Raw genomic sequence first — 72,089 nt, forward strand, 5'->3', positions numbered from 1 at the left:
TTTGAAAAGTCTGTAACAAAACCATCAAATCTGATCAAGGTTATTAAAATGCTGCCAAAGAAGAATGGATTGGAATAAAAAAAAAAAATACATATCCTAACCTTAATTACTGGGGAAAAATGATGAATGATGCTCATAGTGAGTAAAAAGTAAATGGAGACACTTGGCCTTTGGTACAATGTATACAATGTATGAAAAGATCTTTACTGCAGATACTACTATGGCTCTGCAGATTTTTTCTTTTCTTTTAACCTATGTCGCCTCACCTTGAGGTTGGTAAATCTGTCTGTCACATTTTGGTGGTCAAGTCTCTCACGCATCTCTTTCTCAACTGACATCACAGCCAGGTGCTGGAGTCTGCTTTGACCCATGGTCCTTCTCAGCCAGGTATGGAGCTGACTCAAGACACTAAAAGACCTTTCACAGCTACAGCTGCTAACTGGGTTTGTTAGGGCAACCTGAATAACAGTTTTCAGTTTGGGGAAGATCTGATTATACAGAAGATTGTACAATGTTAACATATCTTGAATGGCACCAGCCTCACTCTTGAGCTTTATAAGGTCTTTGGCAACCGTGACTTCCTCTGACTGAAGCTCAATATGGTAATGCAGTGCCAGGGCTGACAACCCAGTTTGTTTTGCAGATTCTGTATAGTAGCTTTAATATAGGGAGAACACAACTTCCAGATTGTATGAGTTGTTTGTATTAGTTGTTTGTCTTTCTTTTTCTTTGCCAGTTTAACAGTTCCTGTTTTGCCTGTTAGTACTCCCTTTCTGTTTTCTTACCTGGTACTTCCTGATCTTGTACTTTGTCCTCATGTTCCCCTCTTTCCTCTCTCCCTCTTTGGACTGACAATCTGTACACACACACACACACACACACACACACACACACACACACACACACACACACACACACACACACACACACACACAACAGGAGTTATAAGGTTAATGGGCATCCAGTCAGTTAGCTAGTAAGTACCTTGGGTTCAATATCGGCACATGCACATATGGCAAAATAACCAGTTTCTCTCATTACATTTCAAATAGGACAGTGGTAACAACAGCAGGCTACGGACAATGTTAAGTTTTAGATTTTAAATAGGCTGTATACATTTCAATGAGATCAACAGGGGAATCAAATATTGCTAATTTTACTACAGAGCAAACATCGTCGGAAAACACGTTTTCAACTAGGGCTGCCACAAACAATTATTTTGATAGTCGACTAGCCACCGATTATTTTTGCAATTAGTCGACTAATCAGATCATCATCCATTGGATGTACAGCGTACAGCTTATTGCACCAGCAGCATCTGCTCTCATATAACTATCATTAGCTTACAGCTCTCAGTGTTTAAGGTCTGTGCTAACTAAAAATAAAGACAAGATGATAGTTTATTAAATTTGAATGAAATTTGCAGATTGTTTTGGTGAAGTTTAATAAACTCATTGTTATCTAAAATATAACAGGACACCGGAGTATATTCTCGAGCATCTCACACTTCTGATAATCAGTTGTCTGCTTGACGTTTATTCAGCTGTGTAAAAACTATAACTTTAATCTCAGCCTAACCGATTTACTCAGGAACAAATAAAATACTAAAAAAAGGTGGTCTCAGCCACCATTGCTCTGGCAGCAACAGCGCTAGAGCGAGTAGGAGAGAGCCGAGCTGGAACAAACCATTTTGGGAGGGGGGACTTTTGTTGTTAAAATGTTCCATCTCAATTAAGTACTGTATGCTTTTTATACTTTTAGTAGTGTGTCCCACAAACAGCAAATATTTTCAAAAAAAGTAAGACATCTTTGGGGGTGCTTTGATTCATTTTGGGGGTGCTGAAGCACCTCCAAAACTGGGCTAAAATCGCCCCTGGCTGAAGCACCTCCAAAACTGGGCTAAAATCGCCCCTGATTTAATGTCTCACACACAGCCCTTCGAAAGGGGAGGTGGGCTGGCTGCTTCCAAATAGAGGACATTTCGTTCATAATTTTGTAAATCCAAGCCCATTATGTATTCATGATTTGAATCCTGGGTTGTGTGAAATCTCAGAAATAAACCCTAGACAAAGTGAATCTGTGAACTAAGGTGTAGGTGTGTTAGGTTATGTTGTGGTGATCCTCGAGTTGGGGGATTTGTGTTCATACTGGAGTGCAAAATTAAAACCAAGATGGACAAGAAAAGTTCAAAGCCATCAGGTCCTCAGTTTAGAAAAAAGAGAAAAGAGGAAGAGAAATGAGCAAAAGATGCAGGTAAGCAGATGTGTGATTGGATAATGGCAGGTCATCCTGAAACAATCAGAATCAGAATCAAAACACTTTTTTAATCCCTAAGGAAATTATGTGAATTACAGTTGCTCCAAGAAGAAATGGTAAAAATAGCAACAGTAACAGACTAAACTCCAAACAATACATTATGTTACAGATTTTAATATTAATTAGTCATTGTCAATTGTTGATTTGTCCTGTTCTCATTGTATGAGGAATTATGATGGCTGTTTGGTAGCTGTTTGCATACAATGCATCAATGCATACTCTCTCTCTCTTCATATGTGTGTGTCTGTTTGTTTCTCTTCTTCTTCTGTTCCGACAACAGTTTTATGTTAATGTATAATCCTAAATATGTTTTATGTGTGTGTGTGTGGGGGGGGTGGGCGCCAGAGGGAGTGTTCGCCCGGGGCGCCAAATGGGCTAGGACTGCCACTGGATGGACGTAACAATGTTTTGTTTTTCTTCTTCTTAGTTTCTTCTTCTTTTTTCTTCTTTTGCATGGATGTTTTCATTGTTAAAAAAAGAAGAAGACATTTAGATGGATATCTCTAACAAATTATTGAAGCTGATGCACATGATACTGTACAGTGATTCCTAAATGTCAATAAAAATTAAATTAAAATAAAATATAATAATAAAATAAAATAATGTCTTGTGTTGACACTCGCTCTTTCAAATAGATGCAAGTAAAACACGGCAAAAAATAATTAAAATCAAAGATTCAGTGGCACTAAGTCCTTACGCTCTTAAATCTATTGTCACCTGTTTAGCAGGAGTGGGGCGGGTGGAGGTTTGCCTGGTGCCACAGCAGTCATGTCAGTGGGGGGATCCGGGGGTTTCTCTGTGAATTTCACATTCAAGTGGCGACTTGCTAGGTGCTTGCTCAGATTTGAAGTTTAATTATTCGCTGTAGAAACAAGTTTTCTTCCCACACAGAGTGTACAGCGGACACTAATGTTTTTGTCACTTTTTACGGAATAAAACTCAAAGTAATGTCAGTATGTCAACGCTTTAAATGCTGCATGGTCGTACTCTCTCCTGCACTCCTTATTATCCATTGTTGATCTAATAATCTAATCAGTAATCTAATTACTTTTTTGCTATAGTAATCCCGTACATTACTCTTTAGTTGAAAAAAGTAATTGGATTACATTAACGCATTACTGCCCATCTCTGGTAGTAACTGTCAGTCTTTCATATCACTGTGGGGGAGCTTTTTTCCACTTTTCTTCGCAAAATTGTGTTAATGCAAGCGCAGACGGTTTTCATTATCTCAAGCAGGGTTAAGTCAGGATTTTGACATGACCACGTAACCCTCCATGGTGTGTTAGTTTTATGCCAGAGGTTACAGAAATCAAACCTTTCAGAGAATTGAATTTCTCGGCCCACAGAACATTTTCTCTCTTGGGGATCATTAGATATATTTTTTTTTAGAAAATGTGAGATGAGCCTTTGGAATTCTCCCATGGATGCCATTTTTGCCCAATCTCATTCTTATTGCTGAACTCCGACCTTCACTGAGACTCTGAGTTCTTTAGATGGTTTTCTGGGTTCTTTTGTGACTTCTTGGGTGAGTTGAAGTCGAAGCGTTGACTCCTGAGAAGGTTCACTGCTGTTCCAGGATTTCTCTATTTGCAGATAATGACTCTCACAATGGATCACTGGAGTCCCAAAGCCTGAGAAATTGCTTTTTAACTCTTTCCAGGCTGATAGATGTCAATGACTTTGTTTCTCACCTGTTTCTTTAGATCATGGGACACACTATGTGTTTGTTTTAGTCTTTGTCACTTTGTCAGACAGGTTTTATTTAAATAACTTCTTGAGTCTGGCAGTAGCTAGTTTAACTCAGCTTCCCAAGAAGACATGGTTATGAAATCATCATTTAAAATCTGCAATTTTTTTTATTTACTTGTGTTATTCTTGTCTAATATTAAAATGTGTTCGATAGTCTAAAATATGTTTTGCAAATATTCAAAACTACTCAACTTTTAATAGAGTGTTTGAGTGTTTCCTGTCCAAAAAAAAGATGCAGTACTTCAAAATCATTTAGTAACTGTATCATAGACACTTTTTGTAGTCAATAGCTAAAAAACTCATGGACATCACCTGTCCTGTCCTGCTCAGCCAGGCCTGAAAAGCATGCTTTGTTGGGTTGACTTGACCATTAAAGTCATGACTGGGGGATAGGACAGGGAGAAAGAATGAAAGAAAAAGAGGGAGAGAAAGAGAAATAGAGAGGAGAGAAGACATGGTGAGAAAGGGGGAAGAAAAAAAAATACAGAAACAAAACACCTGGATCACCTGTATGGAGATAAGAAAAAACAGAAGAGAAAACAAACAAAAAAGAGCAACATAATAAATACAACACCATCACAATAAACTAGCTAACAGTAGATAATAACTGCTTTGAGGTAGCAGCCAACAAAGGTGTAGTTTGTGTCTGTGAACCACCACCACCACCACATGAACGTCTGAGGGCATCAGCCACTGGCAGGGAGTATGGTGAGGGGAGACACGCCTCCATACCTCGGAGAGCCTGAGATGTTCCCAGAGAGGTGGAATCTAAGACCCAACCTGCCATATAGACACAGACGAACAGGCGCACGGAGACACAAACGTGCATTCCCACCCCCATATACACAAACAAATACTTGGCACTCACCCAACGTGGAGACAGACACAAATAGACACTGTACACACATTCACACTCCACAAACTCTATATCCCAGGTCCGGGTACCCCCACCCCCAGAGGGGCAAACCGTACTCGGACCCAGGAGATGTAACCCTTCTCTCTGGGGTGGAGGAAAGCATACCGCCTCCTTATCTGCAGTAGCAGGGACGCCCCGCATCCCAGACCCCAAACCTCCCTCCGTCCGCTCATATGTAGTGTTGCTGCATGCTGTTCTAAAGTGCATTTAAAACACAGGAGGGCATGGTGCTTCCTGCCAGAGAGCAGCATGGCTCCTCCCGAAAACCCTCAGTGTCTATTTGCATTTTAAATTGAGGGTAGGGCACCAGTGCCAGAGGTGGGTTTGAATACACAGACCATCCTCTGGATGCTGTATAACGTGCCCACCCCCAAGCCCCTATATGTATGTGTTATGAGAGTATGAGTAATGTGGATGTCTAGGTTGCGGAATAAAATCAAATAAACATCCTGCCACTTCTATTAGCAGTCACATGATTAAGAAACATTAGTGACCTGTTGGCAGCCATACATGCCCATGCCATAATTCAATTCAATTCAACTTTATTTATATAGCACCAAATCACAACAAAAGTCGCCTCAAGGCGCATAACACTGTTCCTGCTTCTCCAAACCTTTCTCTTCCAATTATTCTGTTAACTGTGGTTGTTTTCATTGTGTTTGCCTGTGTTTGAATTTCTTTATCATCATATGCCTTGCCATCCATCCACTTACCTGTCAATATCTTATATAATTTTAGTAATATGTAATTATTAGGGCCCATCATTACATTTTTTAAGCAGTGGTGCGCGATACTGTAAATTATGGTATTGATCCCATACCAAGTAAATACAGGGCCAGTATTGCTGATTTCGACACCCATACTTTAAATCTATAATGGCAGCTTATGTAGGGGAGAGCAGTGTGTCATGATTCATTACATGAGTCATTATCAGTTTGCAAATTTTGAACATTTTTTTAATGAGCATGAAGTATTGATACTATTGTGCTAGTATTGATCCAGTACATATAGCAGTGGTGGTACTGATACTATTGATATTTGGATCAATAAGCCCACCTAAATTATTAAATCATTTCAAAATATTCAGAACCTTTGATTGTGTTGTCTCAATAATAATAATACACAATAATAATACAGTTGATCACACTGACTTTGCCTCTAAACAACAAAATGAGTAGGAAAGAGGTTAAAGTGGGATTCAGCAGGAGGGGGAAACCTAAAATTAGTTGTAGTGGCTCAGCATGGAGAATAGAATCACAACTCGCAGTAATTTCTTATGAGAGCTCCAGTAGATTTTCTTACACACCTAAATTCAACAAGATGTCAGCAGATGTTTAATGTTGGCCTGGCTGATTTCCATCCTCTGCACTGACAGCACACTGTTTATGCTGCCTTTATATTATGGTAAATGGTAAATGGCCTGCATTTGTGTAGCGCTTTACTCAGTCCCTAAGGACCCCAAAGCGCTTTACACTACATTCAGTCATTCACCCATTCACACACACATTCACACACTGGCAATGGCAAGCTACGTTGTAGCCACAGCTGCCCTGGGGCGCACTGACAGGACAGTACAGTTTGTATGAAGGTGGAATTCAGTCAATGAATCTAAGCATCATCAGCTTAAATTCAAATTCAACTCAGCTACTTGATGTGACCTGACTCTGACCATGAGCACCACAACCACTGTTCACCAGTCACACACTGTAACTTTAAATCCATCACAGTACAACCAGCTAACCTGTTTACTAAAAAGCAGCGCATTTTAATGCAACCTTTTAAAAACACAGTTAATCTGCTATGGTTTGTTTTGCAGCAGGTTTCACAATATGAAAAAAAAAATCTGATTCTAACATCTGATTAAAAAACACAGGACTTACAAGTGAGCTTTAAATTTTCAGTTTATTAAATACCACAGAGAACAGGATTGCCTTTCATGCCTCACTGTTTATGGTGAAATTGGTTTGATGTTTGAAATAATAATAATAAGTTCCCTCAAATGCGTTAAGTCAAAAGTAAAGTCTGTTTTGAAATGTAAGGAGTAGATAGTACAGATATTTGTTTAAAAATGTAGGGAGTAAATGTAAAAAGTTGTCAGAAAACAAAACTACTCAAGTTAGGTACAGATGCCTGAAAATTCTACTTAAGTACAGTAACTAAGTATTTGTACTTCGTTACTTTCCACCTGTAAAAATTCTCCATAAATGTGCACTAAAGCCTAATCTTGGTCGTGTTTTATTTTAGTTAATGATTATTTTTTTGGGGAAAAAACATCTAGGTTTAGTTTTGTTTTATTTGGCTAAAGTAATCTTTCTGTGCTTTAACGCATTTTAAAGTGATATCTGCTGTAAGGTGAAGCTTTTAAGTAACTAACTGGGGTAAAAGTCACAGTCACGGCCAACCAATGACACGTGAGTAATGTCACTGCTTTGATTGGGTGAGAGGACGCTTATGCAGAAGTAGGGCAAAGGTAGTACACGGTTAACGCGTAGAGTCCTCTGGTGCAACAACAATGCTGCTGAACAAGGTAAATTTCTCTATCTTAACAATGATCTACCTGTCTCTGTTGTGGGTTAACTCCTTAAAGATGTTCTGTGAGCACCTCCCGATTGACAGTTTATCGGTCTTCATCCGATTTTCTGCACGTTTAGCGACTACGTCACACGGTAGCGTTAGCTAGCTCAGTACTGTAGCGGCTATAGCGTTATGAGACGTTATCAGAGGAATGTTCATTTAGTCTACATGTAAAAAGGTTTCTCCTAAATCTACACGTAATTTTATATTGTCAAAATATGCATTCGTGCATTAGTTACACCAAAAGGTTTACCTTTTTAAATTGGACTGGGCAACATTGGAGTTTTCAAAGAAATTTAAGGGACAGACTCTACCCCCTTATAAATCTCAATGTTACATCTCAGCAAACAAACAAGCGATCAAAAAGCACTGTTACAAAAGTGAACAGGAATATATGAAGACACAACTGTCAAACACGGCAGTAAAAGACAAATAACTCTACCATTAATGCTCATATTCCTGGGTTGCAGCCAAACATTACCACGGCTCACAGGCTTAAGAATTTGAGTAAATAATTCACGAACAGGAACCTCACAGTGCTAAGAAAGTGCACTCACACTAGGCTTTTTGTGTCATTTTGATGGGTGGTGATTAATGATTCTTAAGTTTTTAATTTAACAGGTGTGAGGTGTCACAAACTGTCTGATGCATACCTATATTTTTTACATACAGGTCCTCAGAGCTGGTGTGCGGTGTGGGATCCGTCTGCAGAGCTCTTCTACAGCTACAGCCAGTGCCACAGCATCTTCCAGCAGCCCTGCAACATCCCTTGGCTTCTCATTTGGTAAGTAGGCTACAGGCCTTGGTAATATAATATATAGTGAATGTTTTTTTTATTTATTTATTTTTATTCCCTAAAAACAGAGCCTCTTTGATGCAGACCAAGAGGCTTTTGAAATCCCCTAAAGTAAAATGTAATCATTTTGTTTTTGAAGTAGGGTCTCATGTAGCTGATGCATGAAATTCTTGTTTAGCGAATAACTGCTCCAGTGATGTAGTTTATAGGGATCTATTAAAATAAAGATAAAATGCTTTGTTGCTTCTTTGGCCCACAGACTTGACCGATCAGCAGAAGGAGTTCCAGCAGTTGGCGAGGAAGTTTGCACGAGAAGAGATCATACCTGTTGCTCCTGCTTATGACAAGAGTGGTGAAGTGAGTAAAGCGAGGATTGGGCTGCTGTAGCGATGGTCTAATTTTTTATTTTTTATTTATTTTTTCTTTATATATGTAGATGTGCTTGTACTGTTGATGTCTCTAGAGATTTTCAATTATGGTTATCACTTAGTAGGTCTATAGTCAGGGGTGCACATAAGTGGTCCGCAGGTGCGCATTCGCTGTCAAAATAAAAGACGCACACCAGATAAGAAGTTGCAACGCACGTTTGCGTACATAAGATTTTCTAGAGGAGGACAGACATTTGTTTAGAAGTCGTAAAGATGCCGAAGAAGCTCCTTTAAGCAGTTACTTTGGTGTTCCTCCACCTACAAAGAAATGTCAGAAGGAGTCCGAACCGCAAAAGAATCGCATATTCTCGGAAAAGTGGTTGCAGGAGGTGAGCTGGCTTCAAACAAATGATGAATGCACAGAGATTTTGGTGCAGAATATGCCGTGAAAATCCCACTCTAGCGGACAAAAACGGTGCCTTTTATATGTACGCAAACACGCGTTACAACTTCTTATCTGGTGCGCGTCTTTTATTTTGACAGCGAATGCACACGTGCGGAACACTTATGTGCACCCCTGACTATAGTGCAGTGGTGTAGAACGCACACACAGAGAGAGAGAGAGTGTGTGTGTGTGTGTGTGTACTTCAGACTACATATTTGCTTGTGTACACAGACTTGTCTTTAACCTTTCTATTTTTTTTCCTTTGGCATGATTGTTAAAGGCTTAGTAGAATCAGAAACAGAATGTCTTTATTGTCATTGTTACAGGTACAGCGAAATTAAAAATGGTAACACTGACATGTTGTCTCCCTTTACAGTATCCTCTCCCCATCATCAAGAAGGCGTGGGAGCTTGGTCTGGTTAACGGTCACATTCCACAGGAATATGGTATGTTGCCTTCTTGAAATTTAGTGGCTCATTCTAAACTTTGCTTTGCATGGATGAGATTCATTCACAGGTAAAATATTAGTGCAGTCTCCATCATACCATACATGTTGCCTTTACATAAAGAGATACAGATTACAGATAGCTGTAATGTTGTTGCCTAGTGTGACCATGTTTGCTGTTCCTGGGGGAAAATGGCAGTGGACATGTGTTGATTTCAAGAAACTCGACACACTGAACACTGCATTTGAAAACCTTATTTGTTCCTCTTTGTTTTCAGGTGGAATGGGTTTGTCGAGCTTTGACAGCTGCCTCATCACAGAGGAACTGGCTTATGGATGCACAGGGATGCAAACTGCCATGGAGGCAAACTCTCTCGGAGTAAGTTATTCACAGCCTCTTTATTTATTTACATTTATTTTTTTCAGGCCCACCAAGACACAAACCTAGAACCAGATTTAGAGCCTTTAAACTGGCTTTGTAACTTGTTTAAATATGTTTTAGAACCTGTCGTTGCAACTGATCCACCAAAAATGGACTGCTGCAAAGCATATTGTTTATTTAGCAAATTATTACAAATACAAATTTGCTTCAAGGGGCCATATATTATCAGAATCTGTCTGACTCTCATTCCACATTCGGAGGAGAAAATGTCTCCTAAGTAAGGGAAAAGGGGAAGTCGTAGCCAAAGAGGCATAATTTTTCAGTACATATGGACAGGAAGCGGAGCAGGTGCCTCTGTCAGTGCGCCCCAGGGCAGCTGTGGCTACAATGTAGCTTGCCATCACCAGTGTGTGTGAATGGGTGGATGACTGAATGTAGTGTAAAGCGCTTTGGGGTCCTTAGGGGCTAAGTAAAGCGCTATACAAATACAGGCCATTTATCAAGAAGACAATTTAAAATGAAAGCCAATAAACAACATGAGTTTGGCAGCAGGACAGAACTCATATCAGGGATGATTAAAAGGTTATTTTGAACCCAGGGGGGAAACTTGGGGTTTATGTAATCAGCCATCACGGGCTCTCTGGAGCCGGCTTTTGACTGTTCATCAGCCAGCTGTTTAGATTCACACGTACAAAAGTATTTCATGTTAAGAAAATAAGGCTAATGATATGCTCCCAAAGTTTATTTCATGCATATTGAGCACAGAGGAGAAGAGTAGCTCTGTTAGAATGAACTGTATCTGTTTTCCCCACACAGCAAATGCCCGTCATTATTGCTGGCAGTGATGCACAGAAGAAGAAATACTTGGGACGGCTGACTGAGGAGCCTCTCATGTGTGTAAGTATTTAATTGGAAACGATGACATGATTTGATATTTGGAAGAATGCAGCATCTAGTGATGTGGCTTGTTCTGCAGTAGTTCCATCATCTACTGCAGAACATGCGTACAGATAAGAGTCCCCTCATATATTTTAAGGAATATTTCTTTCCTCTGTAATATTTGATGGGGAACTATTAGATCTTTAACTGTCATGGTTACTACTCTTGATTTTAGTTAAGTGTCAATGTGCCAAACTGTCATCTAGAATTAAAGTACTTATAAACATTCAGTTCACGTGTTTTCTTCAGGCGTCATATTTTGAGGTGCTAATTCTCATTCTTGCTGTTTCACACTTGGGTGCGAGCCTCTGCAGTGTCAGCTGGAGGCTGTTGATTTATCCCTCTAAATCCCTAACCTCACTTATGGCTATGAGCTCTGGGTAGTGACCAAAAGAATAAGATGTGGATGCAAGTGGTGGTTTTCTCTGAGGACTGGCCACTCCCTTGGTGATGGGGTGAGAAGTTCAGTCATTTGGGAGGGAGTCAGAGCAGAGGTGCTGTTGCTATATGGCACAATGAGCAAGCTGGATATGGTTTGAGGATCTGATTGAGATTCCTTCTTGGTGCCTCCTGGGTAAGGCGTCCTGGGCATATCCTACCAGGAGGAGGCAGAGATTATGTCTCTTGGCTAGCCTGGGCACACCTCAGTGTGTAATGAGCTGGAGGAGGTGGCTGGGGAGAGGGAGGTCTGGGCTCTTCTGCTTGGGCTGCTGCCTCTGAGACCTGGCCCTGGATAAGCAGCAGATGATCAGGCTCAAACTTCTCCATGAATGAATTTCCATAATTGGGACTGAAAGGGCTACCCAGTGAGACTTCCTGTTTCTGTAAGGGAGAGTTCTTACTAAACTGTCTCTGCTAATTTAATGAGGAATTCTGTGGACGGAATTCCGTAGACCTCAGTGGAAATCTGTAATATTCAGTGGACTCACGACCTCATCTAGCAGCACTACTGGATGACCTTTATCAACATTAGCAAATGACAAATCATCATTGATAGATCTTTTAGAGCCTTTCATGCAACGAGAATTTTAAAAAGAACATTTTGTTTCTCTGGGAAAAACAAAAAGAACCTAACTTCTTCTTCAACTAAACAACAAAGTTGGTACAGAGGCATTAGATCATTAGATTCTGGTGCAAATAAAGAATTTCCTAGATTTGAATTTCTTAATTGTAATCCACTAATTGTTTGTTCCTCATTTTGGTAAATGGTTTGTACAGAGGGAGTGGTGTCCAGAGTCTTTACATTCATTGAAATAATTTGGTGTTATTGCAGTTAAGTGTTGCTTGTAAATATATTGACACTTTTTTTTTAAGATGGTTTAAAAAGAAGATAATTCCTGATTACTTAACTGTCTGTTTGGATAAGTTGATTTATGCTGGATGTCCTGAAGTCCTCTTTGCGCGTCCATCTGTACCTCCTGCCACTCTGTTGTGGACCTTTTTGTAGATGACTTTTTTGGTGCAAACAGTTCTGCTCGGTGATGCTAAAAAGTGGATCACTACTTCAGTGGAGAGCCCGTCTGATGACTGGTTGCCAACCCTTTCGTGCTCTCTGTGCATCCTTTCCATCCACTGGGATCGCCAGTTTGATGTTCCATGCGTATAATCCAGCACCTCCTGTGGACGCTTCTTGAGCTTTATCACAGAAAGTTCTTCTTTATAGGCACTTTTGTAATCTTTAAGTCGCTATGACCCACCTAAAACTTTGAAGGACACTGGCAGGCAGTCACATCACAAATGTCTTTGATATATGGTAGCAGAAACGAACACATTTCAGCCTGTGGCTTCAGTTTCTACGACCTGTGGCTGTGACTCTTTTTAAAGCACCACCTTAACATGTGGTAGGCGCAGGTGATGTCAATAATCAACCCAACAAACACAATGACAGAGCATTTAACTTTCAAGTTTGTTTATTAACACCTGTTACGGATTCAAATATTGGGGATGGATACAAGAGGAAAACCAAAAATAACCACACTGGTCCGGCCGGGTTGAGTCAAACGATGATTTAATGAACACACGCGTGGGAGATGGACACCATACAGCAGACGGCATCAGATCTCAAAATGGTGGAGCCTTGATCAAACTCTTATAGCCTCTAGTGGCCCCCACCTAATCATAAAAGCCTAAACATTCACATTCTTTCTCACACAGCGCCTAAGCTACAACCTTGGCTCCCTGTTTATCTGCTCCTGCTGAGATGGGGCAGTATGCTCTGTTCTCTTCTAACCAGACAAATAAGGCGATGACTTTCTGCAAACAGTATTTCTTATAACTCAGCAGTATAATGCATCATAAAACAATATCATTCATTCACAATAAATCAGCAGTCTAATGTAATGCAGATCAGTTTACCAAATGTAATAGTTATCACCTTCTTCTAATTCAGGAGAATAATGCAAACTAAAACTACATAATAATTCACAATCTTTAATTAGGGGTCTAACATGGCATAAAATAATATTATAATCCGACACACCCTTTATAGAACAAATGGTAACAAATTAAGGAAAGTTTGTTTGTGTAAGAGACTTTGAACAACAAGGCAGTTCAGAGTGCTTCTTGTTATACCGTCATGCCTTATTTATCTTGTAAAAAGGACCATAAACTCTGTTTTACTACTGTGTGCTGACAGCAGCAAACATGCTGCTGTTTTCAGTTTAACTCCTGTGTGGGTTTCTGCAGGCGTACTGTGTCACTGAGCCCGGGGCAGGATCTGACGTGGCTGGCATCAAGACACGAGCTGTGAAAATGGGCGATGAGTATGTTGTTAACGGGCAGAAGATGTGGATCACCAACGGAGGGAAAGCTAACTGGTGTGTGCTCGCAGTTGCTGCTGATGTATTGCATTCGTTAAAGTTGTAGTGATCAGTTTTAGAGGGCATTCATCCTCAAGGCCACTCTGAATGCTGAAATTTGCACTACTGTTCTCTCTTTTCTCTCTGACTACTCCAGCAACTTCTGTCTGCTAATTTAGTCTCCAATACTTTTAGGTACTTCCTGCTTGCTCGCACTAACTCAGATCCCAAGTGTTCAGCCAGCAAGGCTTTTACTGGCTTCATTGTGGATGCAGACACTCCGGGAGTTCAAATAGGAAGGAAGGTGAGCTGAAAAAGTCTTTTAAAACATTAATCACATTCTTCAGTGAGCAAATCATATTTTAAATGTTTAAATGTTAAAAGTTTGATGCTCTGTTCTATAAACATTAGACGCGTAATGTCAGATAATTACTTTACTGAGTAGTGCAAATGATAGCGTTGTTTGTTTAAAAATTATATGTAATAAAAGGAGGAAAAATGTTCAGTTTGTAAATGTATCCCATTTTATTTTTGTTTTTGTGCCTGTAGGAAATGAACATGGGCCAGAGGTGTTCTGACACGAGGGGCATTACCTTTGAGGATGTAAGAATACCGAAGGAGAATGTCCTGATCGGAGAGGGATCTGGATTCAAAATTGCCATGGGTGCCTTTGACATGACCAGGCCACCAGTAAGTTTTCCAGCTGTGACAAAACGTAACATCTGTAACGACTGTGCATAGCTTCATCTTTACAAGAAGTAAAGACGTGATTCATCTTTTGGCATCAAATTATATCTGCAAATAAAAGGATTAGAAATTGGAGTGCAAAAATCTGAAGTTATTGGTCTTTAACCTCTTAGGACCTGGCGTCCACATATGTGGACATCACATTTTTGGTTATTTAGACCCAAATACTCAATTTTGCTCTACAAGGGCCCAATATCCACTTAGAAGGACATTATACTGCTACTGTTCTATTGAAATTTTAAACAAATATCTTCATTTGTGGCTCTGATTTTTCTTAGAAACAAAAATTGGGGGAAAAAAAAAATCTGGTAATTCTTTGTTTTTACATTCACTGGGCCCCAATATGCCCAAATATCAAAGAAAAATTAAAAATGCATGCTGTGGAAGAGTTCGGGTCTTAGGAGGTTAAAGGTGTTAAGCAGTGGATTTTTTTTTTCCCCCCTCTCATTTGAATCTAATTTAACTTGCTACAGTTTAATATATATAAATCTTAAACTGATAAGATAGAGGTGTGTGTGTGTGTGTGTGTGTGTGTGTGTATACATATGTGTATACGTATACATATATGGTAAATGGCCTGTATTTGTATAGCGCTTTTACTAGTCCCTAAGAACCCCAAAGCGCTTTACACAATCAGTCATCCACCCATTCAGCACACATTCACACACTGGTGATGGCAAGCTATGTTGTAACCACAGCCACCCTGGGGCGCACTGACAGAGGCGAGGCTGCCGGACACTGGCGCCACCGGGCCCTCTGACCACCACCAGTAGGCAACAGGTGAAGTGTCTTGCCCAAGGACACAACGACCGAGACTGTCCAAGCTGGGGCTCGAACCGGCAACCTTCCGATTACAAGGCGAACTCCCAACTCTTGAGCCATGATCGCCCCCACACATATATACATATATGTATATGTATATGTGTATACATATACATATATGTATACACATACATATACATATATGTATACACACACATATACATATATGTATACACACACATATATGTATATGTGTGTGTATACATATACATATATGTATACACACACATATACATATATGTATACATATATGTATATGTGTGTGTATACATATATGTATATGTATATGTCTACACACACACATATACATATATGTGTATGCATGCAAATAAAATTTGTGCTACTGTAGAATTAACACTGACAGCTAAGCCAGCTAAGAAGAATATCTTTATTTATTATTTTCACTGTCTAATATTGATCAAAGTTGTCTCTGAGCTTGTAGTTTGAGTGTGACTCAGCAGTACTAAGATGCACTAGTGTGGGTGCTTAAATTTAGTTTTTCACTCACTCGCATGGTAAAGGCTCGTCACACGAGACTAATTCAAACGTGTGCTAACAAATATGAACCATGATTTAAATGGCGATAATTGGGTGCCAGTTTGGCTCAGTGGTTGACCATGTGACTGCATGCCGCATGGCCAGAAAAGCAGCGGTCCAGGTTCGAGTCTGACCTCCTGTCCTTTGCGGCCTGTTTTCCCCTCTCTCCCCGCTTTCCTGTCAGTCCACTGTCTCTATCCTATATAGACAAAATGCTAAAGAAAACCTGGGTTTGTTTCATAAACAGTTTATGAGCTGCCTCTGTCACAACAGGAACTTTGAAATGTAGTAAAACATCAGCAGGAAACTAAACAAGGACTACAGTGGATGCAACATCACCAGATTTAAGGACAAAAGTTTAAACTTGTAGCTAAAGATTTGTCTGAGCACGGTTGTTCACGTATTTGCTCCAATGCAGGTGGCAGCAGGAGCTACCGGCCTGGCACAGAGGGCGCTCGACGAAGCCACCAGTTACGCTCTGGAGAGGAAGACCTTCGGCAAAGTTATTGCTGAGGTGTGTTCAAGCATTTTGTTTGTCCTTTAAAATCTGGGTATCCTTAGTTGGACTGCTTTTGTTTTAAACTCGGATGAAGAAAAGATCAACGTGCTTCTGTTTGTTTCGCAGCACCAAGCTGTGTCTTTCCTCCTGGCTGAGATGGCGATGAAGGTAGAGCTGGCTAGGATGGCGTACCAGCGTGCTGCCTGGGAGGTGGACCAGGGCCGCAGAAACACCTACTACGCTTCCATCGCCAAGGCCTTCGCAGGGGACATCGCCAATCAGGTGGCCACTGATGCTGTTCAGGTATTTGGAGGCAACGGCTTCAATAGCGAGTACCCTGTAGAGAAGCTCATGAGGGATGCAAAGATCTACCAGGTGGGTGACAATAATGTGCAACTATGCACTACTACACAATCTCAGCTTCATCTTCTTTAATTAATCTGATTTCTTTTGTAGATCTACGAGGGCACAGCTCAGATCCAAAGGCTCATTATTGCCCGAGAACACCTGGGAAGAGCCAAGAAATGAAGTCTGTTCATCATCATTTCATTCAACATCAAACTTACTTTTCATGTTTGGTATACATAATGTATTTGTTTCTTTCTATTTGGCCACTTGAACTCAGGATAACGATCAAAATTTTGCATTAATGTCACTTCATCCTACTGCGGTTTTCAAGAGTGATTCAGATCAACAAGACCCATCAGCCTCCTTTCGCCTCAGAATTCATGATGCCATAAGTTACACCAATTAATCAAGTCACAGAATATGACACAGCTATTTGCTGATCACAGAACAGTTTCTGTTAATGATGGTGGGGGCATACTGTGTAGCATTAATACAGTGTGATCTGCCAATTGCCTGTTGTGCTGTGAAGTTTCTGCTGATGAACCAGAACTGTTGGGACTAAAGTTAGAAAAAAGGGACTAGGATTGGACTAACCTTCAGCCTTACTCTGTTGCTGCAGTACTTTAACAGTGTGATTGGTGTTTGATTACATTCACTCTTCTTTGCATCAGAAGTTTGATAAATGGTCATTAATTTCTTCATGCCTTACTCTAAGCCTTTTCTCTCAGTCTGACTCTCATACTGATCAGTTTGTTTTGTTTTTTTTAAAAACAAAAGGTTTTAAATGTAGAATTGAATTTCTTACTAGAATGTGTAAACATACTGATGAGTGTAAAATTGCATGCTGTCTGAAAACAGTTTGATTTTACATTTAGCTGCTGTCTCTTCTACATTTAAAATGAATATCCAGTGTAAAGCGGCAGCTTTACGGCTTACCTGTGCAGACAAGGCACATGTGGATGAGCTGACGATAGACCGTTGTCACATCATAGAGAATTGAGTCCATAAATTGTCACTGAATAAATTATTTCATTCAGTCTAAACATTTATTTTTCTTTCTTCTCCTTTCTCCCATTTGCTAAATCAACAAGCAGTTTGTCTTTTCTAAATTGAATTTCTTCTGAGTCCTCCACGTGCTGAGAGAAAGCTCATTACCTAATGACAGAGCATTGACAACCATGTCTTTTTTTAAAATTTTATTTTAATTTCTTTTTATTGCAAGCTTCACTTGTTAGGAATCTGTCAAATATTCACTATATTTAAGGACTTTTAAAACAACTTTAACTTTAAAAAGTCTGCTTCATTTTCAGTTCTGTAGTTGAAGTAATATGTGTAGATAACAGCAATATAGTCTTCAAGACACAACAGCAGCACTAATGTCCTTTATGTAAAGGCTAGGCGTAAGACACATTGCTCATGTTTGGGTTGGTTAGAATCCAGTCTTCTAGGGGGACAGAGTGGGGAGTGAGTAGAGGAAGGAGTTCAATATTTTTGACAGCCTGATGGATGAAACTGTGTCTCAGTCTAATGGGGGAGGTCACCACAATACTGACTGCTAGGCAGGTGTTACAGTTGTCGAGGAGGGAGGGCAATAAAGCAACCAGTGATCTTTTCTGCTGCATTTACTATGTGATTTAGGTGGTGGAGTTTCCAAACCACATAGTGATGTAGCTGGTCATAGTTTTTTCAGTGGTGCCTTGCTCGAAGTTGCACATGATGGTTATGGAAAAATAATTGCAGTGCGAAATTTTCCCCCAACACTGCAAAAATAAATGACTTGAGTAAGATACCTGAACATTTGTGCTTAAATATATTCGAGTAAGAAATATCACTTCAAATATGAGGATTTAGGCTGCAGTTCTCCTTCCAAACCAATAGGTGGCAATAACGCGCTCCAAACCAACAGCCCCATTTGTTGTAGAAGAGGAAGAAGGAAAACGCCGGATCATGTCAGAATGGTAACCAGCGACCTGTTTCTAGTGTGATAACGAGTGTAGTTTAGGATAACATTACAATAAAACATTGTGTAAATGTGCTCTTTCTTCTAGTCTATCCAAACTTAGTCCCACACAAGCGAGCTAATCAGCGAAAGCAGCTAGCAGAGTGGCTAAGATGTTAGCATGTAGCAGCCTGTCAACAAGCCGTGAATCATGTTAACAGTCAGCCATTTATCTGCTAAACAGGGGTTAACTCAGCGCTAGATTATGAAGAGGAAGAAGTCAAGTTAGATTTTTTCAGGTTATTGAGTTTTAAGGCTGTCTGACGTGTTGATGTGTGTTGAATTTCAGGGGACCCAGGTGAAAGATGTGATCATAAAGCCCGACGCTCCCAGCACGCTGCTGCTGGAGAAACATGCAGACTACATCGCTGCCTACGGCTCCAAAAAGGACGACTATGTGAGTACAGGCCTCATCAGAGCCTTGATATCTGTGTTTCTATTCTGGGCTTGGCCACTTGCAAGTAAAGGGTGGTCGTTGTCATCCCGCCACTCCAGTGATGGCAATGATCCTACCCAAAGGAGATGAGGAGTTACTGAATGGGATGAGAAAGTGTGGGACTCAAATTCTAAGGGGTCGCTGAATGGGTGGTCTTCAAAACCTTCAGATAACAATCCAGTTGAGCTTCTGTGGTAGACTTTGGAGTTCAGAGGGGCAATCACTAAAAAGCATCAAATGTTTTTGAACTAACGCTGCTGACCTTTGGTGTTTTGTCAGGAGTACACGCTGTCTGAGTACTTGAGGATGAGCGGCATCTATTGGGGGCTGACTGTGATGGACCTGATGGGCCAGCTACCCAGAATGAACCAGCAGGAGATCGTAGACTTCATCAAAGCTTGTCAGCACGAGTGTGGAGGCATGAGCGCCAGCATCGGACACGACCCCCACCTGCTCTACACCCTCAGTGCCGTCCAGGTAGCAGATTACTCTCGTATTCTCTACAGCTTTAATTCTAGATGATACACTGAACTTTTAAATATTTATATGTGCTTTAATATTTCTGAATTGGGCCCTCTTTAGCAAATTTTTTTTTAGCAGTTCTAGTGTTTATTCCTCTAGATGTTTATTTATTTTTCTTCATAGTGCTGCTTATATTTAGCTCAAATAAACATCTCAAATTGTGTCCCATAGTGTCTGGTCTGTAAAGGAACTTGAATGGTCTGCACACGGTGTATTTTATGTTCTCTTGTTTATTAGTATTTCTCTCTTCCTCAGATCTTGTGCTTGTATGACAGCGTAGATGCGATTGATGTGGACAAAGTTGTGGGATATGTCAAAGGGCTGCAGCAGGAAGATGGCTCTTTTGCGGGGGACAAGTGGGGTGAGTGAGTTTTACTCTCACATCCCACAATACACGTGCTTCTAAGTTAGGGAAGAAATAAATAAAGCTAAGAACAATTTTTCTAAATTTTATTTGTCTTTGCAGGAGAAATAGACACACGGTTTTCCTTCTGCGCTGTTGCTACACTCGCATTACTGGTATGTATGTTAGTCTTTCCATGTAAATTGTTATTTACATGATTTATTATTTAACTTAAAACCTTTTATAGTTGAACCTGTTTTAGAAAGTCCATTACTCGGCAGTGTTATGTGGGAGCATCGGACTTTATTTGTGTCGATAAAATGAGACTAAATAAATAATAAAGTTACACAATATCACAAAGTCCATCAGTTGACTCAACAGCTCTTTCATTCTTAAGCCTTAACAAGCATGTTTTAATAAACCGTGTTAATTTAAGCTCATTATACTTCATTTTAAGATGTTTTTTGTTTCCCAGGGCAAGATGGACACGATCAATGTTGACAAAGCCGTAGAGTTTGTTTTGTCATGTATGAACTTTGATGGAGGCTTTGGATGCAGACCTGGTTCTGAGTCTCATGCTGGTCAGGTGAGTTCACTGATATACTGATATTTACTCCCACAGAAAAGTTTGGAGACTCTCGGAAGTTTTTTGTTTATATTTGATAGAAAAATTAAATTGATTGAATTGATGTCAGACAGTTAGTTAGTAAATCAATCTTTTTGAACAAAAGCAGCAAAACTCTTTCAAGTTTCAATCTAAAATAAAATAAAGGAATTATATGTTAAGTTAACACTTCCTGCCTGATTTGCTCCTGCACACCAGTCTTGTTGAATGACGCTGACTTATAAATGAGGCCAAGACAGTTGCAGTGTAAGGATGATGTGTTCAACCTGGATGGTGGTGAATTTGGCACTTTAGGATCAGTTGGTATTAAAATCAATTTCCGGTGTTTTCCTTCCTGTCTGTCAGATTTACTGCTGCACTGGCTTCCTGTCGCTCACTGGCCAGTTACACCAGTTGAATGCTGACCTCCTGGGGTGGTGGCTTTGTGAGAGACAGCTGCCGTCTGGAGGCCTGAATGGTCGACCTGAGAAGGTTTGTGCCAAACACTGTGAAGTATTGAGTTACTTAATGAAAGTATCTGGTTTTATAGTTTGAAGTTCAGACTCCTTTGCAGTTGAAGAGTTTGAGCTGTAGAAGCAATATTGTAGATGGAACAGGCTGATGATTTATTGGATTAGATTACCTGTTAATAAATACAGTTTTTAAGCTCAAATAAAATATTAATGTGTCTGAAAGGAGGAGATCAGCTTCCTCCAAAGGGTGGCTGGGTTCTCCCTCCTCTTTGGGCCTCAAAGTAGAGCCGCCACTCCTCCACATCGAAAGGAGGCAGTTGAGGTTGTCAGGCATCTGACTAAGACTGACTGGGCTGACTGACTTGACGCCTCCTAGTTGAGGTGTTTCAGACATATCCTACCAAGAAAAGTGGAGCTAAAGGAGGTGGAGTGGGTAGAGGGAGCTCTCAGTGGCTCTGCTAAGACTGCTGCCTCCATATTCTGAACCGGCATGTGGCAGAAAATATGAGCGACACCTCTGCTTTACTTTCGGTATCATTCAGCTTCCAGATGTGTGCTACTCGTGGTGGGTTTTGGCCTCGCTGAAAATCATCGGCAGGATCCGCTGGATTGACAAAGACAAGCTACGAAAGTTTATTTTGGCCTGTCAAGACGAGGAGACGGGAGGTTTTGCCGATAGACCAGGAGATATGGTGAGAAGAATTTTAAGAATATTTGAAAAAAAGTCTTTGCATGTGAGGTAAAGCAGGTGGTTTCAAAGACACTGAGTGCAAGACATTTTGGTCCACTTCTGTGGCCCACTTTTGTAGTATTTTCTCTATAATCAGTCTTATTGATTCTTGTTAATCCTCCTTTGCAGGTGGATCCTTTCCACACCCTGTTCGGGGTTGCAGGCCTCTCCCTGCTTGGAGACGAACAGATCAAAGCGGTGAATCCGGTGCTGTGCATGCCCGAGGACGTCCTTCAGCGTATCGGCCTGCAGCCTGACCTCCTCAGCTAACCCTCTGATGCATCACACAGACACTTTTTCCACCCGCACAAACAGAGGCTCGTGGCACGGCTGGATTTCGGGTGCACAGAGTCTCACAGTTTGGACATGACTTCCTCTGAACCTCTCTGTTTTAATCCTCCTGCTACTCATCGAGTCGGTGTTCTCGTGTCACTGCAACGAAAGGAGGGGCTTAAAAAGATGCTTTGAAGTGTCATCATCTTTGCAGAAGGCTGGAAATCATGCAAAAACATTCAACCACATGCAACAACAACTTCTCAACTTACTCACTATGTCAGTTTGAGGGGGAAAATGTGAAAGTTTGCTCACAGTTAAAATGTTTCATCTTCCTGATGTTATCACCTTCCAGCTTGTCCTCTAGCCAAGAAGCTATTAGTGTTATGAGTTTCTTTGGCCAGAAGTTCCTTCTATTCTGTCCTATCGTGCTTTATTATCATGTTTGTTACTGGAATGACTGGGAATATTCATAGCTTATCAGCTTTGACCTTGAGTGTAAAGAATGGAAGCGATGAGTTAGATGAATTCGGCTGAGGGAGAAAAGGTAAAAGTTAGATTTGCCGTTTTAGTATGTTGTCACACATAAAGCTAGAGCTTTTTCAATTTCCTGCCTTTAGCTTATTATGTATTTGATAAGAGCATGTGAAGAGCAACACTGCCCAGCAGGCTTTAGAAGTGGAGATGCGTCATAGGACAGCTTTCTCCATGCATTAAAATAAACCCTACACAGACTCTTATTTTGGCGGGCTTTATGGAAAGAGAAAATGTTCTCTTTGTGACTGGAACCACCCAGAGCTTAAACACTATCATTGGTATGTTTAATATCTTATCCAGGATCCTAGTTACACTATTTATTTAAATGTATGTTGCTCAGTGCAGCTGTGTTAGATTTGTCTCCACAGTGCGTGCAACATGAAATATTTCCAGTCTTACCGTCAAATGAAATGGCTTTTCAGACAGCTTCACGTTCACTTTGTGCACTCTTCTCGTCTTACAGAATTAAATTTCTATCTGTTCTTTGTTAACTGTTAAGTGTCAATAAAGAGAGACATTATCAGTGAGTTGGTAAAGCATTCGTTCTTATTAGTTTTCCCCTTTTAAGGGCTTTTAATACTTAGTAAATGTCATTGCTATACAAAATGAAAAGTCACAGAGAGACCCCTGTGTTATTATACGTTTTAAAGTTCAGTTTTCAATGAATTCTGCTCACTAAAATTTTAATTATTATGGATGGAATAAAAAACAAATTGACTTCATCAGCAAACAAAGATAATGCAGATAAATAATGCCAGTCATCGGAGTTTTATCTTCCCGTAATTGTACATTCTAGATATGATTAAAACTTGCAACAGACAAAAATGATGTCAAAAACGAGATTTCATTGTCGGGATGAAAAGGCCGCTCAAACTCATTAAAGCATCTTCAGATCAAGCATTAAAAGGACCATATGATGATATGGCTTTATTTCTGTTTGATTGTTTAAAATATACGTTTTGTGTCATTAATATGAATTTGATTCCAGGAGGAAACAAATCCCTTGGGGTCAGGAAGAGCTTCTGATGTAAAAATCAGCCAAATCAAACACGCGGCGCCGCCTCTGTCGCTGTTGGACCCCGTGTGATTAAGTGAGCAGCTGGAGCTTATTTAAAGTACAAGTTGAAACTTGACTCTAATGAAAATGAAAAGAAGGCAACTATATCGAGACTTTTCCCCAAATCCGAATAGTAAACGTGTAAATTAAAGTCTACTTTTACATTAATTATAAGTGATACAAGTTTACAGTCTCCATAGTGTTTTGGTGAATAAATTTGAATAATGCCCCACAAAGACTTAAACTAAACTTGGGCTTTGAATTTTCAAATCCCATAGCAATTCATCTCTAACATGCACATCGAGTCTATTTACGTATTTGGGCTTCAATTTAGAAGAATCTATTGTTACCCTGCTGTAGAAGACAAAGTGAGAAAGGTGCCACGGTGGCAATTTACTTCAAACTAAGTTACACAGAACTTGAACAGCCACAGAGTAAACAAATCCATTTTGCAGACCAAGGTAACAGTTTGGTTTATTTTACTTATTCAGCTAACAAAAGAGGAAGGCCATCTGCTGCCTCTCATGCTCAGGTAAACTTGAATCGACTACCAATGAAATACTAACAGGTTTTAGATGAAGCTGATTACTCCATGGTGGAAGAAAAGGTGTAATGATCAGCGGTAAGGAGGATTCAGACCCACTGCTGTAAAAATATGAATATAATATAAGAAAAATCAAAAGAGGCAAATAATGCAGAGAAAATACCTCCTTTGTTTTTCTCCTATATTACAGCTAGATTATCACTAATGGACAGGCTGTTTCATTTGGCTTGCATGGGGCTAATTATGGTGATACTGAGTGATGATTATTTTTCATTGTGGAATAATGTGCTGATTTCTTGATTAAAAGTTTTGGTTTAATGTTTACTCATAACACCAAGTAAGCCCCTCACACTGTGATGTTACTTAAAAATTGAAAACTACTTAAAAAATGAAAAGAGGAACATGCATTTTTCACACTGGGTGAGCTGGAGCACTGAAATGTGGGACATTTTTAAATGAAAGACAGTTAAACAACAATTAATATTTTAGTTTTAAATATTTATTTTTTATTTTTTATTTTTGCTGTTGGTTTGCTTTTGAAGCTGTAACCTGTGTCTGCTGTTACTTTAGCATCTTTGCATGTGTGATATGCAAACATTTCATCTTGTGAGCACGGTAACTTAAGCTGTGTGAATCATTTTTGTAGTTATTTCACTCTGAAAAGTGCAACATGACCAAAGGAAAACCTTTCAAAACTCTTCTGCTGCCGTGGCTCAGCTGCTTCAAGGTTCACGGTGCTGTATTCAGAGATTGTCTTCTACATACCGTGTAACGAGTGGTTATTTGAGTTACTTTCCTATCAGTCAAAGCAGTCTGACCTCTGACATGAATGTGATGTGATTGTGTGGGAAAATCAGAATAGTCCAACGGTTTCTGAAACACTCAGACATTTAAAATCACTCAAATCACCTTTCGTTTGCACTTTGATGGTCAGCTTGAACTTCAGCAGGTCATCTTGACCAAACGCACTGATCTGCTGCCATGTGATTGGCTGCTTAGAGAGTCTGGAAGCCCAGAGGTTTTAATTATTAATGGATTAAAACTGATCTGGAAAGCATTCATAAAGAGTCTGTTGATTCCCTGTCATAACTCCTCTGAACTGCATAAACAGTCACTATTTGAAAAATATTTTTTAACATGTTTGTACTTACCAGAATCTTAAATATTGTATAGACGTCGTTTTCATATGTATGAGCTCGTTCTGCAGAACTAAATTAGCTTTGCCACTAGATGGCAGCCTTACCTTTTAAAAAGAAAAAATATATATATATATATGTTGCTTTAAGTCTCTCTTAAGTCCGTCATAATTATATAAAACCAACAGACTGGATAGAAATTGTATTAGGCATTAAATTAATGCAGTTCAGTACACAAGCCATAACATGCAGTATACTCTACATTTAGTTTTTGGTTATGCTATTGAAATTTACATGTTTTTGAAGTCAGGTTATAGACGGTGTCATGCTGGAGTTTTATTCTTTCCTTTTGCAATCCATAAACCTAATCCACAGTCTGTCATGAGATATTTTAGCTTTAATATCTAATGTTAAGGATTTAAACAGCTTGTAGTTAAAGACTTTCATGGATTGCATTGATTAGGATAAAACTCTTTTACTTCCAGCATTAAGATTGATGCTGCAGTAATGAAGCTGGCAGCCCACAGACTCTGCCGATGCTGTGTGAGAGATTGTGTTTCACAGCGGTGGCAGACTGCAGTAATGGACCGGGGTAAAGAGATGGATGCAGTCCGTCTCTGTAATTCTCTCCTACCTGTTTTCCTCCATGTAATGAAGATAAGATTCCCCCCTGCAATGTAACGGCGATAAGAAAATGACACTTTAACTGAAACAATTTTCTAACAAAGGCTTTAATAAAATGTCAGTCTAATGATAAAATGATTGCAGTAACTATGGAGAACGTTATTATCTCCCGGCAGTAATTAGAGCATCAGGATCGTGAAGATGGTGAAGCACATTTTACATTAATATTCTGATGAACTTCATCACGCTGGGAAGTAACTTTAGATAAGACGCGTTTAAAGGTTTGATTCTTATTAGTGACAGGGTTATTTTACAGCTGTTTGTAGTCATTTTACATTTATTTTCAGTTTTGTTTTCATCTGTTGTTGCTTTGTGTCTTTCAGTGGTCATTTTGTGTCTGTGTCTAAGTCTTATTTCATAGAGCTGTTCATTCCTGTTGAGAAGCGCCATTAGAACATTGTGAAGATGTTAAGATATTTAACATGATTGCATGGTCATTTTTAAGCTCTGTGAGTCCAGAGGGACAATTTTCTCACTGTTTTTTGGCTGTCAGTGGTCCTTGTGAATCTGCTTGTGGTCTTATTGGGTCTATTTTTAATACTTTTCAATCTTTTTATGAACTTTTGAGCCTGTTCTGTTTTTTTTTTTTAGTGTGTTTTGGCCTTCTTGGGTATACCTGTGATCATTGTGCATCAGTTTGTTTTGTGTCTTTTTTGTAGATGATATCTTAAAATATTTTTTATGATTTTGGCCCTTGCCTCCCAGCAGTTTCCTTGGCCGCCCTTGTGCCATCTTGTTTAATAAAACCTGGAATCACGAGGTCCCCCACATCTTCAGCCGACCTGTTCAATATTCCATCCATAATACTAACAAGCCATCCTTCACTGACTCTGGTGTGAGGTATGCAGGGGCCAATCAGACCCAAGGTGCCCCTGGCCCTGCCTTCACCTCTGCCACCATTCCTGTCGCATGCATTTTTCATCGTGTTATATTCTTAGTGCAATGTGGTGCTGCAGAAAATGTACTGGGAGCCTTGTATTTATTTGTGTATTCATTTAGTCCATGGGGGAGCAGTAATCTGTGGGCCCCTGGTGTCTGGGCAGAGACAAACATGCTGGTTGTTAGGCTGCTGAGAAACCCCACTGGCTCTCATTAGTGAGAAAGAGACAGGGAAGACAGAAGGTGGGAGAGAAGCAAAAAAAAAAGGAAAAAAGTGTGAATGAGAGACAGAGGCGAAGAGTGAGGAAACCAAAGAGAGAAAAGGAGCAGAGAGACAGATGGATGGATCACAGCTTTCACCTCTCTGTCGTATTTGTTTGCAAGGAAAGCCGCAACCCATTTTTCCTCCCTCTCCTCTTCTCAGTCCTGTCACCCTCTCGTTATCTCTCAGCACAAAATACAGAGGATTAGTCCAGGACAGGCAGATGCAGCCAAACGCTGCTAAACCACAGGCACAGCAGACAATCACTTAATAAATGTTTAATTAAGCCACAGCAATATTATGTGCGTAGAGATTACTCATGAGTTTGGAGCAGTTTTGTTTTTAACTTTTCACCCAGTTTGGTTTTATGCTGCTTCTGTTATTGCCTCTCAGCAGCTCCGCGAGAGGTCTGTTTTGCAGCTTTGGCATGAATTGGACAGTCTTGTTTGTTTCCAACAAATTTATAATTTACCTCATGTTGCTGGTGAGTTTGTTACCCGTCAACTGACAGAGCAGCTGCAGCTGGTTTTGTGGCTTTGCTTAAAGCTTCACCGTGTTGTCATTCAAAAATATAGATTTTTCAGTGCTTTGGCTGAAGTGAAAGGATATCAGGTGTCTAAAATCTCTCAGGCAGCTCTATGCAGTGAGCTTATTTTCAGTCTGAAGGTGAAGAAAAACAAAACTGCCTCAAAAATCTCTGAGGTTTGCTGATTTTGCTTGAAGCTTCTGTCTAAAGAAGACAAAATAACTCACAAGCGTAACTGACTTTTTCCTGGATTACTTATTAATAAGGAGATTTAAACCGCTGTCACGTCTGTATGATAAACCATGAGATGGATAATTTAGCAGGAAAAGGTCCAACGCTAACAAACAACAAAATTCAACAAAGTTTTTGCTCACAATGTGAATTTTGAGGCATCCAGTGAAGACTAGGATCAAGAAGTCTTTGTGCTCAGCCAAGAAAAACTGGCCCATAACTCTTGGTGAAAACAAGAAGTCTAATACTCAGCTTGATGGATGGTGGTAGGCGGTCAGGATTGCTCTTTAGACAAGTCCAGTTTTTATTCAACAATTAAGTTCCTCGTGGGGTACCAAAGCAGTACAGTGGTCAGCTCTGTTGCCTCACATCAAGAGGGTTCTTGGTTCAAACCTGCTGGCTGGCTGGAGCCTTTCTGTGTGGAGTTTTTGTGCTCTCCTGGTGCTTGTGTGGGTGTTCTGTCTGGGCACTCTACCTTCCTCATACACTAAAGTTAACTGGCAATTCTAAATCGGTATGAACACAAGCGTGAGATAGGCTCCAGCTCTCTCATCACCCTGAAATGGAAAAGCAATTAAGAAAATGTGTGAATGTATAGATGATTAAAAACTGCACAGTTTCAAAGCAAAAGGAGTAACAGCTATGATGGCCCTAAAGACAATGTCTAAAAATAGTATGAAAAAATAATTGCACCCAAAAACCAAACAAAACTAAACACTGTCAGAAGAACAACTAAAAACAATATAAAAATTAATACAGAAAAACTAATGATACCACATAGGACACAAACTCCAAATCTCCTGGGTCAAACTCTAAAGATAACATGCCTAAACAGAAAAATATATATATTTTAAAAAATACAAATGAAAGTAAATATTAAAAACTAACCTACGCAGAATCTAAACCCCAGTCTCTAGGATAAAAGTCCAGTGTTTGAGTCATGCTCCACCTGGAATGGAAAAAATAAAAAAATATGACATTCACATGACTTGTATGCAGGTCAGTAGAAAGAAACAGGAATAAGTGAAAGCATCTCATAATTTTAGAGCCGTTTCCACTGTAGAAAGCTGTAGCTGGTGTACATTTGCTGTGAGACTGACTTGCAAAATATCAAGAGAGAAAATCATGACTTCGTTCTCATTTTAATTACTTTCCACTTTATCTGTTTTTGTTTTTTGCTGCGACCTGAAGTTCCGATCAGGCATCAACACCATCCTTCATGATTTTTTAATGACTTATCTTCTTCTACGGTGAACTGTCAGCCACTTAAACTGGATAAGATTTCTTTTTTTTTTTCTTATATTTTATTCATACATCAAACATATTTTTAAGAGAGTTTGAACTCAGCCTGAACAGCCAGACTCTTAAGAAAACAGAACATCCCTACAGATAGTGTTATTGAGTAACATGAACAAAAGTTTACTCCTGACCTCAGAAACAGCAGCAGGCAAAACAATCTGAACTCCAGGTCTGTTTGGAAGCTGTTCTGGAGCATCTGCAGTTTAATGACAGCAGGGCACCTCTGAGATGTACGCTGGGCTGAACTTTCAACTTTTAAGAGAATATTTCATTTTGTCTCATGAGGATTGATTTTCTAAGCAACTAACAACTTGAAGTTACTAAGGAAAAAACCCACAGTAGTGAAACGAGACATCAGTAGATAGAGAAGTGTAGAAGGCATGATTATTGAAATGCTAGAAATCTCACTGCTGATGGTAAATATGAAGTCTTGCTCAATGCCAGTCTTCCCAGGAGTGGTTGTACCAGCAAACTCGCCGCAAAGTCAGACTGTGCTCAGACAAGATGAAGCACGAAACCCTAGAGTTATATGTCTTGATGCATTCTCAAGCATCAAAACTTGACTGAAATTGTGTCATGCAATTAGAAAGTGAACCCAAGCACAGCAGCAAATCTACAACAGACTGAAAATGTAAAGAATCATTGTGCTGCAACAGTCCAGTCAAAGCCCAGACCTCAACCAGATTAAAATGCTGTGGCAGAAACTTAAGAGAGCTGTGCAAAAATGAATGCCTGCCTCTTGATAAACTGAAGCAACGCTGTAAATAAGAATGGGCCAAAATTCCCACTGAGAGACTGAGAAAGTCACACAGAAAAGGATTACTTGCTGCTAAAGGTGGCTTTACAAGCTACTTGTCTTCTAATAGTCTTCTTTGTCAGGAATTCAGAACTTGTGAGATACATCTGATTTTGAATTGTAATTCACTTGTTATCAGTATATTTAGCACCACCCTGCTCTTTAAAAGGAAGAACTTATAAAACACACCTTTGAGGTATGCACTAATCAGGCATAACATTATGACCACTGAGGGGTGAAGTGAATAACACTCATTATCTCTTCATCATTGCACCTGTGGGTGGTATTTATTAGGGAGCAACTGAACATTTTATCTTCAAAGTTTATGTTGGGAGCAGGAACTGGGGAAGGGTGATGATTTGAGGAAATTTGATAAGGTTCCAGTTCTGATGGCTAGATGACTGGGTCAGAGCATCTCCAAAACATCAATGGCTAAGGCTCAGTGATGCACGTGGTGAGGAAAAGTTGTGTGGTCTGGTCTGACAGATGAGCTAATGTGGCTTTGCAGACCAGTCAGAGTGTGGATGCTGACCAATGTCCACTGCCGATAGCACCAATAATGGACATGTGAGCATTAAGCCATGGAAGAAGTCGGTCTGGTCTGATGAATCATGTTTTATTTTACATCCTGGGTGGGCAACTCCAGGCCTAGAGTGCCAGTGTCCTGCAGGTTTTAGATATCACCCTGGGTCAACACATCTGAATTAGATGATTAGTTCATTACCAGGAGAACTTCAAGACATGTTGAGGAGGTCATGCCATCAAAACCTGCAGGACACCAGCACTCGAGGCCTAGACTTGCCTACGCCTGTTTTACATCATGTGGATGGTCGGATGCTTATGCGTACCTTACCTGGAGAAGTCGGTGGTGGCAGTGTGATGCTTTGGGCAATTTTCTGCTTTGAAACTTTGGGTCCTGCCATCCATGTGAATGTTACTTTGTACCACCTTCCTAAGCATTGTTACAGACCATGTACATGCTTACATTGAAATGATATTCCCTGATGGATGTGGCTGAGGATCTGTTGCTAACATCTTGGTTGCACGTCCTCAGGGGTCCATGAAATCCATGCTTCGACAGGTCAGGGTTCTTTTTGCAGCAAAAGGGGAACAAATGCAATCTTAGGCAGGTGGTCATAGTGTTAAGCCTGATGAAATCAAGTAATAGCCAGAACAGAGCATTAAATATTTCTTATAAATTAGAATCCAAATCTTCCCTATTTTTAATTTACAATAAATCTGGAATAAAAACCTAAATGAGTTATGCACTTTTTGACATCTGCTTTTATGATGCAGATCTTCACACCTCTCGTTCATCTTTCCCTGAACAGCTTCTTCCATAACTTTTGAAATGACAGGTTGCAGCTACGTTTCCACAATAACAAGAAAAAATGAGATGATGAAAAGCTCCATAACAGCTGGTAAATGGACCACCGGGTGCTAGATTTGTCTTTGGTATGATGTGTGTGAAAAGCAGCAGATGTCATATTTATTGCCCTACAGTGATAACTGATAATCTGGCAAATCTTTCTAACCCATTATCACCTACTGTTGTATTCACTAGGAGGCAGTAAAGCACAAATTTTGGACTGTGATGATGACATGGATCAGAGTTCAGAAAGAATAAAAATGTCCTTAAAGCTGCTGAAGGGAAAATGAAAATGGAAACGAAATTTTTACCTGGGCACGGACTCCTAGTCTGCAATTCATTTATTAATACAAATGAACCTTGTGTTCTGAGATGAATCATTCATACATTAACAAAATGACACAGTGTCCAAAAGAACTTGTGGTAATTACATTTCAATTTATGCTTGAGAGAAATTTGTCATAGTGAGTCAAAATGATTCATTCTTGTGAGCCGTCTTGAAAGCGGAGGAACACAGGACAGATTAGCCGCTGTTTCTGTGGCTGCAGGCGATACGAAGTGTGAGTAGAGCCTCTGAAACAGATGTGTGAAAATTGTGGTTTACACAGGTCTGGTCTGGAAAGCCACAACTACCAGATCACTATGTAATATTAAAATGTTCATTATAAGACAACTGTGAAAATTAAGAGTTTTCTGAAGAAGGGTTTGTTGTTTGAGATCAATCCAGAGAAAATATTCTAAATAATCTTTGTGAAAATATGTTGAATTAAATGTTGAATTAAAGCTAAAATTTTCATTATATTTCACCAAATTTTGAATTCAGCCCATTTTTAATTATAAAAAGTTGTCAGTGTATTCAATAATGAGAAAAAAAACTAACATAGATTACTTGGTGATGCGTGTGGTAATATGTGACCAAATTTGTAATACAGCTGATTTTTAGATAAAAGGAGCTCAGAAAGCAGCCAAGAAAAAGCTAAATATGAAGATTTCAAATGTGACGACCTGGAAAAGTCCACCTGCTGAAGCACAGTGTGAGATTCCACAGCTGTAAAATTTTGCTGATAGTGCTATCATTTTGTCAGGATCTCATAATCACCTTTACATTTTATGGTCCAACTGATTACAATTATTTTCAGGGTCCTTGTTTTTATTTGGATTCTGCTACAGTGGCTTTGAATGATCCACTGTTTTAAAAAAACGTATTTATCTTACAGTAGGTCTTGATACGACTCTACCTTTAAGCCAGCTTTCTTCTGGTTGGATGCTGTTCATAAACAAAATGATTTGAAAAGCTGGCGAGTGGGATTTGTGTGCTCAAGGCAAGTGCAGTGAACAGAAGCTGAGGTCAATATTAGAAAAAGAAATAAGCCCATTTAAAAAAAATATGATAAAAAAAAAAATTGAGCAATGTAGTTTTATCTGTTTGATTTATTTTTATGTTTTGGATTATATGGGCATACCAGTGAAATTGAAATTGCAGTTTCTTTCCCCATCAGGAAAGTCAGCCTTCCAGAAATAATGGTCCAAAGATGTGCTTCTATTTGATGCTCATGTTCTATTACATCTGTTACCACCGACCAATTTGTTTTAATCATTTTATGATCCATTACTCTCTCCCAGTTCATCTCTGTGCATACCATATCTTAAATTATTTTAACAACACTTGCTTCACTATCCTGAACATTGTTGGCTCATTAAGGTCACACCATACCAAAGTAAAATCCCATTAATGGCTTAATGAGACTCTGCACTCAGACAGCAATACAGGAGAGTAGAGCGGAAATGGAAGGAAGACAAACTTCTTGGGTCTTCTAAATTTTAATAAATTTAAAATAAAATATTAATATTTTTAATTCTGTCATTCCTATGTCTAAATTATTCTGTGGGTATGGTTCCTGTACTCAGATCAACTATATGTCATATCTTTTTTAAAACTATTTGATTCTTTATGGTGTTTGATCAGTTAGAGCCAACCTCACATCCACACTTAACTAATATTGTTAATTTGAAACCCACTGAACACCAATGCCATTTCCCCCCATACTCCTCAAAGAGACTTTCAGCAGAAATGGGTTTTAGAAAGCATGACACACACAGTGGTTATAATATTTGTGACTTTTATTTACAGAGCTGTTTCCAAGCTGCAGCAGCCGCTGTCCCTTTCTCTCTTGTTTGCCCAGTTTCCCCGCACTGCTGCTCCAACTCAGCTCTCTTCCTCTTCCAGGTCCCAATGTACTACTGAAATAGAGGAGGCATGATTAGACGATCGTTACCAGCCAAGTTGGCCAACCCTTCCCCTGCAGCTGAGCTACAGAACTCACCACACTCTTATAAGAAGCCCAGACTTAAGACAAAGTAATGGCCAGAACAGAGCCACAGTAGGTACCTTTTCTGGAGAAATCCATTTCCCAACGCTAGCTATTCAATATTTCATGATCAGTGAATCATTTTTAACAATATATCTGTGTCCACTGTACTAAATTCAATTCATATCTGTCTAACAGGTTGTTTTCAATTAGTATTAGTTTGTATAATAGGCTGTTTTGACTTGTGGTGTACCCCAGGGCTCTATTTTGGGTCCTATTCTATTATCCCTCTTGGGTCCATATTAAAATGCATGTTAGTGCCCAATCACTTATATTTCAATTACACCCAGAATTTGCTCTTCATCAGTGAGAATAAAACTAAAATCCTGGTCTTTAATCCTGCTTTAATCCTGCTTGGACAGCTCAATTCACAAATTTTCCCAAATCTCTCAGATCTCTGGCTTCATGCTATAAATCTTACATAAAGAACCCTGGTGTAAGTTTATTATTTTCCACTCTGAAATTAGATTTGTAGGTTGCATTCACTGGGAGACAGAAAACAGCTTCATCACAGACAGAATTTGCTAAGACTTTTCACCAAAAGCCTTGTTAAAAAAATCTGTTGTCTACAAGTAGTGTCTCAAGTGGTGTCTTAAAAAACATCCGTGTTGGGCTAAGACATGCCAGCATTTCATGGAGAAAGAGGGAAAAACTCCTGTTTGCTGCTGAATCCAAGACAAAGTTGAATGGCAATAGGGTGAACCCAGAGTGAAGTCTGAAGTCACTGCTCTGAGCTTTGAATCCACTCCTCCTAGACCAAGAAAGAGTAGTCTACTCTTCAGAGGCATCTTTGACCCTCTGGTTTGCATCTTTGTGAAGAATGATTCATACTGCAGCAGAAAAGTGAGTTCAAACACAGCTTTGAAGGCTATATGGGCTATAAAACATGGATGTAGTCACTGTGACACTTCCCACTGGTGGATAAACCAAGGACATTGGTTGCTTACATGATAGCCACTTACCAGAGCTAATGTCATATGAAAAAAGATTGAAAAAAGGAGATTGAAATCATACTCTTTTTGCAAAAATGTCTCCTGAGGTGTTGAAACAATTCAATTCAATTCAATTCAATTTTATTTATATAGCGCCAAATCACAACAAAAGTTGCCTCAAGGCGCTTCATAGATACAGAGAAAAACCCAACAATCATATGACCCCCTATGAGCAAGCACTTTGGCGACAGTGGGAAGGAAAAACTCCCATTTAACAGGAAGAAACCTCCGGCAGAACCAGGCTCAGGGAGGGGCGGCCATCTGCTGCGACCGGTTGGGGTGAGAGAAGGAAGACAGGATAAAAGACATGCTGTGGAAGAGAGACAGAGATTAATAACAGATATGATTCAATACAGAGAGGTCTGTTAATACATAGAGAGCGAGAAAGGTGACTGGAAAGGAAAAACTCAATGCATCATGGGAATCCCCCGGCAGCCTACATCTATTGCAGCATAACTAAGGGAGGATTCAGGGTCACCTGGTCCAGCCCTAACTATATGCTTTAGCAAAAAGGAAAGTTTTAAGCCTAATCTTAAAAGTAGAGATAGTGTCTGTCTCCCGAATCCAAACTGGAAGCTGGTTCCACAGAAGAGGGGCCTGAAAACTGAAGGCTCTCCCTCCCATTCTACTTTTAAATACTCTAGGAACAACAAGTAGGCCTGCAGAGCGGGAGCGAAGTGCTCTAATAGGGTGATATGGTACTACAAGGTCATTAAGATAAGATGGGGCCTGATTATTTAAGACCTTGTATGTGAGGAGCAGGATTTTGAATTCAATTCTGGATTTAACAGGAAGCCAATGAAGGGAAGCCAAAACAGGAGAAATATGCTCTCTCTTTCTAGTCCCTGTCAGTACTCTTGCTGCAGCATTTTGGATTAGCTGAAGGCTTTTCAGTGAGTTTTTTGGACATCCTGATAATAATTAATTGCAGTAGTCCAGCCTGGAAGTAATAAATGCATGAACTAGTTTTTCAGCGTCACTCTGAGACAGGATATTTCTAATTTTAGAGATGTTGCGCAAATGGAAGAACGCAGTCTTACATATTTGTTTAATATGTGCATTGAAGGACATATCCTGGTCAAAAATGACTCCAAGGTTCCTCACAGTGTTACTGGAGGCCAAGGTAATGCCATCCAGAGTAAGAATCTGGTTCGATACCATATTTCTAAGCTTTTCAGCGCCGAGTACAATGACCTCAGTTTTATCTGAGTTAAGAAGCAGAAAGTTAGTGGCCATCCAAGTCTTTATGTCTTTAAGACATTCCTGCAGTTTAACTAATTGGTGTGTGTTATCTGGCTTCATGGACAGATAGAGCTGGGTGTCATCTGCATAGCAGTGAAAATGTATGCTATGTCTTCTAATGATGCTGCCTAGGGGAAGCATGTATAATGTAAACAGAATTGGTCCTAGCACTGAACCCTGTGGAACTCCATAATTAACCTCAGTGTGTGAAGAGGACTCTCCATTTACATGCACAAATTGGAGTCTATTAGATAGATATGATAGAAACCACTGCAGTGCAATACCTGTAATACCTACAGCATGTTCTAATCGCTCTAATAGGATATTATGGTCAACAGTATCGAATGCTGCACTAAGGTCAAGAAGGACAAGCACAGAGATGAGTCCACTGTCAGAGGCCATAAGAAGATCATTTGTAACCTTCACTAAAGCTGTTTCTGTGCTGTGATGAACTCTGAAACCTGACTGAAACTCTTCAAATAAACCATTCCTCTGCAGATGATCTGTTAGCTGTTTGACAACTACTCTTTCAAGGATTTTTGATATGAAAGGAAGGTTGGAGATTGGCCTATAATTAGCTAAGACTGCTGGGTCCAGAGATGGCTTTTTGAGTAAAGGTTTAACTGCAGCCACATTGAAGGCCTGTGGTACATACATAACAAGTGAGAAGTGGAGTCATTTTGTTACAGACTTCTATGCAGCCGGACTTCTTTTTGCAACCACGGGACATTTCCCCCCCGCTGGCCATTAAAAAGAATGCAAGGTTGAGGTTTCTCTATATGTTAATTTCTTATATACTTATTCTAAGCCTTTAAGACCAAAGATTTTCCTGTAACTGACCACAAACCTGTTGAAAAATTTTGGAGCCATGGGAAGGCAATGAAAGAGAAATTACATCTCTGGGGCTTTTTCAGAACATTTCAAGATCCTTCTGGGATAAAATGGATTTTCAGGTTTGAACAAATGTGGAGAACATGCAGCTTGACTATGTGTATGTATGTAATATAAAACAGAGGAATTCCTCTTTAGTAGTATTAGAAATTTAACCCCCCACTGTACATGTTGAGGTATGCTTTGACATCACTTATATCTGCAATTATTTTTGCTACAATAGTACTTACAGGCTTGTCTCCATCAGCTGAGAGCCTCTATCAGAGTCTTTGTGTCTGTGTCTGTCAGCACAGGAGGAGGGTTTCAGGGGGCAGAGAGGGCATCATCACTCAGGCATCTTCTTACTGGGTTCACTGCACCGAACTGAAGCCTGGGAACCAGACCAACGCCAACTGTTCCCATCAAGCAAATGGATGCAGGTTCTGTGAAACTGAAATCAGAGCCATACTTCGCAGCATGGTGTCCAGTATTTTTAGACAATAGCTCTGGGAGAAAAAACTGCACTGGCTTCTCTTTTCTTTTCACAGTTTTAGATCTTTTCCTCGCTGATGAGAGAAAAGTACTTAAATGAACCTCAGGGCAATGCTTCCTTCAAGCAGTCTAAATCTGTTATGACTATTAGGCTGTCCGCCTTTCTCTCTGTTACCCTGTATTTTTACACATTTATACGATTTTAACTTTTTGTCCTCAGGTACTTTTTTCCCCACACCTTTTCATCACAAGCTTCTGTGGGAACACTTCAGACACAATGTCTTTTTTCTCTCTCTGCAGGCAGGTTTTGTTATCAGACGCAAGAGAAGCTCGTCTAAAGTGGCAAGTCTCAAATCATTCTATTGAAATGTGAGCAGACATTAATCTGAAGCATTAAAAAAAATTCAATTTTTCCCCCTCACATTCTCACTTTTAAAAAAAGGTGTTTGTTTTAACTGGCACACAATTTCTCATTGGTGAAAAACTTTTAGATGAATTGTCGTGACATATCGAGGATGAATACTACAGACTTTACTTACGGGGATACTGAATAGATTACTGAATAGATTAGTGATGAATAGTGGATATAGTCCAAGTTCTTATAGCATTTTATTGGGAATTAGGGTTTCTTTCCCACGGCCCAAAGATATTGTTTAGGTTAGGGTTAACTAACAGGTCATTAACTGTTGATTCCAAATAGCCCACAGGTTTGAACACTTGGTGACTTGTCCAGGGTGTACCCCGTCACTTAGCCTATGGCAGCAGGAATAGGCCCAAGTGGAACAAGCGGTAAAAAATTAGTTAAAATTCAAATTTTATTTGTCACACACACACAACCATACACAGAACGACATGTGGTGAAATGCTTATTGCTGTGCAATGCCCGGCCATTAAATGACAGTAAGAATGACAGCAAGATTTACAGATTTTAACTCAGAAATTTACAGTAAAAAGAATGTGCAAATAACGATTTATGAAAGAAATTATGAAAGAAAAAAAGAGATAATAAATTATAATTAGTGTGCAAATAAACAGAGTGCGTGCGGTGATATGATGTGTGTGACAGTCCAGTCCTACACCTGATTCAGGGCCCGAACAGCCTGGGGGGAAGAAGCTTCTCCTCATTATGTTTCTAACAGTAATGTTTAAAACTGTCTGTGAGGGACCAAGCAGCAAAGGCGTAGAGCAGGGGTCTTGAACTCCATGCCTCGAGGGCCAGTGTCCTGCAGGTTTTAGATCTCACCCTCAGTCAACACACCTGAATCACATGATTAGTTCGTTACCAGGCCTCTGGAGAACTTCAAGACATGTTGAGGAGGTAACTTAGCTGTTTGAATCTGCTGTGTTGGATCAAGGACACATCTAAAACCTGCAGGACAGCGGCCCTCGAGACCTGGAGTTCGAGACCCCTGGCATAGAGGACACAGGAAAAATGTCTTCAAAATGGGCTTTTTTCATTTTAACCAACCCCAAAACGTTCAAACAGACAAAATTCAAAATATAATTGGCAGGCCCATGAAAGAGGTCAACTAAATATAACTCTACTCAAACTGTAACTTCCAGAAAATTAACCAAACAAAGTGGACACAACTTAACTCACAAACTGACCTGAACACAAAGACACAAGAGGGTAACCTTTACAGTGGTTTGGCCAAACCATTTACACACAATAGGGGAAACAAAAACAAACACCAATACTAACTAAGCACGAAACTACATAAGTCAGGGGTCTCGAACTCCAGGCCTCGAGGGCCGCTGTCCTGCAGGTTTTAGATGTGTCCTTGATCCAACACAGCAGATTTAAATGGCTAAATTACCTCCTCAACAGGTCTTGAAGTTCTCCAGAGGCCTGGTAATGAACTATTCATTTGATTCAGGTGTGTTGACACAGGGTGAGATCTAAAACCTGCAGGGACACCGGCCCTCGAGGCCTGGAGTTCGAGACCCCTGACATAAGTAAACCTAAAACATCCCCGTTTCTGACAAGCACTTGGTTGGTCCTGCCAAGCACGACCATCCAACTCCTCAGCTCTTGACCATGCCTTTTGCCCAGACAGGAAACAGCCACCTTCCCAAATCAGGTAACTCAAAGAAAGAGAAACATAATTAGTAACAGAAAACATTTCTTTTTGTAAAAGCACTAAATGCTATTATAGCTGCACTTCAAAATATCACTGTTAGGTTTAAGCAAAGACATTAATTGATTATATTGCTTGATTTAACTGCGAAAACAAACTGAGGTGAATGTATGGACTGATTTTACCGATGCGTGGCTAATACCATCACACTGTTGTTACCTGTTGCTTCAGTTGCTTAGTAATCATTTGGGTTAAAGTGGGATTCATCCATCAACTGGTACATCTTGTTTTGAGCTCACACATAACTGATAGAAGCATAACAAACTCTATGACATTTCTAATAGTTGGGTGAAACCAGTGGGAAGTAATTCTCAGTCTTTGCTATGGTATGATTCTCATTCATTTGGGTGTTTCTATTTTCTATGAAAAATCTGGAATTTTCCACTTTAGCGGTGGCAGAGGGAGCAAAAGACAGTGAAGTGTTAATCTGCAGAAGACCCGTGATTAAATTCTTTTGAGTGGCTGTTTTTTTCTACAGCCACTCAATAAAAGTTTCTCAGTGTTGACTTTCAAAAACTAGAGCAAATCAAAATGTAGGACATTGTTTCAATATTTGGGGCAGGAGGACAAGGGATAAATGTGCTGTGCAATCCCACCTGGTCCCTCTAGTTAGGAAAGGAGAGTGTTTACTGTCAGCTTGTTAAAGGTTGATTTAACCCCTTTTCTGAGCCCAAGAGTCTGCTGCACTAGATGAGGTTCGTTCCCTTTTTGTTGTACATGTACAATGAAAATAAAGGGCTATTCTATTTTATTCTAGTGTTGTGTTCCTTATTTTTTTGAATATTCATATTCAGGTGTATTATGGTGTTTAGGACAAAAAATATTGTAACACTTCAGTCTCTGATTTATTACAGTGTGAACTGAAACCTGGGATCACAACTTTTTCAACATATCAGTCGCTGACAGCGTGTTGGCTGGTCTTCTTCCTACCATATGGTTGTATTTGTCTCTGCTAATCAGGCAGTCTCAACATGCACTTTTATTTAACCTTTAACCTTCATCTTCCATGTGCTTGTGCATTTGAACAATATCTCTGTCTTCAGAGAAAACATGGTATGTAGTGGCATTTATTTAGCTAACTTAATATTAATAATCTAACAACATTAAGCTCCTAAATTCACTTATTTTATTAGAGTTGTAAAAAATTTGAACCATTTTTAACTTTAACCCGTGCCTCGGTGGCTGTTTGCTTTTGGAAACTGAAAGAGCATTTGGACGCAGTGATAACTAATGTCAGACAAGCGGCTTGTGCTGCATGGTTTCATCTTTGAACATCACTCTGTGAGCATTTGGGAGCTGATATCTATTGATGTAGTTTGGCTGTTTCCCCCTATATTCTTGTTTGAGATAGGATTTCAGTTGATCTCCTTTGTTATATTATTTGTTGCACAGTGGTGAAAACATTTTTAATAGGGTGGCCCTTATCTGCAGGGAGGCCAACCTCTGGACTTTTATCACAATGCCATGCTGTTGAAACAAAAGTAATGTTTTGTGTTTTCTTGCTGTAATACCTTCAGTGAAAAAATACAATCTGGATGGTTGAATTATCTTGAGTTTTAGAAATAAAAATAACAGATTTACTGGAACAAACCTTTGTACTGATATGCATGGTCCTCAGAGGAAGAATCCTCCTGATTTTTGCTTTCTTCTACATCCATTATCAGGCAAAAATGCAATGGAGCAGTTCACATCTGTAACCAAGTACCTGTAAAGCAAAAATCTTTGAACAGCAAACGTTGACATGCAGGCATGCTGAATATTTTGGTTTTATTAACTTGTTAGTGTTAATGTCAGCATCATGTTATAGCTTTCTAGAGCTGCTAGCAAGGGGGAAGACTTTAAGCTGTGTCCTAAATCCATACCACAGACTAAATCCATGTAGGATTTTAACATGTTGTGTGCCCACGCTGGAACACTACCAACATAACACACAGTCCCATCAGTACACAAGCGAGAAACCCTAGAGTTTTATTGCTGCTGTGGGTGGATATTTAAATATGATTGATGAGGATGAGGATTTTTTTTGGCCATGGCACAGTATACTAAGTAAATATGTACATGCATGCATTTGGTTTGTACACATCAGGCCTGAGGAAGTGGGACAAAACACTTTGTTTCTATATTGGAAAGTCAACTGGAAGTTCACGTGCTGCTAGTTGAAGGTGAAGCTGTCGGTCATTTGATCCACTGTACAAAGCAGAGACACCCATCTGAGACAGTTTCTAACTTGAAGGTGTAGCGCTACCTTCCTCTGCTTCCTTGAGACGGATAGGTGCTTATCACATCATGAAAGGTGACAGAGTATGATCCGTAGTCCCTTAATCATCCAGAGGTAATTTCAGATGCAGATGACCTTGACTTTCTCTTTCAGTGGCACGCACACACTACTCTGAGAATTTTAATCCGTGATGTTGCACTTCCAGCGTTTGAGGGTTACTTTTTTCATGCTCTGTTTGAAAAGATTTAAAAGAGAAGAGATGGAGACGGCAAGAAAGAAGGAGATTTGGTGATATCCCCGATAGAGCTATTGATTTGTTGAGAGGACCTGCTTCACACCTGCCGAAAATAACTGAGAAGTTTAATCAATGTGGTAGAACCTAATCAAAAGAAGTGAGGTGTACCAGCAGGCTGTGGTTACCCACTCAGAGCGTTTTATAGGTGTGGGTATGTGCTTCTTTTCAAGCAGCAAGTGTCTGTTCCTCGTGAATTCATGCTTGTTTGTGCTTCAGTAATTGCAGCTGGTGTATATCAAATATTTTTTGTTAAAAAAAAAAGAGAACCTGAGATTGGTTTCTTTCATTTGCAAACAAGACTGACATCTTGGAAAATTTCTGTTTACTCAAGGTGTCATGTCATCTGGCAGGGAGGCAGGCTGCAGCTGAACTCAATTACAGCCTCCCATACAGGCAGGAGGAACACAAAGGCAGCATCAGAATAGCGTGATGGGAAAGACAGACAGGATGTTTGCCAAGTTTCTATCACTTTCTCTGATATTTCCAAGAGTTTCTGTGAAAGAACATAAAATCAATGTCTCAAACCAAATCAGCTCTCCAAATATGTGCTGTCAAAGAAGGTTAAATTGAAATTTGATGGTTGTGTTGCCACAACTTGTGTTTGTGTGTCCTTGGCTTTTTAAAATGAGGTTTCTACAATATATTTAATCCTTCTCCCATAAAGGAATGTGACACCTTGGCAAGACAGGATTTCATTCAAGTAACAGTTTGAGCCTTTAAGCAACCTCTTTGAAAGGAGACAACTTTATTTACATTGGTATTTTAAGAAGGTAGTTAACATTGACCAGGCGGTCATCATATGGATTGATCTATTGTATCTCATCAGCATGTATGTACACAGTGTGATCATTGTGTTAAATGAAACTTTTTTTTATTAAAATAAATAACAGCTTAACAATATGAATGGTAAGTTAAAAAAAATCTCTTATAACATTTTTTTCAGAATATCTTTGTATTTATTTTACCCTCTTCGGCTTTGATGGCAGCAGCATATGATTCAAACCTGATCATCCATAATGTCTTTGAATGATGTTAAAATGCCTCAAAGAAGATCTTTTTGAGTTGTCTGTATGTAAAAAGATTAACATAGCTCCAGATTCTGAAAGAAGCCAGTGTAGAATTGCCTTAAACCTGTATTGCCCCCAAAGGCCAGCAGGGGGCGACTTCTTTGGCTGCAAAAATCAGATGATTAGAAGTCTGTGGGAAAATCCTGGTAGAGGATAAACGGACTGATTCTTAAATAATTACATTTTCTACTCTACTTGAGCACTTTATACAGCATTCCTCACCCATTAATGATCACATTCTTTGTACAAGTGATTTTATCTATCATTCACACATACACTCACAGACTGATCTTAACCTTTAAAACCTACCTTCTGCTTGCACAACAGGACTTCACTAACCAGTGTGTGATGTCACAATGTCCATCTTTAATATACAGTTTATGGATGTCAACAATGCTTAGCTTTCATAGACTTAAGTAGGTTTAAGTTCAGGTGACTAGAGAAAAAAATCCACAAATGTTTGCTCTATGTAGCTACTATTTTTTTTAGCATTTAAATGTTTTTTTTTTTTTTTTTATCATATTGCAGTCTTAAAGATAAAGGTCAGATTCTCCATACTTTATTTTGCTGACAGCTGCCATCGATTGGTCCGCTGTTGGAGGGTTTGGCTGCAGCCATTTCTGTTTAGTGACTTTCTTCCCTGTAGCAAAGCATTTCAAATACCTAAACTCTTCAGCCACGTCCATCTCTGTGATTTTGTATGAATCAAATGCAACAAAGAAGCAACCTCATTCCAAAAATATTCCCTATTCACCGATCTCTTGGCAATGTGTAATAATGAAAGAAAATGTAAAAATGGCAAGCTCTTCATCCATTGATGTTCATGAATACCACTATTTTGGAGTTACATGATAAATTTATGAGGTGCCATCAAAAATTTCCACCACTGCACCTATAGAGAGCAAAATCCTCATTTAAATTCAGCCTTTTTCTTTGAAGTCCTCCCTTTCAGCAGCCATACACTGCTCTTGCCACATTTGCACAGCTCCCTGGAAGTGCCATTCTGATCACTTGCTGGTGCACGTTAGCAATATCACTGTCAAAGGAGCCACCCTTTAACTTGCATTTCAAATTGGATAAGCACACAAAGTTGCATTCATCCAAAAGTGGTGAGTAGCACACTGGTGCTCCACAATCACTTTTATGAAATTCCCTGTGTTGGAGCAAAAACTGTTCCAATAGAAGCACAAACTGTTATGGGATCAACAGTACATACAGCTGTTGACTCTGAGTGAGAAAAGGTTTGGTAACTGATGGTTAGCTTGAAAAGCTAATTTTTTATTTTCTGATTCCATCCGTCCATCCTCTTTCACAATCCTGTACAGGGTCACAGTTAGGCTGCACCCTATCCCAGCTGTCATGGGGTGAGAGGTGGGTTACACCCTGGACAAGCTGCCAATATATTACTGGGCTAATACAGAGAGACAGATGGCCACACTCACACCTATATGGCCAATTTAAAATCACCTGAAGTGCATGCCTCTGGGCTGTCGGGGGAAGCCAGGGTAAGCCACAGGTTGTTTTTGATTGTGTTTTCTGTTTTACTGGTAACAATATGATTCTCTTGTTTCTTTCTCCAGACTGTTTAAATAAAGAGTAACTTGTGCAGCCCTGTAATAAATTCTAATAACACAGAACTACAGTAAAAAGGCTAATAGAGAAAAAAGAAGGCTTAATAAAACAGTAAGACTTTATGAATATTATGGGAATTTTGATGATTAAAAATAAGGTAATCAAACACACTAATGACCGCACACAGTGGTAGTCCACTGGCTCAGTGGTTATCCTCGTCCCTTCATGACCTCGTTCGAGCTCATCAGTCATCTGTGTGCATGCTGTGTGGTATTTGCATGTTCTCGCTGACATTACCAGCAGCGTCACTGTAATTTTCCTGCTGTGTAACTGACTCTTAAGGTATCCTGAGGTAGCCTTGAGTCCTTGTGTTACCTCAAACGGCATCTGTTTGCTGGAATTTCACGACAACAACAAAAAGCTAAGATACAAGTGGAAAAATTACAAAATCTAATTTGGCTCACTTCTCAATATTTCAATATTTCAGGATTTAATTTAGAAACTTTCACAACTTCAGTACTGATTACTGGTCTTGGAGGTAATTGATCAATTTTCTTCAATGCCATAGTTTTGCATTCAGATGAAATCAACACTTGAAAAAAAAGGTGCAAGTTTGACTATCTACCAGAGCAAACAACAAAAATGTTCTCACATAAGTTTTTGTAATTATAAAAGAAAAACAAATCAAACAGAGCTGTGAGCTTAATAACAAACTATTTTCTCTCAGCATTACTGATATAGCCATACAATAAGTGTGTGTCTGTCTTACATAATTAAGTCCACTCCAAGAAACTGCCTAATAAACAACACCCAACACCCAACTATTTGCTACATTTTTATTGTTGCTGTGAATTTGATTTTATGAGTCAATCCTTGACTCTGGCTCCAGTCTGTTCTCAAAGCAAAAAAGAGCTAAATAACATCTGCATCATGCAGCGAGGTGAAGTGAAACTTGGCAGCAGTGTGGCTGCATCCCCAAAGACTTATTACAGTCAGAGGACACACTTGAAAAATTAAATGATTCTACATTTTCCTGACACTCCTTACAAAAGGCGGTGCTGACCCAAAGAGCCCGCTGGGAGAACGACTGCACTGGAAAATGTCAAATCTGTGGCAAATGGAAGGAGCTGTCACCACAGCACAGCAAGATTATCTAGACTTGCATGATTTTCATTTCAATAATTCTTTCCACATTCTTTCTTTCTTGTTCCCGTAATGTAATGACCTGCTCCTGCAACTTCTGTTCTTGTTTTCTCACACTGCAATAACTTCACAGCAAACTGATCGCATTCCCACAAGAAAATATCTTATCCTCACAAGATTAAAATGTGCTATCTTTGGAACGGCGATCGTGTTCCAGCAGGACTTGCTGTAAGAACAACATATGGATGTTGTTCTTACAAGATAACATGTTCCCAGAGGTTAATCTTGATCTGACAAGATAAAAAGAAAGCATCTTTTGGAACACTGATTTTCTCCCAACATGACTTCTTTTCCACATTAAACTGCACTTGATACTCCCTTTGTACGACTCAGTATCCTGCTTACAGAAAAGAGTTTGTTGATTTGAGTCAGGGAAATGTTTTTTTTTCATGCATCTCCCCATATAGTGTGTTTCCTCTGAAGTATTTTGATGTTGCAAACAAACATAAAAAGATTTTCTAGTTTATTGCCCTTATTTCAGCATAGCTTCTTCCCACAGTTAATTTAAAAATTATAAGCTCCCAAAAATATAACAGTAGGGCTGATGGATATTTCAACACAAATTGCATCTATAAATGTCGTGTCGTGAAAGAAATACATATAGCCTTAACTTTTCACCTTCCCAACTGTTATCAACCTGCCCTCTATGTAAATTGAACCCTTAACTCTATGGTGGCAGTACTTCAATTTTTACTGTGTTTTTAATGTTATTTGAGTAAAGGCACACATGTATAATCAGGAATATGTACTGAAAATATACAAGTGCAAAAAAATTCTACTACATTTAAATACATCTGATTATGTATTAGTAGAAGAAAAACCACCAATATAAAATATCTGTTGATAAATGCCATCTGTCAACAAGTTCATTAGGGGTTCAAATGTTATAGTTTTTTTTTTTTTTATAGTTTTCAATATTAAGCCAATCAGTGACAAAGTTAGGATTATACTCGAGCAGTATGAATGTGCATGTGGGCACACATGAACACCCCAGAAGTATATCTACTTTTATGCTGCTGTGTCGTTGGCTTGTATTCTGCTGCTTGAAAACTTATTGCCAGCATGACTTTTGCCATTTTTCTTTGCTTTAAAAATTTATGTGACTTTATTTGGATGACAAGGCAGACCCAGGAAAGTATCAGCACTGGCTAGCTGGCTTGGTTAGCAAGATGCACCTGTGTGTCTCGGTACAACTGAACACTAAATAAGATCAAACGGTACAAACCCTCTCACTGAGTAATTGTGCTCATGAATGAACCTCTAATGCAATTTAAATGTGTAAATTATTAACAAAAAAAGAAACTTTACAGGATGGATAGGAGTGGAAATGAGTACATGAGGGGGACAGCTCAGACTGAGCATTTGGAGAAGTTAGAGAGGAAAGGCTGAGATGTTTTGGACATGTGCAGAGGAAGGATGGCGGGTGTAATGAAGTTGGAGCTGCCAGACAGGAGGAGAAGAGGAAGACCCAGAGAAAGTTTATAGATGCAGAGGATTTGTGTGACAGAAGATGCTAGGGATAGGGAAGGAAGGAGATAATCTGCTGTGGTGACTCCTAAATGGGTTTAAAAAATAGAAAAAAGATAAACACTGTGCAGCTGTGTTGAAGGGGGTGATGGTGGGGGTGGTAAAGCTTTTTTTTTTTTTTAAATGGGAGTGTATGGGGTCTGTCTCAATTTTTAAGCAGTTGTACGTACAGTGAGGGAGATAATTATTTGGATGTAAAGAGCGAGGACTCTGTGCGGACAGTGGGGGAATCCCCTGTTGAATTTGTATTGAACAGTCTCTAATTTTTATGGTAGTTTCATTTTAGCAGAGAGAGAGAAAGAAAATTAAAAATCCACAAAAAAATACATTACATAAAAGATATAAGTCGCTTTGCATGTCATTGAGTGAAATAACTCAACCGGAATTCTCAGATTGGCTGTGTGTCATACAGTTAGTCAATTACAGATACTCTTACTGATTGCAGCTTATTTTGTGTATAAAGCACACATGTCCTCACAATGATTTTTCCCCCTCCACCATCATGGGAAAGACCAAAGAGCTGTCAAAGGACATCAAGAAGCAGACCGTTGACCTGCACAAGGGTGGAATGGACCACCAGCAAGAAGCTTGGTGAGAAAATGACAAATATTGGTGTGTGATTATTTGGAAATGAAACAAATAAAAATGACCACCAATTGCCCTCAGTCTGGAGCTCCATGCAAGTTCTTGCCTCATGGGGTTAGAATGACCATGAGAAAGTGGCGGATCAGCCCCAAACTGGGAGGTAACACACAATGCAGGGTCCACAAGGTCCCTCTGCCCAAGAAGGAACATGTACAGGACTATCTTAAATTTGCCAGAGACTCAGAGAAACTGCTGTGGTCAGATGAAACCAAAATCACACCACCCCCACACTTAAGCACGGAGGAGGAAACATTATGCTTTGCAGCTGTTTCAAAATCCTGAACAAGAGCCTCCTTCAACCAGAACACTGAAGATGACTCACGGATGGGTCTTCAAGCATAAGAATGACCCAAAACCAAGGTAACAAAGGAGTGGCTGAAGACAAATGTACCTCACTGTGCACTGACATCCACACGCTTCTTATATCCTTGAATGAAACTTATATCACTATGAGCTGTGCAGACCATTGTGATATGGAAAGCAAACCACAAGTGAATTAACACACGTGAGATCCTTAAATGATTGAAAGCATGCTAAGTTACCCATCGCTTTGGTTAACCTTCTAAGATCCACCGTTAATGAGACAAATGGACTTTAAACATCTTTCTAATACTGTAGGGTCTTTACAATATAAAGTATCTTTAGGTGGCTGTGAATGTGAATTTATATTAGTAAAACTGAACCAAAATGATATGAATGGAATTGAATTAACATTGACTTTGTCATTATTTTTGTTTAAACTGGGCCACCCTCAGCTCCAGGGCCCATCAGCTGCAGTCCAGCTGTCGGCCCTCGAGCACATTCGACCTGTATTGCCAGTTCAAAGGTAGCAGCTGTGTTTTGGGTTCACAGAGCAAGCTAAATAAAAAGAGGAAAATAAATCAGTTAAAATGTTAAAAACCTCACATTAAAATCCCAGATTAGATTTTTAATATCTTACTGCCTTCTAAGTTCCGAATTCTCTCAGTTGTGCACTTTGTTATCATTCTGCCTCTTTCTGCCTGACTTATGATTCAATTTTAACTTTGTTCGTCTTGGCACTGGTAAAATCACATATTGATTTTTACAATTTACCAGTTTAGAACTTTTTGAATTTTCAAAAAGGACTGGAAATAAGGACTGCTGGAGTATATTGTCTGATCAGATCAGTGTGCCTCAAAGGTAAACAACACACAGTATTGGTATCAGATAACTCTTTTGTTAAAAAATAAAGATGAAGATTGGCATCCTGTTAATAACACACAGAATATAAATAGTTGTCTATATGTATTTTTACTCTGATTTTGTACAGTAATGATTACTTGTTCTCTGGGTTCCTGCACCTATACTTTGACTTCAATGAATTCAGAAGAGGAAACCAGAGAAAGAGACGAGAAATATCCGTGAATATGACTGACAGCACTTTTTTCTATAGATTAGATATAATTCAGGACCACATCATACAACCAAGTTCATGAAAGTAGTAAATGTTTCATAGAAAAGTTACTTATAAACACCTTGCATAATGTTCCCTTTCCTTCTCGTTTTGGTTAGCTTCAGTGATGTAGCTGAGGTAAAAAGCATCCCAAAACACAGATCAAACATGTGTAAAAGTGTAATTGTGCAGACAGTTCTGAACATGAGCAGGAATCTTGCTGAAAAATATCTGATCTATTAAGTCCAGCAGTAAATTTAAATAAATGGATTTTTCATTGACTGCATAGTTATATCAGGTTAAGCTTGATATTAGCCAGACATTTTAAGGTGTCACGTTCGGCTCTCATATCTCAAAAGAAGACTAAAACATGCCTCAAGGGAGTTTGCCTTGTAATCGGAAGGTTGCCGGTTCGAGCCCCGGCTTGGACAGTGTCGTTCGTTGTGTCCTTGGGCACTTCACCCGTTGTCTACTGGTGGTGGTCAGAGGGCCGGTGGCGCCAGTGTCCGGCAGCCTCGCCTCTGTCAGTGCGCCCCAGGGTGGCTGTGGCTACAATGTAGTTTGCCATCACCAGTGTGTGAATGTGTGTGTGAATGGGTGGATTACTGGTTGTGTAAAGCACTTTGGGGTCCTTAGGGACGAGTAAAGCGCTATACAAATAAAGGCCATTTACCATTTGACTCTAATATAATAATAATAATCATCATCATAATAATAATGCTAGACTACCTGGGAGCCTCACTTCATTATGTTTCAAACAGTTAAATGAAATGTTGCAAGAAAGGGATATTAGATAAAAACAAAAACAAAAACAACTCCTCTCTGGTTGGAAAAGCACTCATGTCTTAACTCAAACAGTGTACGCCATCCAGTACACTTATTTGAGCAAATTTCAGGCAACAGTAAGTGACATATAGTTAGATTCACACTATACCTATGGCAGTAACATTGTTTAAACACAGCACTGTTTAAAAGTCTTGAGTTTTCCGGGCTTCTTGAAGGACATTCAAAGCTCTTCTTTGGATGCTGGCTACTTTTTGTTATGTTCTCCATCAAAATGATCTCACACTGCTTCAACAATTTTGAGATCTGTGCTCCTAGGAAGCCAATCCATGACTAATGAAGTTTCATTTAGTGTTTTTCTATCCAGCTTTATTTTTATTGGCAGTGTGTCTCTGTGTTTCATTGTCATGTTGAAAAACCAAAACATTGTCAATCAGAAGACTTTCAGATTGGATCAAAATCTAACGATGCTCCTCTCCTTTCAGAATTCCATCAATTTTGACAAGATCTCCAAAACTATTGGCTGAAACGCAGCCACACCCATGACAGAGCCTTCCCTTTGTTTTACAAATGGCTGTATACACTGATGAACCTCCTGACATCCTGTGTACTTTAACAATAAAGTGAACTAAAAACTCCATGAGACCCGGTGCCACTGCCACTCTCCCACTGAGACCATTTCTGATGAGGCTTCAATGGACACTATATGGGTCAACTGGAGGGCCAGATACATTTCTCTGGTGCTGTGTCAGGTTCACTAAGCGGCTTAATTAAAAAACAAAAACCGCACAAAAAACAAACAAGAAACAGTCCCCTGAAAAGGATCAGATGGACTCGACTAAAAATGAGTGAAAAAACAGCCAATGTTCCAAAAAAAAAAGAAAAGAAAAAAACATCGGAATGTCTGGAAAAATCCCAGACCACTTTGAAAAACGAGTCTGGCTCTTTGGAAGCAAATTATGAAGAAATGAGGGGCCTTAAAGTCCGTCTCTGCCTACACTCAACACACAGCACCCTCTGTTATTATTGTTTCCCTCGTCCTCATGTTCCTGATGGTGTAAAACGCCAGGGCGTCAGCGGCGGTCACGTGACGCACACGGGGCGGGGCTACGCGTCTCAGCCGGCCAGTAGCAACGCAGCGTCGTTGCAGGTCCCAGCAGCTCCATGGGAGGAAAAAAAAAACAGAGAGAGGAGACGAATAACGGTACACTCCAACATTTATGGAGCCGATCCCCGCATACCACCGCACTGCACCCGCATCCGCTCCTGTGATGAGCACGTGAGGAAACGTGCTTGCAGACGGAGGAGCTGAGCGCGTTTAGGGGCTGAAGAAAACAGGCGGTCCACCATTGTCTGTGTGGAAATAAGAATGGCCTGGATGTGGAAGGTAAGAGGGGGTTTCTCTTACTCATATGCTGCTGTCATTAAAGGAAGAAACGCACATAAGGAGGCTGAGACGTGGCCGGCTTTCCGCCAGTGTGCATTTTAGCAGATGTGCGCTGAAACGTGATCCGGGCAGCTGCATGTGGCAGTGGTGATGCTCGGCGGAGGTAATTAACCCTCCTCTGGTTCCTGTCTGCTGGGCTTTTTTGTGTGTGATTTGGGGGGGCCTTGTGCAAATATGATGGAAGCAGATTCCTGTGTTTGAGTTTTGTTTTCAACCCATGTTTGTGTTTATTTAACAAACAAGCAAATAAATAAATAAATGGCAGCATCAGCAGGCCAGCCAGCTGTGCACACAACATCCTTCCTGACATGTCCAGGTGTTCACATCACGTGAGCTGAGGGAAAGTTAACAAATCTCTGACGTCCTTCACAGGAAGCAGATTTCACTTCGTTTGAAACTTCTTTAATGGGACTACACACTGATTTCTCTTAATAAGGGATGACAGTAGCAGGTATTGTCTTTATGATTTAAATAACTTCTTCTTGAAATGTAGGAATATCATGAAAAATATCGACCACCTCTTTCCAGAGTTCTACTCATAGTCTAGTGGTTCAAACTGCAGGACATGGACAGTCTGCTAAAAATATACAGTGAAATTAAGATAAATGATTAATGATGTAAAGGAATTAGTAAAAAGCTGTAAGGTGTGGAGAAATAACTTTTTTTCAACTTCTGAAGTGGTGTATAGCTGAGAAAGTTTGGGAACCACAACATAGTGTCTGAAATCTGCTCAGCAGGTTAAAGCTTGCTTAGCTGACAGTGAAAATTTAGGGATTATGAGTTTCAGAAGCAAAGAGTGTTTTAAAATGTTGCTCAATGAATCTAACTAAACTAAACTAATTGGACTGATTTGTTTTCCCAAGTTATAATTTAGGCTTGAATTGTGAAGGTAGTGATAGTATGGGCAGCTTTTTTTCCTGTCAAGCCAACAGATATTTAGTTAAAATGGTTATTGCTTAACTCTTAAAGATATTTTCAAAGTATCTGGTTTGTCAGTTAACCTTTTTTGGTCTATAGATTGTCAGAAGAAAGTGGACATTTTTAATCACAGATGGAGAGCTCAGTGTTGTCTGTCTATCATTCATTTTCTTGTGCGATTCAGGGCCGTGAGGATGGTCGACCTTTTGCCCCATGACAGCCGAACAGGTCTCTGGACCACTGTTGGGCTTAATTTAGACCTCTGTTGATTCCATGTAGAGCTTTTGATGTAGCCTTTGCAAATGGCCAAAGCCGCTCCCAGCCATAATAACTGCATGGACATCATCAAGGCGATGTGTAGTTCAATTTTTAGTGAAGTTTGTGTCATGTTACGCTGTAGGATTTAAAAAAGCTTTGTGGTTATGACATACCTACACTGTTGATTCAACTAGGGATTTATAGCAATGTGTCATAATAGATTTGGTGTAACCACAGACCCTTCTGAAACCGACTTGGTAACCCACGGTGTAACCTGAAATGTAGCCACGTCATGGTGATACAAGGACACTGACTGGCCTGGTTGGTACTATCTGTATCCAGCTACTTTAACGGGTTCATTTAAATCGATCAGAAGTTAATGGACTGCTCAAGGAAAGAAGTCTGAAAGTCCATCCATCCATCCGCCCAACCAACCATCCATCCATCCATCCATCCATCCATCCATCCATCCATCCATCCATCCATCCATCCATCCATCCATCCAACCATTATATCACTTAAGACCAAGAAAAAAGCAAAAATCTTTAAAACTGTGAAGCAAGAATGAGTGTGTTTGTCAGGACTGAAGCAATTGAAGTTGATTTTGACGTTACATATTCACTGGCCACTTTATTAGGTGCACCTTGCTAGTACTGGGTTGGACCCCTTTAATCTTCAGAACTGCCTTATTTCTTTGTGGCACAGATTTAACAAGGGGCTTTTAAAATTCCTCTGAGATTTTGTTCCATATTTGATGTGTTAGCATCACACATCTATGATGCAAATTTCCCATTTCACCACATCTCAAAGGTGCTCTAACTGAGACCAAGGAGGCCATTTGAGTGCAGTGAACTAATTTTAATGTTCAAGAAACCAGTTTGGAGGATGATGGTACAGTGTGATCATAAATTAATGGACATGGTCAAAAACAATATTCAGGTAGATTGTCAGACTTTAAAAAATGCTCAGTTGGTAATAAAGGGCCCAAAGTGTACCAAGAACATATCCCCTCCAACATTACAACAGCATAGGCCTGAGCTGTTGATTCAAGGCAGGGTGGATCCAGTCTTTGCTGATGTTTACACTAAATTCTGACCCAGTCAACCTAATATTGCAAAAGAAATTGATGCTTATCAGACCAAGGAACATTTTTAAAGTCTTGTTTTTTCTTAGCCAATGTGAATTGTACTCTTAGTTTTCTGTTCTTAGCTGATAGTAGTGGAATGTGGTGTGGTGTTCTGCTGCTGTAGCCCATCTCCTTTAAGGTTTGAGATGCTCATCTGCATAACTTAGTTGCAATGAGTGGTTATTTGAGTAGGTAGTGGTGTCCTATCAGCTCAAAGTGTTTGGCCATTCTCCTTTGACTCTTACATCAAACAGGCATTTTGATCAGTCACTCAGTGGATATTTTTTATTTTTTTTCCAGACTGTAAACTCATGATTGTGTGGTAAAATCCCAGCAGATCAACAGTTGATTAAATACTCAGCAGCCTGTTAAGCACCAACACCCAACCCATCACTTAAATGATCTGTCTTCCACATTTTGATACTGGTTTGAACTTCAGCAGGAAATCTTACCTGAATGGATTGAGTTGCGATCATGTGATTGGCTGGTTAGACATTTGTGTTATTGAACAGTTGAATGGGGTACCCAACAATAGGCGTGAGTGAGTTTTGTGTTGTAACTTGTGTGCTTAAAGCTTAATACGGTAACTTCTCAGTCTGTTGTGCTCGATTGTGAGGTTTTTGATGCTGTAAGAGTAGTTGAAGATATTGCGTTGTGCCTTCTAAGAGGATTTTACATGTTCATTTCCCTTTCTCTTAAAAAAAGCATACACAAAATCAGTTCATCACCATTAACATAATGTGTTTTTGCCACATTTAATATATTATCCTTTTTATTTTTTTGCTATAGTTGAAAGATGACTGACAGTATCCAAACACCCACGACCTCCTCTTCAGCTTCATCAAGAAACAATGTCACTTCAAAAACTTTACTGTCACACCCGCATCTGCTCTGTTAGGCTGTTTTTGTTATGGGAGACAGCAGTTAATTTCACACTAGATTTGACACTGTAATATCAAAAACGGGGAAAAAAGAAAATATAATTACACGGTAGAAGTTTCAGAGTGACTGAACGAAATGTAAACGAGAAGTGGACGCAAGTAAATGAGCTGTAACTTTAAATTAAATGACACCAGTGTCCTTGTTTCTTGTTAGCTTCGTATTATTCTGATGTAGATAGTGGCTATGAGGTATATAAATCCAAACCCACCTAATACAAATGTTTGTGCCTTTAATACTTCAATCGTATAATAAATTTTCTTTTTTTCTAATATACATACGCTGCTATAGTGATCATACAAAACATGGCAAGTTTAAATAGTGAGATTAGTCTGTCTACAAGTACTAAGTATATCCACTTGTAAGTACTAAGTAAATAATGTATCTACACAATAGTAAATGTCATTAACATTATCAAATGAGACGCATACTCTGGCTGTGAGTGCAGAAACTTTCTGATTGTGAATCGATCCAATCAGAATGAAGTTAGCGTAAATATAGAGAAGATAAATGTTTTCTTGAGGCAGGATGCACTAAGTGTGTAGACCAAGGCTCAGTATGGCATGCTAAGGTAAGTAAAGGTGAAACTGTCAAACATGCAGAACTATTGTAGCAGAATTGAAGTAGAAATATAGAGCTGTGAATAAGCAGAAACGATTCCCCTCAAAGGAGCTATTAGCTGAGGACCTCCAGCATCACATTGACTTTATCATATCATTTATATACTCTCTGCACGAGTTTTAAGGTAAATGTCAACAATTTACTGTCATATGTTCTTGTAATATGTTTAAATGTTGATTTGTCCAGTAGCTGTATAGCGTTTTCATGGATTTCTTGGATGTCTGTGCATATTGTTTTCTTTTTACATTCTTAAATAGGCAATAAAGGATGGATAGATGATGTAATTTAGGTGCTGCAAAAATGAAACTGCAAAATGAAACAAACAAACAAAATATGCAAATGATTCTGTTCAATTTCTGCTGAATGTGTGTAGATAATAGCAGTCTTTAGAAAATGACTTTCCATTGATTCAGTGCAATTAGAAGAGCACCAATAAAACCACAGAGTGATGAAAGTCACGGTGACGTTTGTGTTTTTGTTATTGAGGAATAATGCCTGACATTTTAATCTTTCTGGCAGTTTTCTCTTAAGTGGAAACCTGGGGGGATGTTGAAGTTACATATTTCAGGAATATTATGATTTTTTTCTCCATACACCAGTTTTTCCATCAGCTCTTTATTATTTATTATTTTATTTTCAAGGTTTACTGCCAACTAAAATTTTTACCACTAACTAATATTAGATAAACAAATGACTCCATGAATTAAAGGCAGATGTGGAGGTCTGACACGTTAGCAGATATCAGGTTATTGCAGCATCATGTGTGCTGCTGAATTTTAAAAGGAAGCTGTTAAGGTTATTTTCATGGCCCAGGGAAACACTGACAAGATAGTTTTTCATTTGTGAAGTGCTTTTATCAGAGCGTATGGTATCTTGGTCACCATTTGTAAACTTATAGGGTAATTCTGGTTTATTGCATCCTAGAGGATTTTCCATTATTGTGACTATGGTGGGTCTCTGGGTCATACTAGCTCAGCACTCTCAACCCCTATTTTAAAGATCTGGAAAATGAAGAGTGTCATTAAACGGCATCTGAGTAAACTCAGAAATCACACGCATTGAATTGCTTTTTTTGCTAGCTGCGTTAGAAATCTCCCTCTGGGAATGCTTGTAGACTGACTGACCTAACTGTCCAAATAGTCACTCTGTTTAGTGTGTGTTTGTGCTGGAGTAAGAGTAGCAATTATATCAGCACACAAAATGACTGTTTTCTTGTTGTGATAGGTGATTTCAGAGGAGCTGAAACACTAATTCGTTTTTGCAGCTCCACGCCTTGGATTGCTCTCATACACGAACGCATGAAGATTTTCCATGTCTGGAATAAACAGGTCCCAGTCAGTGCAGCAAGTTTTCCTCCAAAATCAGAGATTTTCTTTCAGAGCAGTCTTGTTGTCGTTCACAATTTCTTTGCTTCTGCATCCATCCTCCTAGTCTGTTAGACTTAGCCCGCCGTCCATGGACTCATCACTTTCTTCATCATGTTCCATCAATTTTCTCCCATTTATCTGGGTCCAGGTCGAGAGAGCAACAGTCTAAACAGAGACACACATATCTTCATTTCCCCAGCAGAGATGTTATCGCTCCAGCGTGTCTCAGGTCTATTCCAGGTCCTCCTTCTGGTAGAAGTGAAAAACCTAACCTAGGGGATGCCCAGAAGGCATCCTAGTCACCTCAACCACCTCAACTGAATGTGGAGGAGTAGCTGCTCTTCTCTTAACTCCTCATGAATGACTCATTTGCAGTCCTTGTACCCGCAATCTCATCCTTTTGGTCACAACCTAAAGCTTGTGACCATAGGTGAAGGTTATTTTATGCGTTTGACCAATATGCTTTCAGATGTATTGGCTCAACAAGGGACAAAGACTGAAAATGACATAAACAAGAATAAATGTACTTTTAGATAGACATTTTAATTTGTTTGTCATAGTGATTATGTAAATATACACAAACACATTGTTTTATTCACAGTTTCCTACCAAGTAGGGTCTGAAAAAAGAGATGTGACATGCAGAGTTCCCCCTTTGTCATCTTTTGTTTTAATTGGAGTGAGCTCGTCCGTGAAGAGCTGTGCTTAAGCTGGGAAAGGCTGTCGCTGTTGTCCTCTGTGCTAACAGTTCCGAATAAGCCCTCTATCACATCACATCAAAAGACAGCTATTCTGCTTTCAGTGCTAACCACATATGGCAGAACAGGGCCAGAGCAGCAAATTCGCCTGACGGGGTGATGTGGGTGCACACCAACCAAAACACACAAGCCGAAATTTTAGATTAATTAATGCGTGCACACACAGACAGACCGTCATTAGTGGGTGTAGAGCGGTGCTTTTACAACTATGGGGAATGCAGCCAGTGTCCCATTTCTTAAGAGTTTCAGGGATGAATGGCACTTCTCTGAGTCCCTCTTGTCCCATGTGATTATGTTGCTATAGAAAGGGAGCTGATAAAACGTGTCCCGTCACAGTTTTAGAGAAAGCACGGGGTACTGGCAGGATGTTGAATGAAGCAGATACTCTAGTTTGTATTCAAACTGTTATCAAATCCCTGCTCAGATTCCCTCTTGTACCATTCTTCCCTTTATCTGTTTTACTTCTTGAGTGTGAAGTTTACAGGAGAAGTCTCAGAATCCACTGTTTTATAGTTGCCTGGTCGCACAGGGAGACAAAAACCTTTTAGTCCTAAAGTAGAATAGATCAATTACTTACAGTTAAATAGGTTCTTATGTAGTAAGGGTGTGTGGAACTGTGACACTTTCTTAACTACTTCAGCAGAAGTTTAGTTGAAGTTTGCTGAATCCGAATTCGGATACACCCTGAACCCAAAACCATAACTGTTTATTTTTTGTCTGAAAAGTAAAAATTGAGCTATCCAATTAATGCTTAAAATCAGGGAGGTTTTAGGATTTAAACTCACTGGACATTTACTTAGTTACATCTTGGATTATACAGTTGCTGCAAATTTCCCTGCTACACATCCATCATGTTAATCTGCTGTTCCACACATCCCAAAGGTGTAGTTCTATTGGATTGAGATCTGGGGACTGGATACAGGACAATGAGTACAGTGAACTCATTGTCCTGTAAAAAACAAAACAAAACGGTTTTAGATTATTTAAGCTTTGTGACGTGGTGCATTATCCTGCTGGAAGCAGCAATAACAACACTGTGGTCAGAAAGCAATAATACTCAGGTAGGTTGTAGCCAGAGGATTAGTAAGGAGGAAGTGAGGGCAGCTATCAAGATAATGAAGACTATCAGGTGGTTTGTCCAGATGGCATAGCTATAAAGGTATGATGATGTCTTGGACAGAGGGCAGTGGACATTTTTGGTGAGCCGATGCAAACTGTAACCTCGGTTTTATGTTCTTGGCCGCTGTGGTCTTCGGCTGCTGTACCCCATATACTTCAGGATTCGAAATGTTGCACGTACCTGGGTTGTAATGAGTGGTTGAGTTACCGTTGCCTTCCTGTCAGCTCGAAGCAGTCTGGCCATTCCCCTCTGATCTCAGACATCAGAAAACTGTCACTTACTGGATATTTTGTGTGAGAGTAAACTCAACCTGTGTGGCACCAGCACCAATGCTACTTGAAAAGTCACTAAAGATCACCTTTCTCTCCCATTTTAAAGCTTGTTTTGAACTTCAACATACTGACTACGTGCTGAAATGTACTGAATTACTGCAATGCAACCGATTAGATATTTGTGTTACCCAAACAAAGAGGCTTGTGAGTTTATACCTCTTTTTGTGTTTTAATTTGTTTAATTTGCATTTGTGAAAAGTTTTAAGATAATAGGTAGTAATAGCTAGGAGCTAGGGTTGGGTGATACCCCGCTAAAAAGTTGGACACCTTGCAGCCTCAAAATGAATGAATGAACAGGTCGGGATGGCATGCTTTTAATTGAGCATGGTACACAACCTCTAAGTTGCGGTAGTATTAGGAAAGCGACATGCAGCTACATGTGGCAAGGTTATCAAGCATGGATAGGCGGGGTTTTGGAAAGTTGTTGGGCACAGGAATTCACATAGGTCCTCTGTTTTACACTACATTTGATGGTCATACTGATGAGAATCTCCATCAGAGTTGCACATCAATATCAGATAGTTTATGTATAGGCATCCATAGGTTATGCTTTGATTGGCAGGTGGTCAAACACAAGCAGCTGTAGCTGCTTCAGTTCAGCTAATTGAAGTCACTAAATTGGACCTTTTTGGTGGGTTGGTGCCTTTTAAAGCATTTTAATTTAATTACTGTATACAAAATATTGCTTGCTGTGTGAGGAAGACTATCCAAGACGTTTATCTTGATGTTTTGTTGAGTGTAGTATTTTTTAGGATGCTAATTAGCACTAAAAAGTGTCTGTGTTGCCCCCGCACAGTTCTATGTTTGCAGCGTGCTAACCAAGCTTGCTAGTGGCAGCTGATAACTTTTCTCGACATTCTCGTCTAAATGTGGTCGTTTCTGGCGGTGGCTAGCACAATACTGACGCTTAAAAATCAAAAATCAAAACCAGTGGGTGAAGCTACTCTAGCTATATGTCTTTTTTACAGAGCATGCCAGTAACCTTGTTCATATTTCACATTGTCATCATTGTTTGTTGACACAGCAGCCCTGTTAGAAATATTGATTCTAACTTAATTCAAGAGCCACTGCAAAAGGAGCAAATTCAGCCACGCATGAAGACATTGCATATTGTACCATCATTGCAGGAACGTGAAGGTTTCAGTAAAAAATGGTGCAGCTATGTTCCATAATATTTTAGAAATAAAACGTGAGGAGAAATCAGATTTCATCCAAACTTTAGCTGAGTCCTTTTCCTGACTCAAAGACCTAAAAGAAAGTCTTTGTCTTTTGCTCTGCTGTTGCAGTCTATCCTCTGAACCCTTTTGAGCCAACAGAGTACCATTTAAGCGTGTGGCTGCTTTATTATGGTAATGTAACCTACATCTGTTGTGCACATACACACACTGCTGCAGAAGCTAGTACAAGGTTAGCTTATCCACAGTGGTAACCAAGGGCGATCACCTCCCTCCAGATCTGGCGTTAATCCACAGTGCAGCGGTCATAGTAGCGACCTCTCACTTACACAAGGGATCTTATCAGCATCTGGGAAAGACTTCTGATTTTGCCTTACTCCTTCTCATTGGTTGTGTTGTTCAGCCAGTCTCTAATCCTGTTGTGTTTAATCATGTGCTGCTCTGCCAGTTCAGGCTGCTTGAGCTCTTCCGATACGAGTTGAGCTGCCAGCACTGGCCATCCTTTTTTTTCTCTCTCGTCCCTTTACTGGACTAAACACAAAGAAACGACACACGGTTTAATGAAAGAGGTGATATGGCAGCCTACAAATTAAGTCCCGCTATAATTGCAGTCACGGTCAGCAGCATAAAATTACACGTCGCTCACAAAGAACCTCTGGGCCATAACCCCTATTATTACTGTACATGCATTCACAGTGGAGCTGTAATGTCAAGGTTGAAGTTTTCAATTTTAATTACCCCGAAACAAGGGGACAGAGTGACAATTCATGCAGAAAATATTTGAGTGCAGTTATTAATCTGCCATTGTTTTTCTTTAATCATTACAGTCGACCGCACTCTTATAGCTGTATTTTCATCTGAAAAGTTTAGGTTGCTTCAGTTTTTGACTGAATAGAAATCCTAACTTTCAGAAACACCGGAGTTATTCTCCGGGGTTTGGCTTAAATCTCAATAAAAAACAAACAAACCCAAACATCCATATGGTCCCTTGATTTGGGGAAAATACATAAAAACTGTTGGTACCAAACTTGGCAATGTTTTTCTTCAGTAATCAAGTGCTTCTGTTTTTAAAGTTATTGCTCCAGTCATTTACCATTGCACACATTTAAGAGTCAGCAGAAGCAGTTGTAGCGGGGAAATGTGAGGCAGCTGGCTGCATCTGGATTTGGATGGAGCACCTCCTCCTCTGTTTTTCCGTGAATGCATATCAAATTAGCTGTGTGGCAAGCATTTTACCAGTGTGTCACATAGCTACATAGATAAGTAACAGCACATGCCGAACACAAACACGCTCAGGACCTCTCGGACAGCAGGTCTGTGGGGCTTAAAGGGTCACACGCCACTTCAGGATTAAGACTGGCATCTGAACAATTCACTGTTGTTTTAACTTCCACTTGTAGATAACACTGAGTCAGTGAGTCAGAGACAAACCTGCCAAAGTGGCAGATCCTTGGTGGTCAGATGACAGCATCCGGCCCTGATGGTTCCCTGGACCAGCTTTGGACTTTTGGTTTAGAGAATCATCCAGGCGGCCACCAGCCAACCTAATAGCAGCGTGGGAATGGCAAACACCGGATGGACATGCTGTGTATGTATGATGGCAGATTTGTCTCTGACCTGTGAACACCTGCTGAGAGAGGCCCTGTCTGTGATTTGGTGAATATTCAGGTAGAGTACAGAGCAGAAATTAAAAGTGCTAGGGAAGTGAATCAGCAAGCCGGGTTTTAAAAAACATTATTATTTTCACTGTGATTTCTGATTAATTAAAAAATGTGAATGCTCATTGTCATTCTCCACAAACGTAATTTTTCTAGCATGTATTATTTTGTCTGACCAACCCTCTAAAGTTAAAAAAAAAATGAGAAAAGAAGGGAGGATGAAAAGAAGATGAACATTTCCCTGTCAGCAACTGTTTGGTAAAGTGCTTCTACTTTAAAATTACTTTTATGGTTAATCATCACATCACATGAATTCTTAATTTGAAATGAACTCCAGCGTAGCTCATTTTTAGACCTGCTGTAGGTTCTGGTTACAGTTGCCTACCAGTTGCACTGAATTGTCACAGCAGAATAACCACTGGAAACTCCTGTTCAAGATGTTTGAGTTCAGGTAAATGGTAAATGGCGTGTATTTGTATAGCGCTTTACTAGTCCATAAGGACCCCAAAGCGCTTTACACATCCAGTCATCCACCCATTCACACACACATTCACACACTGGTGTTTCTAAGGTGCTAATAAGGTTAAATCAAGGTGAAACATTAAGTGAAACACTGGATTTTACAGCAGAACGAAAGTTTTTTGTAATTATTGTTTTTCAAGGAACTAATGTTTAAACTTTAGTGTTACGGTTTTCGAAAATGTGAAAACGTGTGCTCTGTCTTGTCTTCCATAATGTGATCTGAACCTTTTTTGTGTTTTGGACTGGTGGTCAGACAACAAAAAGGAGTGTAATTTGAGTAATTAGATTATACTCTGAAGCAATATGGCAGAACGGTGTCCTACACTTAGGTGGTAAATAGGACAGAACCCCAGAGTCATAGATGATGGTGGCAAGGGAACAGAGTTAGCAGATGGTTGATGGAGACTTCAGATGAGTCTCTCTGAACATCCAGGATGAGGTGAAGTGTTGCAGGAAGGACGTCCGGAAAGGCAGGATGACAGATAAGCAATGAGGCAAGAAGATCAATGGATCAAAGTAATGATGATGAAAATGACAATGAGTGTTAGAGAGAGTTTGAGACCAGAATTGACAAAAAGGAAGAGAGCAGCATGAATCGATCAGACACCCAGGAATGCAGACAGCTACTGGAAACCACACTTTCTAGATTTAAACAGTTTAGTTTTCTGCTACCCTTTTCTTCCCTTGGATGCTTTCCAGCACTCTTAACCACAAATTTCTGCACAATTATCAGCTTTTAGGAGCATTTATTCCTTCAGTTTCTGTTCATTTCCAAGCATAAAGTGACAGAGTTACAGAGAGTTACAACCTACAGCCAGTTGGATTCATTTGAGCGTGTTGCACTATTGCTGGATTACATTTGGCAAGTCCCCGTCCGCACATTGTACGCTTGGCAAGGTCTAAGAGCTTGTTGTACTCTTGGCAAGGCCTAACTGCCCGTTGGCACAGCGGCGATCCAAAGCCCCAGAAGAGACAGATCAGCAGAGGCCATGTTTGGTAAGGAGTTGTGCTCTCCATAGACTTGGATGCGGCTTAGAAACACTGCCCAAATTATAAAAAAAGAATCAAAGGGATAGTTTGAGGTGTCAGACTGAGTAGGAAGGTTGCAGGAATGAGTGGCTTGTTTGTACCTGACCCTGGCCATACAGCTAGTGGGAGCAAAGGGACAAGCAAAGTCCTTCTTCAGGGTATCAATTTAGTGGGGTAATTTTCTAAAATCCTGTTGTAGGTCACAGCTCACATCCTTGTGGCTGTTCAAAAAAGGATTTTGTTTTCATAACCTTCAATAACCCAAACCAGCAAAGCTGAGTTTGGCACAGGTTAGGCTCATCAGACGTGCAGAATACCCTGGATTTCATAACCATACTGCTGTAATCCTATATGCATTTTCTCAACGGCTCTTCCACAGAGTGAGGTGGCAAGATCAGGCTTGGCCGCTACCCTGAGAAACGCCTGATTGTGTGCAGCTCGCCTTCAGCTCTCTGCGCTCCGCCCTTGAACCGAGCCTCTGAGCAAGCAGAAAATCCCTGTAATTGCATTAGTGTTGTCTAACTGTGAGCTGTGTGCCACGCCTGCTCCCGGCAGACCAGCTTTTTAGCTTAATTTATTGCCCTGACATGTTAGGATTTATTTCCATCCCGCTGCTGAATTGTGGATGACATATACAGCATCAGATATCCTTGACGAATATCCTGGCTTTGATTCAGTTTCCCCTCTCATTGAAGTGTCAGGTAGAGCTATAAACTCAGTGATGCGCTCAGTGGGAAACATGTCTGGTCATAGTATAGGCTCTTTCCTGAGGGCTGTTGACCAGGCTAATAAAAGGTTGCAGCGCCTCTGTTATTATCCCCACTGGAAGTCTGGCAGTGCTCTGGACACCAGCGCTGGGAAGCTGATTGCCGGCATGAACCGAAGACTTTGACAGACACAAATAAAGCCTGGCGGTTAAGTGAGGGCATTAAATAAAGGCCAGTCTTTTTTTTTGTCCCCCATGAAATAAAAACCGCCGGCTACTTTTATGTTCGCTTGTGCCTCCAAACTTTTGTTGTGGTTAGTGTGGAAAAAGGGAGTGGGCAGCATTTCAAAATACCACTGTGCACTCTGGGTGATGTTGCATCTGCTCAGCGAGGCTCACTGCTCTCGTTTCATGTCGTGTTTGAGGTTCAGCGGCCGTTCTGTGATTGCTTTCTGTGTCCAGATTTGTATTTTGGCTTATTATTGATCTCCCTCACAACTGCAGCGTCGGGTGCTGTTTTGTTGTTGTTGACTGTGACACCTCTACCACCTCCTCCCAAACCTACTCCCACACACTCCCACACATTGAATGCCACCATTCTCCTAACACAGAGTGGCAGCTATCCACAGAGGCTTTGACAGACTCGGCAAACTTTATTGTTATTTTGCAGAGTGAACACCTGCGTGTGTCGCATAGCAGGCTCGTTCGGTGGCCTTCGATTCACCTGGCTGGGTTGTTTATTGTGTGCAACAGCTGCTCCACTTTAAGTTTCATAATGCCGTCAGTGAAGCTCTTAAAGCACCTTCACAATCTAAGAGGATTAATGAAAAACAAAGAGGTGTGCTTGCAAATCATTGGAGTGCATTCGCTGTTAGAAAGCTCACAGAAATTTCTACCGCTGTAAACAACGAGGGTGCAGCTGACTCGGATTTTCTCCTCCACAATAAAAGCTATACATGCTCAGGGTGAGACATGACTTAAAAATATAAAAATATGTCCTAAATGCAACACATGCTCTGTCTAATCCAACATATCCTATTTGTTCCACTGCTCAGGAAGATATTCCTCCACATCCGTCTTTTCTTATGCTCATTAACTTGTAGCCTCATCTTGACAGACGTGTGGAAAATGTTTCTGGCTAATGTACTGGGAATCTGCATTAATCGTTAGGGAAATGCAAGGATGCTGAGCAACACTAAGGGTGTTCATTATGAGTATCTAGTTTATCAGCTGAGCTTTCTGTGCACTTTCTTTCTTTATATATATATATATTCTAAATATATATTTCTATATGTTGCATGTTTATATATTTTGGAGCATTTTAGACCTTTGTTACACAGCAGTGTAGAGTAGATACGAACGTGGAGAGAGAAGGAGGGTGAGTGACATGCAGGAAATTGTCTGGGGAAGACTCAAGCCAGGCCACTGCATCAAAGACTATAGCCGTTGGTATATGGGATTCCTGCTCAATAAACTGATCTATAGGGGCACCCCCAACTGTGCAGTTATTGTAGTAAAAGGATCTCTCAAAGTCAAAGGCAAAACAAATAACTTTGCCTCTCACAACAATGCATTTGTCACCTCTAGGTATTGTAGTCGTCATCCCTCTGAAGGCTGAACTTCAAACAGGACAAATTCCCTTTTGATGCTGAACCACTTTAGAACTCTACATACATTCCTGCTTCCCCGTCTCCAGCATCCTCGAGGAGACATTTTCTTGCCAAATGCATTTCTTTAACAAATAATACCTTTTTAAAAAAAACCTCTGCAGAGGCCGAACTTCTGTTTAGTCGAGTGTTGAAAGAAACTGTCAACGCTGTTTGCTCCTGCGTCCTGCAGATGATGCATTGCATCTGTCTTTCTAATCTTTCCACATTCTCAAATGTCTCTGTGTTTGCACTTTTGATAAATACATATACTCAGATTTCTGTGTGTGAGCAGTCATGCTGTGCATAATCACTTGCAATGAGATGAGGCTTTATTATGAAGTTATGGAGGGATCCTATTGAGTTTCAGGGGAAATATCAGTTGCTAAATGTCAGTAATCCTGCTCTGGCATTTGGCAAATTAAAATGGATTTTCTCTGGTCAATGTTTTTCTCAAAAGCCAGATTCCCCCCCTGCCTTCGCCCTTCAAACACAAAGACAGGGACAATAATTGGTATTCTGCTGTAAAGAACTCCATAGAATTTCAAAGCTAAGTTTGCAGCCTCTGCGTTGTCATGCATGTTGGTTTTTCTCCTTTTTCTTTTTGTTTCAGTAAAGTTTGTCTTGCAAAGTGGTTGCAGTCACGACTTGTGGCCCAAATTTGGGACATTTGTGCTGGACGGAGAGCAACTGATGCATTACTGTACAGTAGCTTTGTCCTTGGCCGGCAGTGTGATCTCTTCTGCCCAGTGGCCATCTGCGGCTATGAGAGCCAGCCCTTAAAAACTCAGATATGACAGAAGGATAAAGCTGAAATGACTCTTGTTATAAGTGAGTGGCAGAAGTCATTGTGCGCTCCTGGCTGAATGCCAGGAGGCATTTTGGCTCTCTCCAAAAATAACCCCTGACAATAGGAGTTATAGATGTTATAGACGAGGGAACGTTTAGTCATCATTTTTCCATCATAAAGCAAAAGTGAGCAGGTGGTCTGATAAATGGAGTTACTGTATCTTCATAGCCAGGCTTGCTCGGCTTCGCACTGAGAGCTATTAAGGTTTATTGATTTTTTGATTTACAGTTAATTGGCTTGAACCAGGTTCAACAAACATACATTAACACCTTGACTTTCACCCCTACTTTCCTTAAAGAAAAAAAAAAAAGGCAAAAAGCTTGGAATCATTTTGTTTGCTGAAGTTTTATGAGCAGTGGATCGAAATCCAACAAGTATATGCTCATAAAGATGATAGAAAGTGTCATAAACTAACTTTTTGCAGCGTGTGCACCCTTTCTGCGCTGTAAGGAACTGTTGTTGCTCTTCCGTTGGGATCTAAAGCAGCTTGAATTGTGAGGCTTTGTGCAGTCAAACGATGTATAATCTGGGCCTGAACCATTTAAAACACAGCAGGAGAACACAGAAGAGCGTTACTGATGATCAGTTTATTTAGTTAAAGATGCACATAACATTAACCACATCAAATATGTAGCGCTTGCTGTGTAAAACAAATGCATCTCTTTCAAGCAAAGGCAAACAACATTACTTTGACTAGGTTTGGGCTTTAAATCATTAAAAATAATATATTTATAGTATAATAAATATATATTATATTATATATAGTATAATAAATAGTAAAATCAATTTAAAGTACGTCTTAATTATTTTGTGATACAGTTATGTTGTTCTTAGATTAGATAGTATTATTGCAGTCATTAGTAAGGACTGTTCTATGTCCCATTCACACTGGATACACCTTCTTATAATGGATTGGATTTATATAGTGCTTTTCAAGGCACCCAAAGCGCTTTACAATACCACTATTCATTCACTCTCACATTCACACACTGATGGAGGCAAGCTACAGTTGTAGCCACAGCTGCCCTGGGGCAGACTGACAGAAGCGAGGCTGCCATATCGCGCCATCGGCACCTCTGGCCAGCACCAGTAGGCGGTAGGGTAAAGTGTCTTGCCCAAGGACACAACGACCAGGACAGAGAGCCCAGGGATCGAACCGGCGACCTGGCGAGATGCGCTTCCCAACCCCCTGAGCCACGGTTGCTGTGCATCCTGGGAGATGTTGCCCTCAGTACACAGGGCAGTTTTCAGATTGAGGATCTCAGCTGCTTATCTGAATCTGCAAAGTAAATCCTACAAAAGAAATCAGCAAAGCAGAAAAATAAATAAGCATAAAATTGAAAATACAAGCTTTCTGCTTCACATTGTTGTGCGTTGTGACCTTGAGACAGAACATCATCAAATGAGACAAATGGGCTTACAGAAGTGCCGCGGGGAAGAAAGTCACATAGCAGAGAGTCTTTATGGAGCACAATAACTTACTGCCAAAAATAATGAATTCTCAGAATGCTTTTTTTCTCTCGTCCTGACAGGTAGACTCATTCACTCAGCGCACAGATATTCTAGTTTTCAGCTTTTCAAAGTGCCACAAAGAGCAGCCCGCCCCCCCCCCCCCTCACTTTGACAAATTCTTCACTTTCTCAAGTGAGCGAGCATCAGCCTACGCAGCAGAGCATAGAGCATCACCAGACTGTTTTTTTCTGAACATATGGCGCTTTTTTCCTCTTGTCCCAAAAGTTTGCTGGATCCAGAGGGGGGGAAGTGAATATTGCAGAGTGTTTAATCCTTCATACTTGTGGGGATTATATTCCATTTGATATCAGATATGCATTAGTCAAATGGGTTTTTGGTGCTTTACTGTCGCAGGCACACATACAAGTACACGTGTGCTGGTGAACACATGTACGCAGCGATTGACGTCATCTACTGATGACTGGGATTTGAGTTTATACAGAACAAAAGGGTGTTGAGTCCTTATTGTTGCCACCTGCAGAGTCTCATCCACACAAAAACAACCTGATTTATTTTTTGGGATCCAGATTAAGATTGTTCATGATGGTCTGTACCAAAACGATCCAGTTTCATGCCAGTAGACCAGATTAGTGTTCATTTGACCCGGATTTAAGGATTTGCTTTTCATATGTTGCCGCTGATAAGGGTGATACCACGGAAGTAACATGCTCCAAGGGCGTCATCAGGACATTTTGTTATTGTACAGGAGGAAGGTCACTGTGCCCATATCGGGAATGAGTGAAGTTTCATTTACACAGCATGGACAGCTGTGCTTACTTGATAAAATACACAAAAATGAGTTGGGGATTGGTGCACCGCATATTATGTGTTTATCCCTTTTATCTTTTAAGAGAAATGATCGTTTCTGCTGCGACTTCATTTCCTGCAAATTGGTCTGCAAGCAGGAATGAGCATCTCTGAAACGAAAGCTGGATGTTCATCATTACATTCATTATACCTCTTTGACGAGCATGACTCCCTTAAGTTTTGACTGAATACTGACTGCCAGAAGGAAAGCAGCATATAATGAGTTTTTTTTTAAAAATTTTTGGTCATGTTTCCATCTGTAAGATGCTGGTTAGTTATTCTTTATTTTGTTTTTATATTATTTTGTAACCGTTGCTCCGGAGACTTTTACATGTATTTTCAATTACACCTTGCCAGCACTGTCCCCTGACCCCCTTTGTCAAAAATCTACTGGAAACATTCTTTAGAGATTTTGGTCACACAGTTGCAGATTTATCAGATGTGAATATCCCCTGTTGCATCGAGATCTGGTGACTGTGGATGAGATTTGAATGCAGTGAACTCACTGTCATGTTGAAGAAGACAGGTTGAGATGATTTCAGCTTTGTGACATGGTGTGTTATCCTGCTGGAAGCAGACGTAAGAAGATTGGTCCACTGAGGGCATTAAGCATGCTAAGAAAATTTCATGAAAAGGTGGATGGATCCATGCTTTGTCTGACCCTACCATCTGAATGTTGCAGCAGAAATCCAGACTTATTAGATGTTTTTTCATCAATCTGCAATGTTTCTTCAGTCTTCTGTTGTCCAACTTTGGTGAGCTTGTGTGAATTGTAGCCCCAGTTTCCTGTTCTTGGCTGACAGTAGTGGAACGCGGTGCGGTTTTCTGCTGCTGTGGCCCATTTGCTTCCAGGCTTGACATGTTGTGCATTCACAGATCCTCCTCTTGGTTATAATGAGTGGTTATATGAGTTACTGTTGCCCTCCTATCAGCTTGAAGCACTCTGGCTATTCTCTGACCTCTGGCATCAATTAGATTCTTTTGGATAGTTTCTCTTTTTTTTAGACCATTCTCTGTAAGATGGTTGTGGGAAAATCCTGTTCTTGCATCAACAACCATGCCATGTTCACTTAAATCACCTTTATTCCTCATTCTCAGTTTGATGTTCAGCAGACAATGCCTCAACACAATGAATTGCTATCATGTGATTGGCTGATTAGATTAGGTGTACCCAGTAAAGTGGCTGTGCATATTACATACTATATATAAATCGTGACAGATACCGGAACTAAGAAAATTTCACTCAATGGTTGTTTGAATATTTTCAGTCATATAACATGTTTGACATTACTCACTGGTAATAATAAGATTGGAACATTGGATTTAACATATGTCAGTAAATACAACCTTAGGCCAGAATGGTGACTATTTTTTAAAAATATGGTAGAAAGAAATTATTGTTTTTTTACAACTTCTCTGTCTGTAATTATTAGAGAGAACACCAAGAACCCAAGGTGAGGTCTTTAAATGTCCAGTAATATATAAATTGTATATACTAAATCTCTGAAAAGCAAGGACCGATGTATTTCTCTCATTTGTCATTCAAGAAGACTCACAATATTTAACTAATTGTTTCAGTACTACTTGCATGTTCTGTGTTATTATATTTCCCAACTATAGCTGAGTACATTATGCCTCAAATGCCAAACTTGTCAGCAAACTAATCGTGAGCGAGTAACAATTCGAATTTCTTTTCAATTTTTTTTTTTTCTGTCAAGAAATGAAAGCGCTCACAGCCTAGTGGAGCTGTCATTTCGGTTGCCTTTTAAGCCTGCTGCATACACATGCTCACTAGAAGCGATTTATTTAGAAGCGTGTTTTTTGGATTATGAGAAGCACATTACTGGGCACACCATGGGCAAAGTAAATGAATGAAACACGTTGACTGGATTTGGTTCTTGGTGTTCATTCAGAAAATAAACCTTGTTCTTCTGGATTAACTTACTGTAACTAACCTAGTGAGTGTGTGGAGGGTTTCTCCAGGCCAGTGGCTTAGTCAGAGGAGCTCCACAGATCAGTTTTTAAGATGCAAGGCTGCAACCAGTGCTCTTCTGCTCCCATATGTTCGCCACATGACAGCTGTGTAAGGGGACTGCCCCCTCTGCTGGGCTTGGTTGGGATCATCAGGTTTTAAAACCCCCAAATGAGCAATGAACTTTGCTGCTGTTCATTCATTTTTACGGCTGCAGCTGTAGTTTATTAGGGCAGGGAAAATAGAAACAGAGATGTGGAGTGCATTTTACATTTATATATATATATATATACTATTTACAAATCAGTCCTTTTTATTTTTCTTACTTTCTAGCGCACCTTAACAACAAAGGAATTTATGTGAGAAATTTTACTTAGCAATAAACCAGTTTCTGGTTCTTGTACAGTTTTAAAGTAGATGTACTTTACTGTGAGCCTGTTTAAAGCAAAATAGAAATAATATACCCCCCTCACTCTCAGCTCTCAACTCAACCCTTCTGCATAATTTTGAAAATGCTAAAAAGTGTACAAGAGAGGAATGGATCAACACAGACGTGCAAAACACCTCTGCCTGAGATTTTCCTGAGACGTCAGTGTAGTGAAGGACCACGTTGCTCCCACTCTGCATTAATTTGAGCTGTTTTCTCCAGCCTTGGTAATTCCTGGATCTGAACTCTCCTCGTCTCTCTCCGTCTGCATCCATTGCTGTGCCACGGGTATGAAAGTAATTTCACAAGAGTTCCTCTATAGCTGTCCAAGTCAACCAATATATATAAAAAGAAAATACTACTTATAGGGTTTATTTACAGCGATCTACTCAAGGGCTTGGGTGTACCTCTAATAAAAGGATGTTGACTTAAGTTTTTTGATATGAATTTCACAATATTGTTAAATCTCAATCTGAATAAAACTGCAGATGGTGCCTTAAGCAACGTTCAAAATACTGGACAGATACATTCACAATCAACTCAGTAGTTTGCGGATGTTATTTTGAAGCCATAGTTTGGTGTTTTGGCTGATTTTAAAATCAGATTTTAACCCTGTTCAGCTTGGTTGCCAAAGTGCATCTGCAATTCATATTAATTGGGATGCTAGTCTTTAATAAGAGATTCATGAAAAG

General features: G+C 39.9%; 3 protein-coding genes across 3 annotated transcripts in view; all 3 read left to right on the top strand.

Moving 5' to 3' along the window:
• Positions 1-7,379: 7,379 nt before the first annotated feature.
• acadm (acyl-CoA dehydrogenase medium chain) lies at positions 7,380-17,724 on the top strand. Its single transcript, XM_085141508.1, has 12 exons — positions 7,380-7,508; positions 8,228-8,339; positions 8,611-8,708; positions 9,541-9,610; positions 9,888-9,988; positions 10,808-10,888; positions 13,616-13,746; positions 13,924-14,032; positions 14,278-14,418; positions 16,253-16,348; positions 16,460-16,708; positions 16,790-17,724. Exons 1-12 carry the CDS (start codon positions 7,494-7,496, stop codon positions 16,859-16,861), a joined length of 1,275 nt encoding a protein of 424 aa, XP_084997634.1. The 5' UTR covers positions 7,380-7,493; the 3' UTR covers positions 16,862-17,724.
• Positions 17,725-17,849: 125 nt separating this feature from the next.
• rabggtb (Rab geranylgeranyltransferase subunit beta) lies at positions 17,850-23,125 on the top strand. The gene is made up of 9 exons (XM_085141509.1): positions 17,850-18,639; positions 18,970-19,077; positions 19,396-19,593; positions 19,894-19,999; positions 20,105-20,157; positions 20,457-20,567; positions 20,952-21,077; positions 21,601-21,750; positions 21,918-23,125. The coding sequence occupies exons 1-9, from the start codon at positions 18,637-18,639 to the stop codon at positions 22,056-22,058; spliced, it is 996 nt and encodes a 331-aa protein (XP_084997635.1). The 5' UTR covers positions 17,850-18,636; the 3' UTR covers positions 22,059-23,125.
• Positions 23,126-51,324: 28,199 nt separating this feature from the next.
• st6galnac3 (ST6 (alpha-N-acetyl-neuraminyl-2,3-beta-galactosyl-1,3)-N-acetylgalactosaminide alpha-2,6-sialyltransferase 3) overlaps positions 51,325-72,089 on the top strand; it is a 100,181-nt gene continuing 79,416 nt past the window's right edge. Inside the window, exon 1 of the mRNA XM_085141456.1 lies at positions 51,325-51,595. Within this exon, the coding sequence (XP_084997582.1) occupies positions 51,578-51,595 (18 nt within the window). The 5' untranslated portion in view covers positions 51,325-51,577. The remainder of the gene's footprint in view (positions 51,596-72,089) is intronic.

The sequence above is a fragment of the Neolamprologus multifasciatus genome, chromosome 18 (genome assembly GCF_963576455.1).
Source record: "Neolamprologus multifasciatus chromosome 18, fNeoMul1.2, whole genome shotgun sequence".
Taxonomy (NCBI): domain Eukaryota; kingdom Metazoa; phylum Chordata; class Actinopteri; order Cichliformes; family Cichlidae; genus Neolamprologus; species Neolamprologus multifasciatus.

Bases quoted from the DNA above. Each gene is read 5' to 3' on its own strand.
- acadm (XM_085141508.1), top strand. The intron at 8,340-8,610 runs GTAAGTAGGCTA...TTTGGCCCACAG, and splicing joins ATCCCTTGGCTTCTCATTTG to ACTTGACCGATCAGCAGAAG. The intron at 13,747-13,923 runs GTGTGTGCTCGC...CAATACTTTTAG, and splicing joins AACGGAGGGAAAGCTAACTG to GTACTTCCTGCTTGCTCGCA.
- rabggtb (XM_085141509.1), top strand. The intron at 20,000-20,104 runs GTGAGTGAGTTT...TTGTCTTTGCAG, and splicing joins TTTTGCGGGGGACAAGTGGG to GAGAAATAGACACACGGTTT. The intron at 21,078-21,600 runs GTTTGTGCCAAA...GGTATCATTCAG, and splicing joins TGAATGGTCGACCTGAGAAG to CTTCCAGATGTGTGCTACTC.